Consider the following 62,178-nt stretch of genomic DNA (forward strand, 5'->3'; position numbering starts at 1 on the left):
AGGGTCCTCTGTTTCTGGACTGTAAGATTAACTGCTCCCCCATTTTTGTAATAAAACGCCAACCTTTACAGTTGTATGCCACCATTCTTGTTCTCTGTACCCATACTACTTTCCCACCATTCAGTTAGACTGTGTCCCTTAAACTTTGTCTTCTGTGTTTTTGAGTTTCTGTTGTCAGGATCTCATGGAAGTCATTCTTTTGAAGAGCAAACTGCTCACAGCGAACCTGTCTACTAGCTGAGCAGAACTGATATTTCATTTACAGATAACGTGTGGCATCATTTTGGTTCAGGGCTTAAAGAGTTTCCAGACAGTAGAATCAGGTTCCTAAAATAAAAGAGTCACAATCTGTTTTCTGAGAGAATTTTGAAATTGTGTTCCACACTTTCCCTCTGTTTGATCAGGATCCATGTATTGGTAGTCACTTCTTGATCTTTTTCCAGGGTGGGGCAGGCGAGAAGGTCACAGATGGACTTGATGAGGCTCACACGGCTCTTCTCTGGCCCCTGTCCTGGGGGACTGTCCATCCTCCAGCATCTCAGTGCCCATGGAGTCAGATGGACTAGGGGCAGAGAGGGACCTTCATGGTTGCGGGCCTTGGGGCTGACTGGGCAGGCACCAGCGGCCTTCAGCAGCTTCCCCTGTGAACTGCCCCCTAGCCAGAGAAACCAGAAGGACATGGGTGCCTTCAGCTCTGACCTGAGCCAGCCTGGCCCCACAGCTGCAGTGGATAAAGAGGAGGAAGAGGAGGAGCGCTTTGGGACTCTCTCCAACAAATATTCCTCCCGGAGAATGTTCCGCAAGTCAACAGCTCAGTTGTACAACCTACAGCTCAAGGAACAAAGTATGGAGGATGACAAGGAAAAGGGGCTGGAGCCAAAGCCGTGGCGGGGCCCCCAAAACACCCCCCACTGGTACTTCTTTCAGTGCAAACGACTGATTAAAGAGGGGAAGGTGAGGAACCTGTGGATCTTGCCCCGGATGCTCAGTGTTTTGGGAGTGGGCTGGAGGCCAAGCCTGGCTGCAGGTTCAGAGGGGTTGTTGAGGCAGCCTGTACCCCCAGTGCTGCTCTCCCGCCCCCCTGGGGGAAGGGCTGTTCAGGGCCCTGTGACTGTGAACGACCCATGGGCACCGTAGCGGTGAACACACCCAGCAAGCTGAACAGAACCTGGCTTCCCAAGCAGCCAGAACTCGGGGATTGCCACAAAGTCGGGGCTCTCCAAGGGTGAACAGGAAGCCCAGGATGCAGGGGCAGGGTAGTGCCAGGTTCCCCAGGGTCACGTTTTCTGAGGACTGAGTGCTTGCCCTTGGCTCCCACTCTGGGGACACAGATGGAAGAGGCCTGGTACCTGCCTGGGGAAGGCTCCCCATCTCACTGGAGGATAATAGGGTATAGTCCCGGCTGAGAGGTAGGGGAGCTTGGGAGGGAAAAAGCTCCTGTGCTGGGGAGCCGGAGTGGGTGTCTGGCCCCGGGGCAAGGCAGGTCCCTCCAGGCCTGTCCTGAGTCCCTCCCTGTGTCCCTCCCCAGCTGGCCGAGGCCCTGGACCTGTTTGAGCGGCAGATGCTCCAGGAAGAACGGCTGCAGCCCCTGGAGTGCAACTACACGGTGCTGATCGGAGGCTGTGGGCGGGTGGGCTACCTGAAGAAGGCCTTCCGGCTCTACAATGACGTGAGTCAGGGGCGTGGGTGCGGGGATCGGGCTCCAGGTTCACAACCATGTGTCCCCATTGGCACACCCAGGACATGTGCTTGCAGTTCCCCCCCACCCCACCGACTTCAGTGTCACCACCCTCTATAAAATGGAGGAGACATGGGCAGCCAGGCAATATCTGCTATCTTCCTGTTCCGTTGCCACCACCAGCTAATGCTAGGGGCTCTTCTTGCCCTCCCTCCATGTGCCCAAATCTGCGTCTTTCAAAGGGTCCTTGCATTCCTTTGAGGAAGTTGTTGCCTTTAAAGGCCTTGGGTGTGTTTGTTTCCCAAGGTGAGATCTGGGGTTTGATGCCCCCCACCTTCCTTCTTCAGACCGGTCCCCTCAGAGCTGGGTTTCGGAGTCCCGCCTCACTCTAGAGCGTTCAGATGTGTTGTTGGAGGTGACTGTTAGGGCCTGAAGTGAAGTCCATTTTGGGAGTCCCTGTGGTCGATGTGGGTTTGGACAGCCAGGCTCTGTCATACCTCTCTCCTGCTGGCTTCTGGAACTGCCTCTGATCTTCACCTACCCCACCAGATGAAGAAGCGGAACCTGGAGCCCTCTGATTCCACATACACAGCCCTGTTCAACGTCTGCTCTGAGTCGCCCTGGAAGGAGTCTGCTCTGCAGAGCGCCCTGAAGCTCCGCCAGCAGCTCCGGGCCCGAAACATCCCGCTCAGCTTGAAGACATACCATGCCCTGCTGAAGATGGCCGCCATGTGTTCAGACCTCAGGATGTGCCTCGATGTCCTTAAGGTGGGCATCCTTTCTGCCTCCAGTGCCTGTGAGAACACAGGAATGTTCCGGCCAGTGGAGTCCTTTCCTCGGAGGCCTGCTGACAGGGAGTTTGACCCCTGACCAGTGAGGACAGCACGTTATATGGGCTGTCCAACTGGGGTCTCCATTGGGAAAGAGGGGAGGCGCGAGACCCTGGTGTTCAGGGGACTGCGGGGTCCAGGCTGCTTGTGTTGGGCCCGAGAGAAATGGATATGTGAAGATGGGGAGTACCAGGCAAGGACCAGTCCAGAAGTTTCCAGGTACGAGGCTGCATCAGGGTGCTGGTCTGAATCTTCTGCTATGCCCCTGACCACACTGGGAGATGGATTTTTAGGCTCAGCTCTTGAGCAGGAAGGGGCACAACAAAGTGGTAAATGGAAGTTTTGGCAAAGAAGTGAGGAAGGTGCTCAGACCCCACTTCAGGAACTTGAGGTCAGAGCAATGTGGGCCCAGTGTGCCCTTAGCAGCCTGGGTGTTGGCATTTCTCCTCAGGCAGCTCCCCTGTCGTTGGCTAGTCCCCACGTTGGCTGCCCTCTGCGAGTCAGCTCAGAAAGGTGTTGAGGCCAAGGCAGGCGCCAGAAACTTCCAGAAGAGGCCACTGTCCAAAGGTGTCAGCGTGGTATTTTAGGCAGGCCTCTGACAGGTGTATGAGAGCAACCATTAGAGACAGCTTTGGTGCCCAAGAAGAGCTAAGTCGGTGACAGATGGGGTCCAGGGCAAGGGCTAGCACCCATGCTGATGAGAATAGGAAGAGGGTCTTGAGGAGAACCTGAGGTGCCTGAGAAGTGGATGGAGAGGTGGGAGAACGTGAAACAGGAGGAACATCTCAAAGCAGCGGCCAACCCAGATTCCGTGAGAGAAGCCATTGGTCACTCTCCCCATGAGCACTGGCTGTGTGCATGCCCCATGGTGATCCCCTAAGCAAGTCCTAACTGTGACCCCACTTCCCAGATGGGACTAGGCCTGTGGTAGGGTGGGGACAGGAGCAGTCCTGGCCCCTCAAGGACGGGCTGAGAGTAGCTGCCGAGGGGGCTTTGGGGCAGAGTGAGGTGAGAGACCTGTGATGCTGGAGCCAGGACGAGGCTGAGGAGAAGGGGCTCTGGAGGAGAGACGGGCACAAGTTGGGCCTCTCTGTTCAGGAGTTGGCTCCCAGCCATCCTGGCACCAGAATTGGTGTGGTTTCTTCCTGGAACCTGTGCCCAGCTCACCCTGCATTCTGCTTCCACTCTGCCCCCCAGGAAATCATCCACAAAGGTCATGTGGTCACAGAGGAGACCTTCAACTTGCTGCTCATGGGTTGCATCCAGGACAAGAAGACGGGCTTCCGCTACGCCCTGCAGGTCAGTCCCTCCAGACTTGGTCCCCACCTCCCATGTCTCCCTGTCCATGGGGCGCTCTGTTGAGCCCCCCATGCTGGCTGCGGCCCGTTGCTACCTGTGCAGGTGCTGTGCTCCCTGTTGCCCTTGGGCCTTTCCATCCGCCCCTTGCAGAATGTGATCCCCTATGGCAAGTCCTAACTGGGAGCCTGCTCTGTGTTCCCCACTCTCTGCTGCCTCTGCCTCTAACTCAGACCCCCCCAACCTACCGCCCCAGACGCCTGGTGTCGTTCATCCTACCCACCCTGAGTCCCCCAGTGTTTCCTGGAGGTGATCCCACCCTGGGCCCCAGAGATGAGCCCCTTCATTGGGTGGGAGTTAGTATCTGTGTTGGTACCACAGCAGTGGTCATTCTGTCTCTTGATGGGGGCACTCCCAGGAGATAACCTTGCACCTTCCAGCATGCAGTGGGGCCTCCAGTATCCGCTGTCTAGGAGCTTGTGGAAACAGGGTCTTGGCCCCATCCAGGTCTCCTGTGTCTGCATTTTAGAAGATCCAAGTGGTTTCTCTTCACAGAGTTGATCCAGATGGCTTCTCTGCACAGAGTTGAACCCAGTCATCTGGGACAACCCTGGACTAGGGCCACTGTCCACCTCCCGTGTCCTAGGCAGCAACACTCTATTAGACAGTGGCCTCCTCCCAGCCGAGATTGTTGTCCTTCTGGCCTTTGACCTAGATCTGTCCCCTTGTTGTTGGGTGTCCAACTCATATCAACCCCATGTGGCAGAGTAGAACTGCCCCATAGAGTCTTCTTGGCTGCCATCTTTATGGGATGGTCTTTCTCCCTCAAGCCACTGGGTGGGTTTGAACTCCAGCCAGTCAGTTGGCAGCCAAGTACTTAATTGTTGCACCACCAGGCCTCCTTAGGATCTACCCTACTCAGGAAGAATGTGTAAGGACAGTGCCAACCAGTTTGTATTGAGCTGGCCACCACACTCTCCATTTTATAGGCAGGGCAGCTGCAGCCCACAGAGTAAAATAACTTACTTAACGGTCCCACAGTCAGTGAGTGTCAGAGCTGGGATATGAACTGAGAGGTTTGTCTGAGGTTCACACTGGAATTCCTCCTGCCCATGGAGCATTTGTGTACCTGCCAAACCTCAGCTGTTAGCTGGTCCCTGTGGGATGTGGCAGCCAAGACCCTTATTGAAACCCCTGCTCTGGCTGGCAGTGTTCCTGCTGTTCCAGCAAGAAGTCAAGGGCACAGCGTAGGTCATGTGGCAGAGCGGCCTCTCTGGAACGTGTGGCCAGGAGGACTGCCCAGGCTGTGAGCCCTGTTGCTGACCGTAGCGTCCTGGTGGCCCGAGTGTGGCACTGAGTACTCAGCGGCTCCTGGTCCCAGGACCAGCGAGAGGTGATGCTCACACTGTGTTGTTCTCTGTCCAGTAACTACCCTCCTGAGAGGCAGGCCTGGGCAGGGCACTGGGAATGCAGCCTGGTCCTTTTGGCCCTCCTGCCCACACACTGAGGGCAGATGGATGAGAGTGTGAGAGGACAGTTTGGGGGCAATCGGGGAAGGAGAGGAGGGACGCCTGCCCTTGTGATGTCTCCCAGACAGTTTTCAAAGTTCTAAGAGTTTTAGCTGCTCCGAAGTCTGGAGCCACGTTAGCCACTTTGCAGATTCTCTCTGCGCCCTTTCCACTTGCTCTCCCAATGGCTGTCTTCCAGAGCCATCTGTGCTGGGGGCTCTACAAAGCAGGGGGTCTTTGCGCTGAGCCTCCTCTCTCTCCGAGCAGGTGTGGCGGCAGATGCTGAGTCTGGGGCTCCAGCCCAGCCTGCATGGCTACAACCTGCTGCTGGGGGCTGCACGGGACTGTGGCCTGGGGGACTCAGCGGTGGCCACGGAGCTGCTTTTCAGGCCCCTGGGGGAGGCAGTCCTGCTCCAGCCCCCAGGGGCTCGGTGGCGGCGGGCCAGGAGGACTGCCCAGGCTGTGGTAGGTGGCATTGTGTCTGCCAGGCTGCATGTGGAGGCCCTGGAGAGGCAATTGTTTTTGGAACCTTCTCTGGGGCTAAAGGGGTCTCCAGAATCCAGGGAGACTAGAGCCCAGTGTGAAGTGGACACTGTGGAAGAGCCAGACCATACAGTGGCCCTTACCCCTGTGACCCAGCAGTCCCCTCCCTCAGGCCTGGAGGTCAACCTCCTGGCCCTTGGGGCAGTGCCTCCAGCTGTGGTCTCACTGGGAACAGTGGCCACCCCAGCAGATAGGCTGGCCCTGATGGGGGGCATAGACGGCTTCCTTGGCAACATGTTGGAGCACGGGCTGCAGCCCAGCATCAAGACCCTCACCCTGCTTGCTGAGGTGGTGGCGCCTGGCAGCCCCTCAGAGTCCTCACTGCTGGCCACCCTGGACAAGAACCACATAGAGGCAGACGTGACGTTCTTCAACACGCTGATAAGGAAGAAGAGCAGGCTGGGCGACCTGGAGGGGGCAAAGGTGAGGCTCGGGGGGCGCACACACTGACCCTGCCAGGTGGCCCTGGGCACACCTCAGCAGACAGATATGAGCTCCTGCGAATTGCCAGGACCCTTTAATGAGCCAGCTGCCACACCTTTGCAGGTGGTAATGGTGGTCAGATGGGTGAATGCCCTGGGGACGTGTGGGAGTATTCTGAGAAGGACTCTTCGAGGTAGCCCATGACATCTGGTGATTCGAGTGCTGCCCTGTGACAGTGTCTCCTGCGGTCAAACCCTCCCTTTTACTGCCCTGACAGCTAAACACTGCCCTGTGTTCGTCACACCTTGGTGTCTACTGGTCCCACTGGGGGTCCTGCTGGGGTGGCTTTCTCTTCTTCATAGGAGGGGCCAGTCACATCCACACTCACACACTGATGAGGTTGGGGGGGGCAGTGCATGAACTCTGGCATCGCTGCTGTCTCTGCTCCTATCCACCAGGACGTGGAGCCTGGTTGGCACGCTGCCCTTTGGCTGTGAAGCCACAGTCTCCTATAGTTGAGCCTGTGACTCAGTTCTCCTCATTTGCTGAGATGGCAGTGGCGTGACCCAGGACTGGGCACCAGGATGAGGTCTGAGTGTCGCCTTTCTTGTCAGAAGCCCTGGTTGGATACTTGGAGGCCCGGCCTGTGAGCCCCTGGGCAGAGCTCACTGACCTCCATGAGCTTTGTTCCAGGGACCCCTCACCTCAGGCCGGGCTCCCTTGGCTGGCACTACCCACACACCTGGCCTTACCACTGGGTGCTCAATGAGTATTGGAGGACTGGTTCTGGGGTGGCCTGCAGAGGGGTATGGGGAGAGGATGAACTGTGAAGGGCCAGGGGGTACCTGTGGAGGGGGCGCCATGGTGGGGCTGGGCAGGCCGGAAGTAGGTCCCACACCGAGCAGCATGACTTGAGAAGACGGCTGTGAGTGTTGAGCTGAAACCTGGGTGGTGCTCATTCAGCTTCTAGTCCAGCGCCTCACCCCAGAAGGTTCTGTGACAGTAACAAACACATCTGTCCCCACAGGCGCTGATACCAGTTCTGGCAAAGAGGGGCCTCATCCCCAACCTGCAGACATTCTGCAACTTGGCCATTGGGTGCCGCAGGCCAGAAGACGGCCTGCAGCTCCTGGCTGACATGCAGGTGAGCAGCCCTATAAGTCCCTGGGCCCTGCCACCTTCTGGTGACTGCATTGTCACCTACAGCAAACCCACAGCCAAGAGCTGAGGAGACGGTGTCTCTGTTGGACCGGGAAGAGCAGCCTTGTCTTCCTTTGAGGTGCTGCAGGCTCCAAGACTCCGGCTGGGCTGGGCCCACACCGTGGGACCAAGGCTGTCCTTGGGGAGGTGGGAGCACCGCCCATGGTGGGGTGTCTGCTGGCTGTGCCTCTGTGGTCCGCTTGGTCCCAGCCCCCACAGCATCTCAGTGATTTTTGGTGCCCATGACGTTTCAGAAATCCCAGATGACTCCCAACACCCATGTCTACAGCGCCCTCATCAATGCCGCTGTCAAGAGGCTGGACTATGCCTACCTCATCGACATCCTGAAGGACATGCGCCAAAACAATGTCCCTGTGAACGAGGTGGTCATCCGCCAGCTCGAGTTTGCAGCCCAGTATCCCCCAACTTTTGACCGGGTATGTGCACCCAGTGGGGAAGTGCTTTCGCCTCCCTGACCGCTGTCCTACCTCAGGCTGGCTCTGCAGGTTTCCCTGTGAAGCGTAGGAGAGGCCAGGCTGCTTTCCGGGTTCAGTGTCAGCCACTCTGGCCTCTGTCACCATTTGGCCCCCCACCAGGTGCCTACCGGTTGGTGCCTTTTGTAGCCCCTTGGCCTTCCATTAGAACCTTGGTGGTGCTGTGGGTTAGGTGTTGGGCTGCTAACCGCATGGTCTGTAGTTCAAACCCACTACCTATTCCTCGGGGGAAAGATGAGGCTCTCTGCTCCCGTAAAGCTCTAGTCTTAGAACTCTTATACAGGGTCACTGTGTCACTATGGGGTCCCATTGTGGCACTGTGGGTTAATGCACTGGACTGCAAAGTTGGTTTGAACCGCAAGCTCACCAGACACTCCTAGGAAACCCTATACAGGGTCTCTATGGGTTGGAACCGACTCAACTGCACTCAACGACAGCATGAGTAAGAAGTGACTTGATGGCAGTGGGCTTGGGGATTTTTTGTGGGGGGAGTGGGATCTTTGATAGAAGATTTTTTGTGGGTGCAGTGGTAAAGTGCTCAGCTGTTAACCAAGAAGTCTGGTTCAAACCTACCAGCTGCACTGGGGGAGACAGAGGAAGCAGTCTGCTTCTATAAAGTGATAGTCTCAGAAATCCTGTGGGGCAGTTCCATCCTGTCTTACAGGTACTTGACTCAACAATGGAGTGTTTGGGGTTTTCCTCAGAGACACCCTCTCACATGCCCCTTCCCCCCATTACCTACAGCAGTTTCCTAGACACTGTGTCTCACAGCCAAGCTGTGTGTCCAATGAACCACAAGCCTCACTGTCCTACCTGCAGCAGGAGAGTGGCAGAGTGTCTTAGTGGTCCTCTTTAACTCTAAGGGGGTTCCTCAGGGTGATTGATTTTGGGGTTGAGTGAGTCTGGCCCAATCAGAGCATCTGGAGCCACTGTATCCTGGAGGACTGCAACACAGGGAGGGAGGGGACCCTCAGGACCGTGTGGCGCGGGCCAGGATGACCGTGTAGTAAGGCACGTGAGCGCCACCCTGAGGACACAGTGGAATGAGTGAGGCAAGGCAGCATGGGTCTTTCCGTACTGGTTTCTCAGTTCCTTACCTGTTCCCAACACTAGTGTTCTGTTGGTTATGGGCTGCAGGGCCCACGAGGGGCCTCTCTGGTCCAGCGCAGAGAGGCTACCTCATGAACAAACAAGGGTAGGACAATAATCAACTCATCCTCCTGCGTCTACAACCTTCTCTCATTACCGTGGGCAGTCTCTGGGATATGTTTTGGTCTGGAGTTTACTTTTTTTGGTACATTCCTCTTTTTCCTTGCCCCCTTTTCTGTGGTGATGGCTGCATCTGTGCCGACAGAAGGGGTCAGAGGGGAGGTGGTGGGTGACATCCATGGGTACAGGAGCACAGCAGAGCACGCTCAGTAAGAGGAGGAATGTTGCTGGGCTCTGGGCCTACCTGGTGGCACACCACACTTGCCTAGGACTCATTCCTCTCCCGTCAAGTGTGTCCATGCTGAGTGTTAACCACTTTCCTACCCTCTTGCTGTCATCTACCGGCAGCAGAACCAGCAGGGCCCAGGTTGTGAGGCCCAAGCCAGCTGTGTGACTGGATTAGCTGAGGGCTCACACAGTGATTCTAACTGTGGCTTTCCCCTTCACAGTACAAAGGGAAAAACACCTACTTGGAGAAGATCGATGGCTTCCGAGCTTACTACAAGCAGTGGCTCCAAGTGATGCCAGCTGAGGAGATGCCCCACCCCTGGGAGAAATTCAGGACCAAACCCAAGGGGGACTGAGGCCCTGAGACAGAGGCCTTGGGGTCAGGTGACACTGCTGTAAAAGAATGAATATAAGCCTGAGAGACTGTGAAGTTTTATTTTTACAAATCATAACTGATGAATATTGAAGCCTGCCCGAGGAACCCATAGTCAGTTGTCATGCTGGGCAGAGAAGAGTGGTAGGTGGCATGAAGACAGAGCCGGCAAAGTCCAGGGTGCACAGGGGTCAGCCTGAAGGGCCTCAACCGGAGCAGCCCCGGCAGCCGCAGTGCGTGCACTCAATGATACGACCCTGCAACAGAGACGAGGCTGCTGAGAGCTACAACCACCTGAGGGTCAGAGAGACATGCACAGCCCCTTTCCTGCTGAGGACTGGACCTCTGCTAGTTCTGGAGAGGGAACACCCAGGTCTCTCATGAAGACGGAAATAACTACTGTGTTCCAACTAGTTACGTTGCCAAAGGAAAACAAGTATGGAAGTAACTCTCCTCATTACTGCTGCTCAGGGACCTGGGGCCTGCAGTTTGTGGTTCCGTTTACACCTCTGTTAGAGATGCTACACTCTGAGTCAACAAGATCTACAACGAGAAATCCAACTAGGTCGGACTGCTCCAGTTGCAGGGCTGGGGTAGCACACCCCAACCAAGACATCACCACCTACCTACACCCAGAGCTTCCATCTGGGATGCAGCCCACCCTTATTCTCTCCTATTTGCTTGTGTGCCACTGCTGAGCACAAAGACCCCAAAACTTCCGGCATCACTATGGGGAAGAAGGCCTGGAAACCAGGGGCTGAGATGGATGGGACTAGAGGAAGGGATGGATCCGCCCTCTGATTTAAGCCCCCTGGCCACCTGTTTATAGGTAATAAAACAGGTTGCAAAGGAATTCAGTAATGTGCCCTCCGTGAAGTGCAGCTTAGTCCCCAAAAAGAACCCCTCAGTGATTCACTCCCTACAAGGGTGGCCATTAGGACATCCAGCAACAAAGTCCCACACCATCACAGCAAAGTAACATCTGATTCTGCCGGGTTTCTCAGGCTAGAAGTGAGCCCTGCTCACTGCGGAAGGCCTTACCACTTCCAGCTTGCTCTTGGGAACTCGGCAGATGCAGTTGGTGCCGAAGTTGGTGTCCCGGGTCTGGATGCAGCGTAGGCAGCACAGGTTCTCGTAGCCCTGCTTCTTCCACTTTGCGATCAGGTTTTTGTCAGCATAGCCTTCTCTGATACAGTACTCATACAATTCTGCCAAGAACACAGGGAACAGGGCTCAGGTGTCCCCTCACCCTGCAGGGAAAAGTCCTCTCCAACCTCGGACCCACCCCTCCCTTTTCTTAATGCTAAGACAAAATCACAATGCTGCTGGGCTTGCAAGAATAGAGATCACTACTTAAATAACAGAAAGGCCATGAGAATTTATGACAATTACCTCTGCTTATGGCTTTCCGTTTGTAAAAGAGGTCAAAGATGTAGCGGGTCTTCTGGTGGTGGATCCTGAAGATGGGCCACAGAGACTCCACTTTCCTCTTCCCCTCGTGAGGCTCCGTTTCCGCTGGGGAGAGAAAACTAGGCAGGTCGGTCTGGGCAATGTAGTCACTCGGATGCCTATGATCGAAACGATCACCAACAAGTGTTGGTGAAGATGAGACTGGAACCCCCATACACTGCTAGTGGGAGTGGAAGACGGTGCAGCTGCTTTGGAAAAGAGCCTGGCAGCTCCTCAAAAGATTAAACCGTCTGGCCCAGCATTTTCACTCCTGACCGACTCATGTACTGATGTGCAAAGTGGCACTGTTCACAATAGCCATCAACTGATGGGCAACAAGTCATGTTGTTGTTGTGAAGTGCTGTCGAGTCAATTCTAACCCATGGCAACTCTGTATAGGGTTTCTGAGGAGCAGCTGGTGAGCCTGAACACCGACCTTGCTGTTCGGACTGTTTTGCAGTCTGGTGTGTTAACCCACAGTGCCACGCCAGGACAAAGGACAAAACATGGCAATAAAAAACAATGAACAAACCTTGGAAATACTGTGCTAAGTGACAGAAGCCAGTTCCAAAAGACCATCGACTGCATATTCTATGTGTAATGTCTGGAATAGGCTAATCCACAGAGACAGAGGGGTCAGCAGTTGCCCCTTGGGAAAGCTGGAATGGAGAGTGACTGCTAGTGGGCCCTGAGTGACTTTTGGGGGCTGATTGTGGTTATGGTTGCAAAATGAATGTACTTGAGGTTGACTCAACGAGGCACATTTGAAAGAAGAATCTTACAGTATGTGTTTTTTATCTCAATAAAACCATTATTTTAAAAAGAAGGCATATAATTTGAGTATCATTGTTTTAAATTGAAAATGCCTTTGAAATGAGATAAACAAGGAGACAAAGATCAGAATCCTGCCAAGACACTTCGATGACCACTCTGGTCTCTGCACGCCCACCCCATAGCAGCACGTTCTCTACAAGATAGCAATCATCTTTACAGTCATCTCTAATTCCATTTCCCAACCAGCCAAAAAGTCCTCCAGGAAAGGAAATAAAGGAAAAAGTCTAATGGTTCTTTACGTAGGGGTCTGCACGAGAGGACGGAGGACCAGACAGCAGTGCACACCTGCCTCCACACAACGCTCTACTTTGAGCAGTTGTGGTGAGCTAGGGAATACTGGAAGGTTCCTTACTCTTCCCCCCCCACGCCAAATTTTATTTATAGCAATCTTCCCAGTTCACCCTGAATAAAGGGTGTGGCGCTAAACGATAATCATTAAACTACTAACTGCAAGGGTGGCGGTTCAAACCCACTAGCCGCTCCTCGGAAACACAATACAGGGTTGCTAGGGGTCAAAGCCAACCAGATGGCACAACAGTCCAAGATAAGATCGATTACTCCTAAGTTTTGGGTATCTAGAGGTTTCCTAACCAAACCAGTTTTGAAAAAAAGGAGGCAAAGTAACACTGCTGGAGTTGTAGCCTTGTAATTACAAGTTGTTGTTCAGTGCCGTCGAGTCAGTACCAATTCATAGTGACCCTTTATAGGGTTTCTGAGGAGCAGCTGGTGCGCTTGAACTGCCGACCTAGCAGTTCAAAGCCACCTTGCAGTCTAGCTCATTAACCCATAGTGCCACACCAGGATTCCTGTGATTATAAGAGTTACCCACAAACATTGAAAAGATGGAAAAAGTAATTCAGCAAGTTAGTCATGCTGTGGATACATGGATGCACGTGGCTTTGGATAATTTCCAAAGGCAGCTGATGACAAGAACTCAGCAGGCAGGACTACCACAGGGAAGTGAGAGGCTGGTACACTTAAGTGATTGGAAAAAGTGTCAAAGGCCCACAAAAAGAATTTGAGTAAAAATGTGAATGAGAGCAGTAATTCCAAGTAAATCTACTTCATATAATTTTAATTATATGTATCTACAAAACAGCAGTAATTAGAGGTAGACTGCCAATTGGATCTACATTCCCTAAACCTATATGCAAATTGACTAAATAAATGAATGCATTTCTAAAAACCGTATCATCCCTGCTCTTTTGGGTTCAGGTGTCTACAGTAATCCTAGAGAACCTTGGTGCGGTGCTTCAAATCCATCAGCCGCTCTCAGAAGCCTTATACAGGGTTGCTATGAGTCAGAACCGACTCAATAGCACTTAACAACCACGTAGTGAATAGAAGTTCCTGGGCGGCACAAAAAGTTTGCACTTGACTACTAACCTACAGATTGGCGGTTCGAACACACCCAGCGGTGCTGCAGAAGGGCTGGTGATCTGCTTCCATAAAGATTACGTCGAGGAAAACCCTATGGAGCAGTTCTACTCTGTAACACATGGTGTCGCCACGAGTCAGAACCAACCTGACAACAATGAGGTGGACTTTTCAGTTAATAAGCAAACTGTGTAGGTCAGGAGCCACAGAGGGGCCACCACTTCCGAATTCTGCTCAGCCCCTGACCCCTGGACCCAGACAGGAAGGCATATACTCACCTTCTCGCATTTTTTGATCCAACTCATCCAGTGTTGGTTCAATCAATTCCCAGCCATCTGGGGGAGCTTTCCGACTTCTTTTGACTTTAGGCATATTTATTCACAAAATATTTTGCAAAGACCTAGATTTAGGATAAAAAAAAGAACTGAATTGGTTTATGAACCTCAGATGCCCCACTGTGGCCCTTCTAGTTCTTGGGAGCAAGGCAATGGCTACTGGAAAGCGTCTAGCATGCAGACTGTCTGGGTTCAAATCCTGCCCCTGTTACATCACCATTGTAACCTTAGAAAGCTCCTTAAGATATCTACATCCATCTCCTCATCTGTAATATGAGGACAAGAGCTCTTATAAAAATCACTGTGAAGACTTCATCAGGATCTTACACCAAGTTCTGGTATATAGTGTATACTTAGTAGACGTCTGGAGTCCTGGTGTGGCAGAACTGCTAACCACAAGGTTAGCAGTTCAAACCCACCAGCTGTTCTCCTTGGAAAACCATGTTTTGCTATGAGTCAAGACTGACTCAATGGCACACAACTACAGTAGATGTCTGCTCTTCTCATTAACATCAACTACATGATTGGCCCTGTACTAGAAGACTAAAATAAGACACAGCCTCTATTCCTAAGAAAATGGCATTTCAGCAGGGGACACGGAAGAGGAGGCAATTACAATGAAAGCAGTGTGTCAACTGGTGGTGGTGGGGCTCCTGGTGTGGCGCTGTACGATAAGCACTAGACTGTTAACCCACACGGTCAGCGGTTCAAACCCACCAGATGTTCCTTGGAAACCCTATATAGGATTGCTATGAATCAGAACCAACTCAACAACACTTAACAAGAGGGCTGAGGGAGCTGGGAAGATGAACATTTAAAAGGAAAAAAGACAGTTGTAAAGCAAAGCACCTTAAGATCTGCTTTCCAAGGGTGTAGTGGGCAGACTTCTAGATCATGCACTACAGGCTTGGGTTCTTGTTCAGCACTACCATTTACTTGCTCTGTGACTTTGAGGAGGTTACTTTTCTTCTCTGCTCCTCAGTCCTCATCTAAAAAATGAAGGCACAGAATGAACTAATTGCTGTGGTCCCTTTTAGGCCTAACAAACACTTTATCCAACAAGTCAGTCAGCCCACACCCAAATCAAACCACAAGGCATCTCGTTGGCAAACAGAAGGTAGGCCAACTATAGTCTTTTTTTCCTTTTTATTGTTAATTGAATGGTTTACAGAATAGATCAGTCCCACATTCAACAAATCATACACTTCGTGTCATTACAATGATTGAAATCCTTTCCGTGTACCATCAGTAAATAGTATGTACCTCTATTCACTCTTGCTCTCTTCCCTCCCTCTCCTGCTCTTTCATCTTTCCTCTGCCAACCTCCATCTAGTATATTGCCTTCCCCATCATACAAGTTAGCATGTTCAACTATCATCTTTAAGCAGAACAAATCTCTCCCAAAGTCATCTGAAAAGTGACTGAGCTCAACCTTTTTAGTCTCAGACTCAAAGGAAAGCCCAGAGTTGAGTAGCGGAAAACTGGCAGGTTCAGTTGGTGAAGCTACAGAGGGTGGTCGGGAGGGCAGGCACAGACAGTGACAGGAAAAAGGTCACTTTACGGTTACCCAGGGAAATTCCAGAGTCCTAGCTCAACCTGGGAGTCAGGGGAAGCCTCCGAGACGTGCTTAGATGCACGAGGTAACCTGGTCAAAAAGAACGTGGCGGGCAGCGTAAGAAACATTATATAACCCTTAAGAACACTCGAGAGAGAACAAAGCTGAAGAACGATCAGAAGATAGCACAATAGGGACTCTACGAAAGATTCAAGAAAAAGACTGCGTGGAGAACGACCTTTAACAAGTAGAAATGTAGGCAAAACAAGTCCCTGGCAGAAAAAACGGCGTGAAAAGAACGAGAAAAAACCCTAATCAGCCATCCACTCAAGAAAATAAACAATGGCACCGTCTTCTTCCGGAAGCTCACTTCGGCGTTTAGCTCCAGCGATGCGACTCCGTCCCAGTCCAGTCGCTAGATCGCGCCCAGTGCAAGTGCAGACCTCCAACTTCTGGCCCAAACCGTTAATACCAAGGCAACCAAACAGGTACCTACCTAAAGCTCCGTCTCCCTCAGCCGCCACAGCTCTACTGACGACTTCCGCTTCTCACGTGATCTCTACAGGATAAGGTCCTCGCAGAACCCCGCCCCTTACGAGCGAAGAATGCGTCGATTTAGGTGTCCACAGAATTGCCTGTAGAGAATTCCACAGCTATTACCCTGCGCCCTAACTTTATGTAAAGGTGGCCAGCAAGAACACGTGTTTCTACCTGGCTGCAGCGCGCGGGCAAGCCTGACTGAGTTCAGGCGGCGCGCGGGACAGTCTCCTTTGCTTGGGGCCTCTCTCATGTCCTCAGTCGTCGCGGCGGCGGCGGCGGCAGCAGCGGCGCGCGGCGAGCTCTAGGCCGGGCGGAAAGAGTCGTGCCCGAGGAATTTCCGGTTCCGGTGTCAGTTCGAGGCGCCGCCGCAGCAGCCGCCGCAACCGCGATGCCTAAAGGAGGTGAGGGACGGGCGCGCGTGGCTTGAGGGCCTCGAGGGGCGGCCCTAGCCCCACTCCGAGACCCTCAGTCCGCGGTGGCCTCAGGGAGCGGCGCTGAGGGCGGGTCTCCGCGTCTTCTGAGGGCCGGGAGTGGGCCTCGATGCTTGATTGTCCCGATAGGGAAACTGAGGACTCTAATGGTCTAGAGCCACTCGCTCGGACGTCTGAATGGACCCAGAGGGCCTGGTCTCCCGGGTGTCGGAGGCTGTATTCGGGGGGGTCTGAAGTTTTCTCCACCTTCGAGGTGGCCCGGGGACTGAGTCACCGCGTCCCGCGCCTTGGCTGGGCCCGCCTGCCTCGCGTGTGAAAACATGGGGCCAGGCCACAACCAAACAAGCCTGTAGCGTGATGCTCGTGGGCCGGGCAGACCCCAGGTCGCCAAACTTCTCGGGTTCTCAGGTGCCGCACTGGCCGTAGGATGCGAGGCTTCATGTAGCTATTCGAAGCCTGGACGTGGCTGAGGGCCCGCAAGTGCTCCCTATTGTTCGTCGTAAAGGGTGCGTGGCTGTGCTTCAGTCTGTTTGCTTTCTCTCCCCTGAGAATCTGTCGTCTCCAGTTCGAATCCCAGCGGGGCCACTGTCCCATTTGTGGCCTCGAACCTAGCCTGTTTTCCTCATAGGAAACCATGAGGCAATGAGCGGTTGCTCTTTGGGATCGGGAGACGGGGGTTGGGGGGGGGGTGTCGCTGGCGGGTTAGCCCCTGACGGGGACCAGATGTTGGGTTAGGAGAGGCAGCTCGACTGGAAGACGCCGAGTGCTCACCCAGATGGCTTCCTGAGACTGGGTCTCCAGGGGTGGAGGGTCGCGGGGAGCAGGGGTATTGCCAGGCTGATCGGTGTCATCATCTGTAAAGGCGCCGGAGCCCTGGTTAAGGGTGCAAGTTTGTTGTTATGTGCCGTGGAGTCGGTTCCGGCTCATAGCGACCCTGTACAGGGTTTCTCCCGTGAAACAGCTGGTAGTTTCGAACTGCTGACCTTAATGTTTACAGCCCGATTCGTAACTACTAAGCTACCAGAGGTTCTTAAGCTGCAAGTTGTTGTTGCTATGTTCCGTGGAGTCGGTTCAGACTCATAGCGACCCTGTACAGGGATTCCAAGGCTATAAATCTTGACGGGAGCAGAAAGCCACATCTTTCTCCCGCGGAACATCTGGTAGTTTCGAACTGCCAACCTTGAGGTTAGCAGCCCGATTCATAACCACAACCCTGTAAGTTACTATTACCAAATTTGCCTGATAGATCCATCACAAAATGCCCTGGACCTTTGACGTGGGAAAAGCCTTTTGGTGGTTGGGTCTTGTCAGGTTGATTATCGGTTCACAGAGACCCACCCCACTTTAAAGTACCTGGGCCAACTCGCTGCCTCACGCTAACTGGGCGGAAGGTTTAAGGGCTGGAAGGAGAGCCTCCCACTGGACAGCAAGCAGTGGGGTGCAGAGAGAGACAGAGCCTGTGGGGACCCGTTTTGAGGTGTTACTGTTGCCTGGACTGTTAGAGGTTGTTGGTGCTTCCACAGGGGGACTTTCTAGAATGTAACCAGACGCCCCTGGGAGGCCAGGTAATCATTAAACGGGTGGGGTGGCTGCAGCAGCCCAATTACAGGCTCAGCAGCTGCTGTCTAGGAAATCGGGGGAGGCTGGAGTCTCTGCTGTCCCTGGAGGTGGTATCTGCTTGGGCTGAGTACAGACTTTTTACTCCAGGAGAGGAACTCACTGGAAATCAGGTATGCCTCAGTTTCCAGAAGAGCTCCTGTGGTGGGGAATGAGGCCACAGCTCCCCCAGCATCCTCTGGGTCCAGCGTAGAACGTACCTCCCTCCTTGAAGATTGGTGGAGGGCTATAGCAGAGAACAGTCTTAAGATTGTTATTCACACAGTTAACGTTCAGACTGTGGGTTTTAGCTGACTGGGTGACTCCATGCACAGCAGACCACAGTGCTTCCTAGGCCTGTGCCAATTCTGGGATGGGTTGTGGATCAGACATTGGCCAAGTGCCAGGACTTTCTAGTCTGTCTTAGTCTGAAAGCTCCACTGAAAACCTGTTCAGCATCATACTATCATCGATGGGTGTGGTGGCTGCATATAAGGTTCATTGTCCAGGATTTCAGCCTACCTCAGATTTCAATTTTAACTTGGCTGTTTTTTTCCAAGCATAAGAAAATGTTCGCTTGGAGGTTTTTCCCTTCTACCATATGTGTTGTAAGATGAACATAAAGTGTCTTACCTTCCTTCACAACTCCAGCACATTGGTTACATGGTCAGTGTTTTTCACCACCAAATAACGTATTAGATGAAAACTAATCATAGCAAGTGCTTTCATGGTGCTTACCCAGTGCCAGACACTATAGTATTAACGAATCTCTTGTTGTAACAGCCCTGCCCTGTGAGGGAGGGACCCAGATGGGGAAACTGAGAGCCTGAAAAGTTAAAATATCTCTCTGAGATTACAAAGCTAGTGAATGGCAGAGCTGAGATTTGAATGCATGGTTCAGACTCCAAAATCCTTGCTCATACCCCTCTGCTTTGATCTTAAGCCTCTTGGTCTATGAAACCACAGAACCAGCAGTTACTGTGCTTTACGGTTTATAATAGAATATGCAAGTAAAAAGCACTGGAGGGTGTAAATGGTACCTGGTCTTGTGATTGCCTCCCAGCCCCCTGTGGAGATTTAGCTGGGTGCTATGGCTGTACCACTCCCCCGTACTTTTACCCTGGGGCCTTATTTGTGGGGACTTGCATCCTTACCCACACACATGAGGGAGGTGAAGATGTCGGTTGATACATGGTGAGGGGCAGATGAAGAGAGCAGCCCCACAGTACTTTGCCCTCTGGGGGCCAGGTCATCACAGGGAGCTGACTCCCCCACCTCCTAAAACACTGATCCTCTTGCAGGGAGAAAGGGCGGCCACAAAGGCCGTGCAAGGCAGTACACAAGTCCCGAGGAGATTGATGCCCAGCTCCAGGCTGAGAAGCAGAAGGCCACGGTGAGTACATGTCTGTCTGGGCACCCAGTGGTCGGGGGTGGCCCTACCTCCGGTTTCCAGAAAGGCCAGGGCAGCAGGCAGCAGAACAGCCAGGTTCAGGTTGTGCGCTATCCTCTGATTGAGTTGATTACCAAGAACTTGGTTCACTTGGCAGAAAACCTTAGCAGGTCAGTTCTGGTCCTGTGATCTGGTTGGGAACTCAGAGAAAAGAGCACAGTCCCTGCCTCCTGGGGTCTCCGTCTCCCCCAGCCACTCGAGCTTCAGGCACCAGGAATGTCTGCTCCAGCCATGCAGAGCTGCCTGTCTGCCCACACCCCCAACAGGCTGAGAGCAGTTTATTCCTGAGTATCTGATAAGGAGTTCTGGTAGCATAGTGGTTTTGAGTCGGGCTGCAAACCGCAAGGTTAACAGTTTGAAACTACCAGCTGCTCTGTAGGAGGAAGATGAGGCTTTCTAGCTCTTGTAAAGATTTAAAGCCTCAGAAACCCTGTTCTGGATCGCTATGGGTCGACAGCACTTAGCAGTAACATCTGGTAGCATAGTGGCTATGAATCAGACTGTGAACCGCCTGCACCGTCTGCAGTTTGAAACTACCAGCAGGAGAAAGATGAGGCTTTCTGCTCCCGTAAAGATTTACAGCCTCGGAAACCCTGTACAGGGTCGCTATGAGTCGAACCGACTCCTGGGTACTTAACAACAACATCTCCTGCTGGAGGGCTCAACTCTTGCTCTGTGGATTGGTAAACCCAGCTCTGTAAACAAGTGCCTGAGGCACACTATTTCACCAGTAACTTTTCTGCCCCAGAGCCTCACCTGACTGTAAGGGGCTCAGCTTTTTTCCTCTTTGGGTTGTCTCCTGCCAGTCTCCTGGTTCTGCTAGCATTGTTCTCTGCTAGTGCTTCTTGCCGTCTGTCTCCTGGGTCTAGGAACTTCCCAGCACAGCGACCCCAGCACCAAAGGACACAAGCTCTGCTCCCATCGATTCTTGCTTGTGGCCAGGTCCCCTCTGTCTGCCTCTGGGATGGCTCGTTTTTTAGCTTAGCAAGATGGCAAGACTGACCAAGCCCTTCATTATGTTGGGGTCTGTGTGCTTATATATGGCTGTCATGCACCTTATTTGCATTATTAACAAGCTGTCCAATTCCCTTCATGGACCACAAGGCCTTCATTTGCATATCCCCACCCAAGACAGTAGAGTCTTGGTGTGGTGACTAGATCTATTTGAATCATGAGGTCAGTGGTTCAGCAACCCTATACAGGGTTGCTATGAATCGGAACTGACTCATTACCACTCAATAACAATAGCAACCCAAGACTATGATGAAAGTGCTCTGTCACCACGTGATGTTCCCATTAGTGTTGGTGTTCATGGCCCATACCACCCATCCATACCTGGATAAGGGCACAAGAGGGACCCCCATCTGGCTGGGTCTTTGGGAGGGCCTTGCCGGCAAGCGCTGAGACAACAGTAACAGGAAGGAGGGACAGGTGATTAGAGGCAACAAAGATCAGGGAAGGATGTAAGGTTTTTGAAAGAGACTGTCTGTTGTGTCACTGGCCATGCAAGTGCAAAGGAGGAGAGGGCTTGCCCAGGAGAGTTGGACGATTTTCTGCCTGCACACAAAGTTTGGGAGTGGGCAGGGGCAGGGGGAGAGCTGAGCAGCACTGTGAGTTCCCACGTGTTTGCTCGGCTGAGCCTGCTTTCCTGGGGAGGACTTTGTCACCCAGGCTGCACAGGGCCCATTCCTGGCTACGTGAGGGTCTTGTTGGACTGGAAGCAAGTGGATCGGCCTTCTCTGGCCCATATCCACCCCATCTCGCCCTCCCCGGGACAGGTCACAGAGCAGGACCTTTGTCAGATGTGCTTGCAGCCTTCCAGAGACTCAGTTTTTCCAGGTCCACAGTTAAGGGTGGTAGTGGGGGGGTTCAGTCTTGGGAGTTTGTTTCACATGTCTGATTCTGCCAGTTGTCCATTTTTGAAACAGGAAGAAGAGGAACAAGAAGAGGGTGGAGATGGGGCTTCTGGTGACCCCAAGAAGGAGAAGAAATCTCTAGACTCCGATGAGAGTGAGGATGATGATGATGACTATCAGGTAATGAGTCCAATGGGAATGAGGATGGGACATCTTTTGAATACTTGGTTGAGACAATGTCTTTGGTCTTAAGGGTTTATACACCAATGAGGGCATAGACAATAAGTCAGCAAGCAGTAAATTTCACATAGTGGTAAATATTACAAGTAAAATGGATATATAGAGAGGGTACTTGGAGAAGTGTCAAGAGGAGGTGACATATAAGCTGAGATCTTAAAAGGAAGGCGCCAACCCCATGAAAGGAGGCTTGTAGAGCAGTTGAACTACAAGGTGCAAAGGCCCTGGGGTGAGGACAAGCTCAGCCTGCTGAAGGAACAGTGGGTAAGTGTGATACAGATGAAGTGGTTGGCAGGGGCAGCTCCTGTAGGGTCATGGAAGGGGTTTGGGTTTTAGTGTAGTGGGCAGCTGGTGATTTTAAGTGTTTGTTTATTTAATAAAACTGTATTGTTTGTTGTTTGTTTACTTAATAGAACTGTGTTGTTAGTTTCTGGCAAAGGTTTACACAGCCTGTTAGATTCCTATTCAACAATATCCATCCTCATTGTTCAGTGACTTGTGGGTTACCTTATTTTTCTGCAAATAATGCACACATGTATATAATGTGCACAACATGCATGGGAGGTGAATGTACCTGGGGGTTGCTTCATTTGGGGATGCCTTTGTATTTGTGTCAGAATTCTCAGGGTTTCTGTTTTGTTGGTTCTATTTCCATTAGTTTCGTTTCCCTGCTTCTCCCTTGTATTCTCAGATTTGTTTTAAAGTCACTGCTGATTGGTGATCTGTTTTTAAAGATTCTTTTGGGTTCCTTGTGGGACTAGTGGTAGTGTGTTGAGGGCAGGAGCAGGGAGATGGCAGCAGCCATCCAGACCAGGACCTGATGGCTCCTTCTGGGGTAATGGCAGTAGAGATGAGTGGACAGGGTCAAGCCATATTTTATAGGTAGACTGGGGCTGCTGGGAATAGAGGAATTGGATGGGGAAAGCAGGCACGGTATTCCATGGAAAATACTCTTGGAAGCCAGGTGGGAAGTAGGGAACTGCTCTCTGGGCTGAGAGCCTATGAGCCTTTGTCTCTGAAGCTGGGGTCCTAACCCCTACTGCTGGGCTGGGCACAGACTGGCTGAGTGCATGCATGCACGCATGCACACACACTACCAACCCCAATCATGGTCCTTGGAGCTCCTGAGCGCTGTTTCCTCTGTGAGACCCTGGCCCAGCATCCTGTTGGGTAGGGCGGGAGCCAAAGTGTTTCCATCTAGGTGGGATGGTGGGGGGTTTGGGAAATGCCCCGGGGCTGTGCAAGACCTAAGCTTCTCTAATGGCCAGCCTCTTGCCTAATCCTAGCAAAAGCGCAAAGGTGTGGAAGGGCTCATCGATATCGAGAACCCCAACCGGGTGGCACAGACAACCAAAAAGGTCACACAACTGGATCTGGACGGGCCAAAGGAGCTTTCCAGGAGAGAACGGTAACGTCTGCTGCAGGACCTTGTGGCCAGAGGCAGGTTGGGGAGGGCTTGCTTCATCTCATTCCCCAAAGGTAGTGTCCTTCCCTTCTTCCCACTGAAAAAATCACCAACATAAATGTGACATTAGGCACACTAGAAGATGGAGACCTGAGCATTGCACTTTGAGTAGCTGATCCAGGGACATGGCAGGTTAGTCTTAGGTCCCTTCCCTGAGAGCGGGCTTCTCCAGCCTGGGCTGATCTGCATCCAGAAGGCAGACTTGGTGCTCTGTCCCACAGGTAGTGTGAGGATGAGGCTGCTAACTGAAGGGCCTGAAGGCGCTTCTGAGCGGACTCTAGGATTTAAATGCATATCTCCTAGCTGCTGCCCAGTGGCAGGGACAGACAGACTGCTGAGACTCCCTCTACCCCTTTGGTAGTTTCATTCTTGGGGTTGAAACCCAAGGAACCCTGCACTGGTGCTGGCCTTCCCCAAGCAGCCACTGCCATGGGCAAGTCAACTGCCTCTGCTGCCTCCGTGTGTCTCCACCGGTAGCAAGGACTGCTATTTGATGCCCCTAGAAGTTGCCAAGACATTGACTGTCATGCCTAGCGCTGTGCCTGGCACTCACTTGGGGGTAAGGGCTGCAGAGCCTTTGGGTGTCGCCCATTGTTGCTACAGCCTTGGTCATGGTTCCAGACGCTTCCAGGATCTCCCGGATTGGGTCTGGAGCTCTGAGGGTCCATCTCCTTTGGGCCTCCCTGTGCGGAGGATCCACTGGGCCAAGGGGACTTATCGCCACTTCTCATCTCGAGTCTCCTAGGCCAAATATGCTCTTCCCATGCCCTGTGGCTGTGGTCTCTCCTTTGCCAGGCTCATGCACCTTGTTTCTTGTTCCACCCCTGCCCTGAGTCTTGTGGAGGCCTCTGGGTAGCCTGGTTTTCCCTAGAACTCCTCTCCAGTACTTGGCCTGCCCACCTCAAACCCTACAGGGTTTACATAGGAACCCCCTCGTTCCTTTGTGCTTAGATCACTTCTGGCTGAGCAGGCTTTTGTTCCCACCACCCCACTGATCCTGTTGGGCCTCAGCACATCTGCACTGCTCTGGTGGAGAATAGGCACATGGGTCAATACGAGCTTTGAACCCATTGCCATCCAGTTGATTCTGACTCACAGACCCCAGAAGACAGTAAGATGGCTCCTAGGGTTTCCCAGACTGTCAGTCTTTACTTATGGGTTCAAACTGCAACCCTTTCAGTTAGCCTCCCAACTGAATCCACTCCTGTGCCACCAGGGCCGTTGGATCTGTGATGGGGTGTTTCTGTTTTCCCTGTGTGGTCCTTATCCCTGGCCTGGGGCCGTCTCTGATCTCTTTCTGTGATGTGTGGTTTCCAGGGCCTTTGTTCTCCTGGCTGTTTCGCCAGATACACAGCTCACATGTCTCAGTCCCCTTTCTTGTGGATCCCTGACCCTAGTCAGGAAGCCCCTGTATGGTGTCGCCCCAGGCTGACCTGGTCCTGTCCCAGGTTGAGGTTCTGAAGGCTACTGATGTCACAATGCCAAGCTCCCCTTCTGCCTGGGGACACCACTGGCAGTCCTGAGCCCTTCCCCTCAGGCAGGTCTGTGCCCAGGCGGAGTTCTTTACTGCTTGTGGGGTGGCCATGGAGCGGTGGACCCTTCCTCCTCTCCTCTCTGCCTTGGCCTCAGCCTATATCCTGGCTGTCATGTCCAGCTCCACGACATAGCTAGGAGCAGTTCCCTTCACATCCTTTTTTCTACAGGGAAGAAATTGAGAAACAGAAAGCGAAAGAGCGGTATATGAAAATGCATTTAGCTGGGAAGACAGAGCAGGCCAAGGCTGACCTGGCCCGGCTAGCAATCATCCGGAAGCAGCGGGAGGAGGCCGCCAGGAAGAAGGAAGAGGAGAGGAAAGGTAGGTCTGGGCTCAGGTGGCGTTCGCTGAAAGCTGAATGCGGTTCCCAACAAGCCCCGAAACCCAGCATCAAAGTGTTGATTTTATTTAGACAGCAGAGCTCAGTGGGATTCTGTCTGGGAAGTGGATCCCAAAGGTGGAGTGTGGGCAGGTCTCACACAGACACATTAGGGGAGGTCAAGACACCTGTGTCTGGTGGGAGCCTTGTCCTCATCTGCCTGCTGATCCACCACATGGGCTGTTTCCAGAGGCCTTGCAGACTAAAGGAGTCTGGGCCACAGTGGTCAGAGCACTCAGCTGCAAACCAGCTAATCCCTTGGGAGAAAGATGAGGCAGACTTTCTCGGAAAGCTGTTCTAGTCTGTTCTGTTGAGGTACCTGAGCTGGTCTGGAGCATGTGGTGGATAGGGGTTTGCATACTCAGGCACGTGTATGGGGTAGTTTTAATTCCTTCCCTTTCCCCTCCCACAGCAAAAGATGATGCGACTTTGTCAGGAAAACGAATGCAGTCGCTGTCCCTGAACAAGTAAAGATGGCTGCAAGGAGAGGAGATCCCGGGGACTGAGCCCGCTACCAGGACCTCCATGTGCGGCCCGCTCTGTACCCTGGCGCCGCTGTAGCAGCCCCTCATGGCTAGGAGCCTTCCCATCCCCCGTGGCTGGGGGCTTCCTCTTCATCTTGGCACAGAAATGGTTTGGGGGGATGGTTGGGGGGAGGCTGGGGGGAGGGAGCAGCCGCTGTCTTTGAGACAGAAAGATTCGGGCAAAACGTTTCTCGTGTAGCCATTTGAATGTTTTTCTGTTTGTGGAGTTGGGAACCCTTTGGGGGGTACTGGGAGGTGGGGTAAGAAGAGCTTTTCTTCTTCTGGTAGTAGTTAGGATTGTGCCCGGGGCAGCTGCTAACAGCTAGTGATACCCAGCCCCGGTGTGCGTTGCCTGGGTAAAGGCTCACGAGAGGGGCTGTCCTCTGGGAGCCGGTGCTCTGGGTCCCTGGCCAGTCCCTTGACTGAGGCCTCCCTTCCCTCCTGCCTTGCCCCCTTCCCACTCACCTGGCCAGGGCCCATCTAAACCGAACCCTCAATCATTTCAAGAAACCTGTTTACGGCACCCAGGCTAAACATGCTCCACAACTTCAACTTGTAGATCTGGCAGATTAAACTTGACATTATCATAACCCAGCCTCATGCTCATGTCTGTGTCCTCTGTGCTGGGGCAGCTGGCACCCAGTGGGGAGGGCATGGCGTCACTCAGGCAGGCCCACCTGGACAGGGTCCTGGGTGCATCCCTGATTCAGGGGTCCAGGAATGCTGGGAGAGACCTCAGGGTACCAGAGCCAACCCTTCCAGGCTTTTACCAGAAACCTGGGGCCAGAAGGGCCAAGGATCTGTGTACCTCCAAAGCAGGCCTCCCTCGGGTGCTGTCTTCCCACCCCACTATGGTCACCAGGGAAGGTAAACGTCAGCCTTGCAGCCAAAGCAAACTAAGGCACTGGTGTCCATGGAAATGGCAGGTCTGCAAACACCTTTTTATTATTCCTGTTCTAAAGCCATTCATGACCAGCATAGGGCTCGGGGATTTTTTTTTTTTTACAAATGAAAGCATTTAAGAAAAACGCATGTTTGTTTCTTCAATAGGTAAAAGAAGATGTTCTCTCTCTCTCCCCCCCTCCCCCCCCACAGCGCAGGCAGGGGACTGGCATCCTAGGAACATTTAGCAAAGTGACCCTTAGCCTCAGGGCCAATCCCCCAGCAAGTAATCCTCACAGGTCATTTGATCTTGAGGTCCTTCAAGGCTGACTCCAGGCTCTGGAAGGAAACAGGCAGCACACACCGGCTTTCAGCACATTTCCCAACCCTAGGAACCAGGCCCATACCCAGCCAAGACCAGCCCCCAAGGAATCAAGGATTTGAACCACGTTCCCTATGGGGCCTCACCTTCACATCCCAGATGCCCATGCCACCATCCAGACCCGTGGTACAGAACTGTGTGCATTTGGCCTTCCCACCGTTGAGCACCGAGATCTGGCTGCAAAGAGGACGGAGGCCAAGACCTCAGGACAGTTAGGGGGTGATGAGGGATGTGCAAAGCACTCTGGGAAATCCCAGGCCCACAGGAGTGACAAGGACTACAGTGACCTCACAGCAGCAGTGGGGGTGGGGCCTTAACTCCAGCCTGGTCTGAAGGCAGCACTGGGCCCCACTACAACTCAGGTCCTGCCCTAGTTGCTACAGCCCCCCAGGGCAGTCTCTAACTTCACCCCCTACTATCTCTGTGCAGCCTGGTGGCCGGTCTGTCCTGTGCTCACCTGACGCTGTTCTTGTGCAGGGAGTCGACCCCTGCACCCGAGGCTGTGTCACCCTCAGAACTGGCCTTCTTGTCCAGGTTCTGGAAGCGCTCGCGGGCTGTCAGACCACGCTGCGAGCTCTGCTTGGGCACATCCAGCCGTCCACCGAAGCTCAGTGTCCCCGCGGTGCCATCGTAGGTGAACAGCACTGGGAAGCAGTCGTGGCCCTGTGGTGGAGGGTTGTGCCATTGGAATGCAGGCACAGCTCCCTGACTTGATGCAAGTGGGGGGTGAGCCCAGGAGAAAGATGTGGGACTGTGGTAGGGATTGCAGAGGGCTGCCCCAGGTGTATGTGGCACCAGGTCTTGGGGGTAGATAACCAAGGGTTGCCCCCTACCTCAACAGGGCCAGCATGTGGTTGAGGAAGGGGGAATGTTTGTCTGGTATTCCCCTGGGGCCCAGGTGCCCACCAAGCTTCCCATTTTAGGTAGGCAAAAAGTGACACCCCCATTGTGTTTACTGACAGGTGAAAACACACCTAGTCCACTGTATAGGCAGGAGGGAGGGAGAGCAGTCCTTGATACGGCTCACCCAGAATTTTTAGATCTACTTTCTGGTCACAGAGAACTGCACCTTTCCCCAAACCCCCAGTTCAGCCTGGCCACACTGTCTGCATTGGCCAATGGAGTGTAAGGCCTATCAGGGCAGCTGGGAAGCATGTTGGAGACAAAGCTGTCAGATGTGCTCCCAATATCCCCACTGGACATTAGGGATGGGGGGTGTTTATTATTATAGGAAACCTGACTAGATTCATACAGATAGAGACTGGAGAAGGGTGGTGGATGAGAGAGTAGATGGGTGGGTGTGGGGATGGATGAATGAGTGGATGGATTGATGGACAGGTAGATAGATGTGAGTGGGCCGACGGATGCATAGTAGACAGGTAGGTGTGGGTGGATGGATGGGTGTGTGAATGAGTAGATGAATGGATAGATGGATGTGTGGGTGAGTAGATGGCTATGTGTAGGTGATTGGGTGGATGGATGACTGGGAGGAATGGAAAAAGAGAGGTGCAGGTGGAGAACTGCATGAGTATCTGCTCTCTTGGCCCCTGCTTGTTCCCTCCCCTGTATCCTTACCGCAGCCACCAGACTGTTTTCTGTGATGAAGGTGACAGCCAGCAGGGGCAGCGTTTCAGAGGCCAGAGTTGCGACTCTGATTGGGAAAGAGATGTCAGCCACAGCCTTCCACTCTGCCTTAGTACCTGACCCCATGCCCCTGCCAACCTGGATGGCCTCTACTCACGCCATCTTCTTGTCAGCGTTGGCCAGGCACACAGTGCTGTCATGGCTGACCCAGGCCACACGGCTTCCGCTGGCTGAGAAGCACACACCATGTACCCAGCCACAGCTACTGCTAGACTCAAACATCAGTTCCCCAAAGGGCATCTTGGAGCCCCATGGTGTGGGTGCTGGCCGCTCCTCCACCTCCTTGATGTAGGCAGAGAAGATTCTGAGGCAGAAGAGGGGTGACTGAGTCTCAGTGGGGACCCTGAGGAGGCAGCTCAGAGTCCTGAGGGCTAACCACTGACAACTGGCATGAGCCCCGGAGGTGCCAGGTCCTCATGCTGGCCACTGCCCTCCATGGGGGTGCCTCTTGTATGCCCCTTCTGCATCATAAACAACTCGCTCTGGCATACACTCTCCTCCACACCCCCAGCCAGCTCAGCGTTAGGCTCCAGCAGACCAGCACATTATCTGTGTGCCCAGGGCTTCTGAGGGCTACAGCCCCATTTCCTAGGTGATCCAACACCGTGGGTGCCCAGGTGAGTAACACTTAAATTGAAGCTGGAGACTATGGTCCAGTGAGTTGTCATTTGCACTTTAGTATAAAACAGCAAACCCATGCCTTTCCCTTCAGACAGGAAGGTGAAGGGATGAGGATTCTAACAAGGCAGGAGAGGAGGGCTGGGGAAGGAAAGTGACATTAAGATGTGACAGAAGCACAACAGGAGGATAGCCCCTCCCCCAGAAGATGCTCACCAGATGTAGGGCTGAGACCAACCTGTCTGGAAGGCAGGACTTGGGGCTCCAGGACAAGGCTCTCCCCCCACCACCCTCCAATCCCCACCCTACCCTGCCTGGTGGCTGCCCAATCTCACCGGCACTTAAAGTCACAGGAGCCAGCAGCCAGGAGCACATTGTTGGGGTGCCAGTCCAGGCTGAGGATGGTGGAGCGGATAGGCTTCTTGATGTGCTTGCACACCCACCTGGACAGGGCAGAAGGGGAGACACAGGTGGGATTCAGCACCCCAGGGACCTATAGACTACCCATACTCCTTGTGGGAGGGGGCCTGGCACTCTTAGCCCTGGTCCCAGGCAGGGTGCAAATGCTTACACTTGGCTGCTAACTGAAAGGTTATAAGTGCCTTAGAAGAAAGGCCTGGCAATCTACTTCTGACAGATCAGCCACTGAGAACTCAAGGGGAGCAGTTCTCTTGACACACGTCAGCCCCACGGTAACTAAAGTTCACGGCGACTATTGACTAGGCCACACTGGCCATGATGGATTTGAATGCAGGTCTCTCAGACTGAAGGTGGTGACCTCTGCCCTCAGGGACATAGGGGAGAAAACTTTGAGCAGTGGGACTCTTATGAGTGGGACTGGGACTCAAGTCAGGCTGGCACCATGGACAGTGATTGCCTCAGCCTTAGTTTACTCATCTAGAAAGTGGGCGCAAAGATGCTCTGGTCCACAGGGTAGTAGGGTCCGTGTATTCAGGGCTTGGCAGATAGATGCCCTGCTGTGGGGCCCCCCAGGGACTGTAGAGCCCCTCAGCTCACCTACACAGCCCAGAGAAGACGAATCTCCCCAGGGGCATATGAGCTTCCAGAGGCTGCTGTAGCACCACCTCTCTTCGTCTGCAGCCAGGGTCTTTCCTGGTCCAGACTGACCCTGCCCGGCCACTCACCAGTCATTCTCCTGCTCGAAGTAACAGATGGAGATGACTCGGGAGCCACTGCCCACAGCAAACTTATTCTCTTGGGGTGCCCAGCGCACACAGCGGGCAGCCCGATTGATCCTCAGGATGACAAGCGTGGGCTTCCACACGTGGCCCTTCAACGTCCACACGTAGGCGTTGCGGTCTGTGCCACAGGTCACGATACGGTTACTCTCAGGGGCCCAGTCGATGCCTGCAGCAGGAAGGAGGGGGACACCAGCCTGAAGCCACCCAGGTAGTAGGCACCAGAGAGGCCCCGATCTGCACAACAAGCATTTAAAACTTTGAGCCAGTGTTTACTGGGGTGACTTAACAGATGCTAAAATCAAAACGATTCTGACTCAGGGATCCCATCAGACACAGGAAAACTGCCCCAGAGTTTCTGAGGCTGTCGGTACTGGATCAGACAGGATCATCTTTCTCCATGGAGTAGCTGATGGACTCAAACAGTCCACCTTTCAGTTAGTAGCCTGATGCTTAACCTAAGCCCTCCCAAGCCATCGCCATACACGATGGAGGGCAAAGCCAAGAGGCAGAAAAGAATGGGTCCTCAGTAATGCTGAGCTGCTGGATCAAGCCCCCCATGAAGTCCATACATCTCTGAGATTTTCAGTCACCTCAACCAACAAATTCCCTCTGAAGTCAGTTTGAATTCGGGGTGTCCTACTCAAAACCTGAAACATTATATCTACTACAGTGAGTGGGGAGATGGCCAGGCTGGCCCTGCCCTCGTCCCTGTCCCTTTCTGGGAGGGTAATGCCAGTCTTCCAGACCCACCTGTCACCTGTCCATTGTGTTCTTTGAGCTCATGCACCTTGACCCATTTGGCCCCACTCTTCTCGTAGATGTGCACCTCATGGTTGTTGGGGCAGATGGCGATCTCTGCAGGGGAAAGGGGCTCAGGATGTAGGCCCAGGACCCTCCAACACCAACCACCAGGAATGCATGCCTCCCCCTCCAACCAGGGCTGACCAGAGCATCTTCTCTTCCGTCACCACCTCTGCCTCGTAAGCCTCCTCTTAGGCCTTGTTGGTCCTGACCTCTGGGACCACTCCTTGTCCCTGAATCAAGCCGGAAGGGGGGCATCCCCTGGATATCTCTCCCTGACACCCTCTCCGTATTCCATTCCCATCTACTCTTCTGGACCCCCAATTCTAGTCACTCTCCTGCTGCTGCCACTGCCCCTGCTTGGCTCCCTCCCCACCTCCTGTCTTTGCAAATGTCACTTCCTCCAAAAGACTGCCTGGGTATCTCCTATGACTGCCTGGATCCCCATTGTCCCCCACCCCGTGCAGGTGTGGCGTGAACTCACATTGCAGTGCTCACAGCCTCACACTATACGTCACCTCTGTGTTTAGGCCTACACACACACACTACACACGGCTACCTGCAGTGCCTGCTCACACCTCTGCTACACACCTGCACCCGCTGCTCCTTCCACTGGCCACGCCCCCCGATGGCCCTGCTTGGCCCTAGAGTGTCCATTCACGCCCTCGGTAAATGCTCAGGGCACATACTCCTAGGTTGGATCAGAGTGTGGGACAAGGATAGCGGGTCCTCAGAGTCCGATGGCCAGGATGCCCTACTGACCCCACACATCCAGAGGCTGTTCCCCACATGCAGTGTCCCCAGGGGTTGTCGGCATGTTCCAGGGATCCAAGTGCCCCCTCCCTGGCCTGTGGCCCTACAGACACTCACGGGAGCGATCCTTGTTCCAGGCGTGGCAGCTGATGGGCTCCACTAGGAAGCTGTGGTAAGCCATGGCGCTCCTCCTGTGCCAGAGAGAGGGGGAGTCAGTGGGCCTCAGCTCTGACCCAAGGCGCCTGGACTCTGGCCACGCATATTGCTAGGCTCCTGAGGCCTTGGTTTCCCTACCGAGAGACCACGAACAATGGAATGGGCTTTGGGGGGCGGGTGCTGCGGGTGAACACACCACCTAGAGTGAGCTGTAGCTGGGACCCTGCAACAGACATTCACATCACTCATCATCTGTGCCTCAGTTTCCTCAGAAAAAATTCTCTTCATAGGATGAGGTGAACCAATCTCCAAAATCTCCCTAGAGGGCTATCCAGCACACAGTGTCCCTTCAGGCCCAGAGCCCTGGTCTCCCCACCTGCTGAGATGGGGTGAAGTTGGTGGTTTGCATGAGGGAGGAGCCCTGGTGGGTACAGTTAAGCATTGGACTGTTAACCAAAAGGTCAGAGGTTCGAACCCACCAGTTGCTTCCTGGGAGAGCGATGAGGCAGTCTGCTTCCGTGAAGACTGACAGCAATGTAGTTCTACTGGGTTCTGTCAGGTCACTAGGAGTCCAAATTGACTGGCTGGATGTCAGTTTGTGGTTTTGTGTGTGGCAGACAAGTGGACATACATACTCACCTGATTCTCAGTCCTGGAAACCCACTTGCTACCCTTGGGGCCAAGATGCCAGGACTGCCTCCTGCCTAAGGATGGGGGGCTTCACAATGCCCCTAGGGTGGCTGAGTGGAGGTGTTCATGAAAGCACCACTCTTATTCCAGGCCACGATTAATGGTGAGAGGTCATTTCCCAGCCAGACACACACGTTCCTGCCTCAGGCCTTCGCAAAGGCTGTTCCTTCAGTGGCAATGCCCTTCCCATCGCTGCCATTATTATAATACCACCGTCTCACGGACGTCTTCCCTGATGGCCTGATTTGAAACTGCAGCTGCCGCTTACCCTGGGTCCCCCACAGATAATTATCAACTGGCATGTACAGTGAATCTGTGAGAGCTGGAAAGAGACAGGACTAACTTATTCTCTGGGTCTTGCTACTTTTCCACGTCTGACAAGGTGCAATCTTATCACTTTCCTATCATTTGTTTTCGTGGAAAAGTTTTATTTTCCTTTTCTGGCAAGTTTCTACCTTCAGCAGTTTCCAGTTTTTGCTGAGACCACAGGTTTGGCTCTAGACCACCACAATAAAGCGACTATCGTAATAAAGCGAGTCACATGAACGTTTTGGTGTTCTGGTGCATATAAAACTGAGATGGACATTAGCCTATAGTCTATGAAGTATTCAACAGCATGATGAAGACATCAGAAATACAACAAGAATGACCAAAATAATGACACAGAGTGAGCACACGCTGTTGGAACAATGGTGCCCACAGACTTGCTCGATGCTGGGCTGCCACAAACCTTCAACTGGTTAAAAACAAATAAAAAACGGAGCAAAGCAAAGCGCAACCAAATGAGATACAGCTATATTGCTATAGTGTCTTCTTTCACCTGCCCCTTCTTGCCCCCTGCTGGAGAAAGCTGGCATTTCCCATCTAACTCATTCATGTCCCTATCCCAGTGCCTCTTTGTGCAACACACAGTAGGTGCTCACTAAACAGCTGACAAGCAAATGTCTTTTCTTTTTTAAGGTCTTTATTGTGAATTAAGTGAAGGTTTACAGAGCAAGTCATCAACTTCATATTCAGCAAATCATATGGTCTGAATAAGATTTCTTTATTGCCATTGGCACTCCCCAGAGTAAATTGTGTTGTGGAAACATTTTAAAAAACACTAACTACCCAACATTTCTCTAACGTTCCTCACTGGCCAGACCCTGTCCTCAGCACCTTATGGGCTGAATTGTGCCCTGTGAAAAGGTATGCTGAAGTTTGGACCGCTGGTATCCGAAAACATGACCTTTTTGAAACTGGGTCTTAGAGGGAAGATGGCCAGGTGATGAGGAGGTACGGGGCCCCCTGAAGCTGGGAGAGATGAGGAAGGTGTTCCCATGGGGTTTGATCCTCCTGGCTCCTGGTGTCAGTCTCTCGTCTCTGGAACAGTTAGAGAATACCCTTCTGTTCTTAGAAGACCCTGCTTGGTAGCCCCCAAGGCCACTAGGTCGATACTCCCAGAGGACCTGCGTAGGGAGGCCACCTGCTCACACACACAGCCATCAGCTACAGGCTAACCAGGACCCAGAGTCCTGCACCCAAGAGGCTGATGGCTGCACTGTTATTGTCTAGCTTTGGCACACCATCGTCCCCTTGGCAGAGGTGCCTGTTCAGATTGATCTCACCCACAAGGCTAGCCTGGAGGTCCAGTGACCGCTGGGCAGATGTCACAACACAAACCCCATGCTCAGGAGCTGCTGCTCACCCCAGATTTAAATCATTTCCTGCAGGAAGTCCTGAAAGGGCCACCCACCCCAGCCCTGGCACGTGTATAAAGGGACGGGGCCACACCTGCTCCCCCAGTGCCTAGAACTGGGCGCCCAGTCTACTACATTTGCAGAAAAAGAAAAAGAGAAATTGTACATATCCCCACACGGCCCACACCCAGGCCACGGGCAGCTTTGCATACACACAAACGCACTGCTCACACACACGTGGACTCACCTTGCATACACACACAAGCACACATACATGATACTTGGCCCTGTATGTATGTATGTGTACACACACACACACACACACACACACCCCTCCCACTTCCGCTTCCTCCCTGAACCTCTTACTCCTTAAAAGGCCTTTCTGTATAAGACAAAGGCCCCAGAAGTGCTGCCTCGCCTGGAACCCAATCAGGGGCTTGCTGGGGGTTTTCCTGAGCACTTCCGGTTCACCCAGGCTGTACCAGGGATGACCCCACTTAACCTGGTCAGGGGTCATCACTATAGGAGTGGGGCAACTTCACTGCGTATGTTCATCTGTCCTGCCTCAATCTCCCAAGGTCACCAGCGGGGCCCTGGAGGGGCTGAGACAGAAGACCATTTCTAAGTCTCAGCCCGAGTACTGGTTGGCATGGCCCAGAGGGAAGAAACTCTGTGATGAAGTCAGTGGTTCCCCAGAGCCAGAACTCTAGGTCTTGGACTGGCAGGCAGAACCTGACTCCCCAGCACCCACTGTCAGACATGCTGTGTGTCCCTGGGCATGCCTCGGTTCCTTGTAGGGTCTTGGTAAGAGTAGTCAACCATGGAGGACATACAAGCTTATCTTAAGATGCTCTGAATTTCTGGAGTATTTACACAGAGAGGCTGGGTCCCTATGTGAGCCACTAGGTATTGGCAGCTCAGGAACTTGGGGAGCTCTGGCTAACAGCTCCCCAGACCAAAGGAGCTCTAGTAGTCTAGTGGTTACGAGTTGGGCTCAAGATCAACAGTTTTGAAACTACCAGCTTTTCCACAGGAGAAAGGCTTTCTGCTCCTGTAAAGATTTACAGCCTTGGAAACCCTATACAGGGTCACTATGAATCGGAACCAACTCCAAGGCACATAACCACCACCACCACCAAAGGTTCTCAGGTGGGGGAGGGGGGACTGGTGAAGATGGCTGCAGGCACAGTGTGACAAGCAGGAAAGGGACGTTCAGACTCACACATATCAACCAATCACACTTTAGCATGAATTCAGACAGAAATACTTCCTTGTCCACTATAACAACTCCTTAAAAGGGGCAGGTGAAAGGGGTAGAGGGGTGGGGCAGGGAGAGAGGAAGACTCATTTCCCCCTTTTTTGAAGAGCTGCAAAGCAACTGAAACTAGGAGGCCTCAGTGATGATTCTCCCAACCCCTGTATCTTATGAATGAGGAAGTGGACTGACAAAGGGCGGTAGAGCTGGGAGCTTCTTCCTGCTACCCTGGGCTTTGACCTGGGGAGGCAGCCTTTTTGTGACCATCATCCCAGAGAAGTCCTGGTGGTGCAGTGGATTAAGCACTGGGGTGCAAACAGCAAGGTTAACTGTTCAAACCCACCAGGTGCTTGGCTGGAGAAAGATGTGGCACTCTAGTCACTGTAGGATAAGCACTGGACTGCTAACTGTAAAGTCTGCAGTTCTAATCTACCAGCTGCTCCTCAAAAATCCCATACTCGATATTAACAACTCCCGTAAAGGAGTCAGCATTAGACATCCTGTGGATTAGCCCTTCTCTGTTGGACAGAGTCTCTGTGACCTGCAGTCAACTTGACGGCAATGAGTTTTGTTTTTTCGGGGGGCAGGGGGAGGAATTTAATATACTTCTGAGTTTAGCTCAGTACAAACGGACCAGACAGCACCCAGGGCTGGGGTGGGGAGGATGCCCAAGGAGGCTGTACCCCGTAGTCAGTGACCATCAGCACTCTTGACAGGGGACTGAAAGGGGTTCTGGTTTTCTAGATCTCAGGGGTGTTGGTCTCTATGCAGGGGTGCCCAAGATGGGTGTGGAAACAATTTTTAAAGTATTTTTTTCCTTTGTACACACTTGCTCCCAGAGGACACAGGAATTTGTTTTGCTCACTAATGTAGCCCAGTGCCAATAAGAATGCCAGGCATATAATTTGGGGTGGGGGTGGGGGGGCTCTCTGGTCTTTCTTGTAAATGTTAATTGAATGTACACATCCTTTTCTTCATGTCTATCTTGGTGAAATTCTATAAGGATGTTGTAAATATTTCTTGAGGGGCTTATGTTCAAAGTTTTTTATATCCAGATAAAAAACCTTGGAACTCTTCAGACCAGAGGGTGTCTGCCTTCAAGTAGACTTGGAAGAACTCAGCTCCCATCTAAAGGCGTGAACGACCAAGTCAGAGAGGACTGCTTTCCCTTCCTTACAATGTTGGGTTCAAATCCTGGAGATTCCCATGTGGGTTGGGTACACCCATACCTAATGCTTCCCCACATCTTTCTCCAGGAAAAGGCTGGCCTGGCCAAGGCACAGGCTCTGTCTGAATCTTTGGCTTTGTCAGAGCTCTCTGAACCCAGAGGTTTGGCTGTACTAGAAGGCAAACCAAGCAGGAGCTAGCTGTCCAGGCGCTGGGCAAGTCCCGCCTAACTTAGAATTGGCAAGGAGCTGCCAGCAAACCATTTTTTGTGTGAGTGCTAAGCTGTTAGTCAACTTCCTGTTGTGTGTGGGAGTGGGGTGTGGAACACCCTTGCCACACCACAGACCAGCCAATTCCTCCTCCCCCAACTCTACACTGTAAGTCCTCCGAGCCAGGCCAAATTGTGAATAACCAAATGAAAACGTTCATAAGGCACCGGAAAGCCCCCGTTACAGCAATCCAAATGAAACAAAAATCAAAAACACATAAAAACTCAATGCTGGCAGGGTGGTGGGGAAATTCTCACTTCAGTCTTTTCTGAAGAGCAGTGTTTGATGATTCTCAATTCAAAAACTGGGGAATTACAAACAGGGCAGAATAGCAATGGACCGAGACATAAAAACGTAACACTCTTTGGTCTCATAAATCCACTTTGGTGCTTTAAAAAAGAAGCTACTAGAATTCTTTGCTTTTTAAAGCAAATATGTTCATAATATTCTTTATAAAGATGACTGGATGGAAAAATCCAGACAACAACCACGGAAAGAGTGAACTGTGATATTAATAAGTTGAGATGCTATTTAGCTTTCAGAAAAGACCTAGCTGTGAATGACATACAAAGTCAAATGTAATAACGTGACCTTATTGCCACTTGTCAGGGTTTACCCTGGACTTTATATCTGTTCCCTTTGTTGCTGTTTTAAAGTGCCATGAAGTCAGTTCTGATTCATAGTGACCCTGTATAGGGTTTCCAAGGAGCAGCTGGTGGGTTTGAACCTCCAGTTTTGCGCTTAGCAATCCAGTGCTTAATCTACAGTGTCACACTGGTGGTGGTGGTGGTAAGCTGTGGAGTCAGTTCTGACTCATAGCAGCCCTGCACAGGATTTCTGAGTCTGTAAGTCTTTACGGGAGCAGAAAACCTCATGTATCTCCAGTTACAAAAAACAACTATTAAAAAAAACAACTGTTCATTTTGTACAAAAGGAAACTTAGACTCAAACAAAGCAATGGTTTGTTCATGTTCACATTGCTGGAACTCGCACCCCAATCCGGGAGGTCAGATTCACAAGTGCAGGCCTTACCAAGGCAACTACAGCAATAATAGCACACATCCAAACTCTGTGTCTGGCTCAGTCTTTTACACACATTGTTGCACTGAAGCCTCACAACTTGATTGAATAAGTCCATTTTCCAGATAAGGAAAACTGAGGCTCAGGGAAGTGGTTTCTTGCCAAGGTTATCTTCCAGCTAAGGGAGGAGCTGGAAGTCTCACAAAATCCCCAGAGGCCTTCAATAACCCCTGGGCCGCCCTGCCTGCGGGGGCAGGCGGAGCCTGGGGCCAGCCTGGTGACTGGCCCTGGGCTACTTCTCCTGTTTTGTTGCTACAATTACTGTCGCCTTTCCCCACCCGGCCTCGTCCTACCCCAACTGCTCCATTTCTTCCAAAGGGCCAGTCCGGGGACCCCTTGGGGGCGTAGGCGGCTGGGGGCTGCGGGTGGGGCGGGGCGCCAGCTCATTTCCCGGCTGAGGACCCGGAAGGCTCAGGATGGAGGGGAAGTGGCTGGGCGTGGGCCCACAGGGCCTCAAGTAACGGGGACCCTTGGGTCCCCATGCAGCCTCACCCGGCCCCACGCCCTTCCGCTCCGGGAGCCCCTCTGCACCGTCACCTCTACTCCCTGGAGCCCCGAGCCCCCTCACCTCCAGGCGGTGCCCCACACTGTGCACTCGCCTCCTGGGGGCTCCTTGTTCTCTCCCCTTCAGGTGACCCCTTATTCTTCGGGGGTCCCCGCGACCCTTCCCTCCGGGAACCCCTCACCCCCATCACTTCCAGGCACTCCCCGGAGTCCCCTTGCTGGATCTGGAGCCCCCGTCTCCCGCAGGCGGTGCCGCCGCACCCCTTTCCTCCAGGAGCCCCTCCGTCCCGTCACTTATGGGAACTCCCCGGAGCCCTTCTCCCGGGACCAACGCCCCTTCATTTCCAGACGACACCCCCGCGCCCCTCGATTCCTAGGCTCCTCACCCCGGCCCCTTCCCTCCGTTCCGACGATACCCCCTCTCCCTCCCTCGGGGTCTTGCGCCCTCACCTGCAGGAGCTCCGGCCACGGACTCTGGGCAGTCGACGCGCCGAGCCGGTCTGGGCCCCCGCTCACCGCTGCGGCCACTTCCTCGTGGGCGGGGGCGGGGCCATACTCCGGCCCCGCCCATCCTGGGCGCTGAGACAGTGGGGCGCGATTTGTCCTGGGGTGTCGGGGCCTGAGGTGCCCAGATCTTCGGCGATCGCCCCTCCCTGCTACAGGTGGGGAAACTGAGGCGGGGAATGAGGGTGGCAACCTGAATAGCAGCAGGAGGGGAACCGCGGACTCTGAGCGCCCTAGCTCGTGACTGAGCAAGTTGGAGACGTGTGCATGCCTTGGCGCCCAGCCTTGTGAGAGGACGTCCCTACTTCGCACTGATCCTACGACAGGCTGGCTCCATCCTTGGCCGGTGACTTCGACACAAAACAGGATGCTGATTTCAGTGCTAACTTCTTGTCCAGCAATGTACTCGGTGATACTTCACTCCTTCACGTTTGGGAGTAAAGGGATCAGGAACTTGAATCATGTGGTCCCTAGGAGCCTTCCCATCTGGACCCTCTGCCTCATCAGCGGTCATGTGGCTAGGAGGCTGGGCAGATGGAGACTTTGGCAAAATGAAACCCTATTCCATTGCTCTCCACAAGCCCGCTCTATAGGATTGATCCATCCCACCCCAGGCAGCAGCTGATAGGGTGCACTCATCTAGCAACCTCACTGTTAAGTCTCAGTAAACCTCAGCTAAAGTTGTTATGACTCTGAGCCCTCTGGTACCGAGATGCTGAGGGACTGCTACGCAGGGACCTTCATCTTGCAGCCTTGGTAGAGTTTCACATGGCCTGTATTGTCCCCCTCCCCTTAGGGACCAGTGACACTGTCTGCTTCCTTGGCTTCCTGGTTACTCTTTCCCAGGGAGTGAACCCAGGTGGGGCTGACCCTCATCTCTAGTGGTGACCTCTAGGTCTTGTGGTCCAAGATGACCCAATCAAGCCAAGCCCAGATGTTTGGAGGGATGGTGGATGCTGGAGGGTTGAGAGGCATGAATCTGAACTGCACTGTGGAACAATCACTAGGAAGCTGGCCTCAGAGTAGAGAGAATGCCCGAGAAATGACCAAAACCCTGGACAGCCTGCAACTATCCAGAGTCAAGTCTAACCTACCAGTCAAGCAAGGTCTCTGATGTGTGAATTATACTTGTATTTTATTTTTAACCTGACTAGTTTTTCTGTTACCCATCACCAAAAGCATCCTAGAAATTACACACCTCTTGAGGATTCTTCTGTTGACTGAGCCTGATTTGATTGATGAAGGTTTGTAAACTCCATGTTGTAGTTGTTATGTGACGTGGAGTGGGTTCCGACTCATAGCGACCCTGTACAGGGTTTCCAAGGCTGTAAATCTTTACGAGAGCAGAAAGCCTCATCTTTCTCCAGTGGTACAGCTGGTAGTTTCGAACTGCTGACTCTGAGGTTAGCAGCCCAATTCGTAGCCACTATGCTACCAGAGCTCTTTTGTAAACTCCACAGGAGTGGAAAATATGTCTGTCTAGTCCGTATCGGCTCTCCTGCCACCTAATACAGAGCCTGGCATGTAGGAGTCACTCAGAAACATGCCTGTTGAGTGGTGAATGGACAATGACGTCAGAAATCAGATTCTAATCCCTGTTCTGCCACTTAACCCGCAGTGTGGCCTCAGCCAAGTTGCCTCAGTTTCCCTGGTTGTACAGTGAGGCTGCTCCTAACAAACATAGCCTGTCCCTCCCAGGCAGTCTTGGTGGGAAGCGCTGTGGAGAGTTAAGCCAGCCTGAGGTTGGGAAGAGATAGATGGAGGCATTACTTGAAATGGTTCTCCCAGGGGCCAAGTCTTACAGCCCTTAAGTGGAGCCGCTCCCTCAGTGAGGGGGGCTTGGACAAGCAGGCATGCCATTTAAGTTCTGAAAACAACTTGGAGCTTCCTGCTTCTTCCTGGAAGCCAGGTCACATGGCATCAGGGATGGTGATGCTATACTCCCCCAGCTTCTCCACTGTCTCCAGTTGCAAGCAGTTCTGTCCACACTGGGCCATGGCACCTCTCAGACTGGCAGACTCAGAGACCCTATGTTGTTAAGTGCTGTCGAGTCAGTTTTGACCCATAGTGGTTATGGTGGTTATGTGCCGTGGAGTTGGTTCCGACTCATAGCGTCCCTGTACAGGGTTTCTGAGGCTGTAAATCTTTATAGGAGCAAAAAGCCTCCTTTCTCCCACGGAACAGCTGGTAGATTAAAACTGCCGACCTTGTGGTTTGCAGCCTGATTTGTAACCACTGCGTTACCATAGCTCCTTAGCGACCCTATATAGGGTTTCTGAGGAGCAACTGGTGAGCTTGAACTGTTGACATTGCAGTTCAAACCAACTTTGCAGTCTAGCACATTAACCTACAGCACCGCACCAGACTCCCTGAGTTCCTATAGGACAGAGTAGAATGACCCCTTAGGGTGTCCAAGTAGGTGTCGTCTACTGTTCTATAAAGATGACAACCTTGGGGTTGCATTCAGCTGGAATTGACTCAGTGGCAATGAGTCACCTTTACAGATGCCGGTTGTCATGCTTTCCTCTCAAGGGCTGACTGGTGGATTGGAACAACCCACATTACGGTGAATGGCCACTGATCTACCTCAAAACTAAAACCCACTGCTGTTCAGCTGATTCTGACTCATAACGACCTTATGTTGTTGTTGTTAGGTGCCATCGAGTCAGTACCAACTCAGAGCGACCCTAGGCACAGCAGAACGAAACACTGTCCGATCCTGGGCCAACCTCACTACTGTTACCACGCTTGAGCCCATTGATGCTGCCACTTTGCCAATCCATCTTGCTGGGAGTCTTCCTCTTTTTCTCTGACCCTCCACCTCACCAAACATGGTATCCTTCTCCAGTGACTGGTCCCTCCTGACAATATGTCCGAAGTATGAGATGCAGTTTGGCCATCCTATAGGACAGAGTAAAATTGTTCCATAGGGCTTCAGAGGCTGTAAAACTTTATGCAAACAGACCACCTCATCTTTCTCTGGGACGTCTGCAGGGAGATTTGAACCACCTGCTTTTTGGTTGGCAGCTGAGTGTCTTTCTGCTCTATCCTCACTGCACTGGCATCATTGCCTCTTGGTTACAAAATGGCAGCCAAGTTCCATCGTTACCTCAATTGTAAAGAAGCAAGCGGTGAGCTAGCCCAGGGGGCTCCAACATGCACCCCTTTATCTCATTGGTCAGAACGGGTCATGTGCCTATGCCAGAACAGGGACCATGGGTCTCTTACCAGAGATCTGCCAGCAGGTGGAAAGAGGGGAACCCTGCTACCCTCTCAAGGCCACAAGCGCATACTTCCCTCCCAAGCCATGTGGCTGACTCTCCATGTCACTTCAGCTGAGGAACTCAGGTGCACAATGGCCCTCACCCGGTGTTGGTCACCTCCCAGCAGTTCAATGACATCCCACTGCACTGGAGACTGGACCCCTTCTCCTTAAAATACCTAACAGGGCTCTGGTGAAACTGCCATGGCCCCATTATCAGTGAATTTGAGAGCCCAGTCAGACTCAACGTGACCCTGTATTTACTATTTACTATTACATGTGAGGAGCTCTGGTAGTATAGTGGTTACGAACTGGGCAGCGAACCACAAGGTCAGCATTTCTTATCTACCAGCGGTTCTGTGGGAGAAAGATGAGGCGTTCTGTTCCCGTAAAGATTTACAGCCTCGGATACCCTGTGCAGGGTCACTATGAGTCGGAACCGACTCCACGGTACTTAACAACAACAATTACATGTGTACACCTCGAGTTGCCACCTTGCAATGGCAAGGTTCATATCTAATTATGATGAAAATAAACGACACCCTGATTATTTCAACCTTGTCCCTTCCCGCTGGCTGCATGTTTATGGTGGTAGATGTGGTGACTCCTCCAGCTGGGGGCACAGCGCACAGGCCTGTTGGGACATGACTGTATCCTGGCAGTGGGATGAAGGGGCTGCTGTCTCAGGTGCAAACTAGGAAATGCTCCCCTACTTTGCAGAAGTATTATTCTACTGACAGACTGCATTCACTAAAGGGGCCTTCTGGTTCTTCAATAAGTCGTTCTCTTGGTTAAAGACGGTATAAAGTTGCCACTGAGTTGATTTCAACTTACTGGGACCCCATGCTCCATAGTGTTTTCAGTGGCTGAGAGTCTGGTCTTTCTCCCAATGTTCCTCTGGGTGGACTTGAACCTCCAGCCTTTTAGTTAACAGCTGAGTGCTTAGCTGTTTGTACCAGCCAGGGTCTGCAAAGGTTGTACAGGATGGTGTGAGTTCAGAAACTAAGAATATGAGCATTCTGTTGTCTCTGAAGAAAATAATACATAGTCTGCCCCCTCCCCCCCACTGGAATTTAACTTTATAACCATTTGCCCCTGTATTTCTATTAAAAATGGACACAATCTGAGGAAACAAAACCAAAGCCACATTCAGTATATTTATTGAACTGTCTAGTAGCAGACAATGTACACACCTTCCTCCCCTGCTTTAAGTCAGTGTGACGATTTTCCAATATAAATGACAATTTTCCAACATAAACGACTTAAAGAGAAGTCTGGTTAGGGATGGAATGGAACAGCCAAAAAAAAAAAAAAAAAAATTTATCACTGATGCCTTTTTAAAAAAAAACCAACATTTTCACCAATTATTTTCAAACAAAACCACACACATATACACACACACACACACGGTATTTGCACGCTATGTATTTTCAGTGTTTCTGGTGGAAAGGAGGCAGGCAGTTGCAAGGGTCACGCCAAATCAATCCAGGAGGTTTGCTCAGCTTCACATTATCCGAAGGCCCTGGATGGAAGATTCTAGGGTCTTGAAGAAAGCAGAAAGACATGTTACTGAGGACTGTCTGTTGGAGTATTCCCATAGCACTGCTTTCCATCCCTGTTTGTTGAGGTGCACCCTCAGCCCATGTGACCCTGCCCCACCTGTGACAGGCTCTCCCCAGACTTGGCCCCCTCCTAGCCCCCCGGCTCCCCCCAGCATGTGTGCTCCCTGTCCATGGCTCCTGGTCTGTGCTGTTTGTGCCAATGCTATTACGCATGTGCCCCCTCCTCATTGCACCCTGGACACACTCCACGGAGCAGGCGCTAGAGATGCAGACACATGGGGGGCGGGGCTGGTGTCTCAGCACCAGAGCAGGAGGGGCTTGGCCTAAGGAATCACAGAAATACAGGGCAGATCTGTGAAAACACACAGCAATGCCTGCACAGGTGGTGGGTGACTATCACGCAGGACGTAAAAGCCAGTGAAAGGGGTTGGGGAGAAGCCTGTTTCTCCGGAGAACCTTCTGGAAGGTCCTGTACTATGTATGTGACTCCAGGTGGGGGAAAAGCCAGGCACCACAGAAATGCACAAGCAGTGACTAAGTGTGTAGCCATCTACTGTTGGAATTAACCAGGAGGAATGAAGTCAGAGCCACACACGGCACATCTTCTCTGACCTGTTCCTCCTCCCAGCTCCCTATCTGCCCCACCCCCAAGCTAGGACATAAAGTCTTTATGGATTTTTCCCTCATGGTCACTACACCTTTGAGTCCCTGGATGGTGCAAATGGTTAACAAAAGGATATGAGCTCTATTATCCCCTCTGTACACAGGGTAGACAGGGACGGGCAACTTACACATTGGCTACCTAAAATGAGGGGGCAATAAGGCACAAAGTGACTGGCTTACAAGTGTTCAAGAGGGACTTTAGTTTAAGAGTGTGTGTGGGAAGATAGAGTCTCCACTGAATATTTTTCATCTTGTCTTGATGGGTCTGGTGAAAAGAAATGGGAATAAGATTCTTATGATTCAATAATGAGTACTTGTTATCATGACTAACTGCGACAGTCACAATTGTAAAGATAGAAGCTTTGTAACAAAAATGGGGGAGTAGTTAATCAAAGGACCCTAGGATATCAAGGGAGAGGAGCACAAGCGGAATGCGGGACCGTATCCAGAGAAGCAGCCACACCAGAGATGGAGGCAGAGATGAGGACACAGAGAGAGGGAGCAGCTGAGGACTCTGGACTCATAGAAAGTAAGGGACTGAGTGCTGGTGGCCAGGAGGCAGCCTTGCAGAATGTGCCCTTTGGTTATTTAAATTATTTTGTATTTCTGAGTGGTTTTGTGTACAACCCTCCCCTCGCCACACCCCCCAAAAATCAGAGGGAATGGAAGTAAATACTGTTGAATGACAATGCACAGAGGAGATTGTAATCATTGCAATGAAAACGATGTTGTAAAGCTGATATTCTCCCATGTAAACATCACTTGGTTCACATACAAAAAAGTTGAATTGTCAAATGCTGTCTTAGCTATATTTTAACAATAATAAAAAAAGCTGATTTAAAACCAGAAATAAAACTGTATTAAAAAACTAGTGTTGAATGATGAAGCACGTAGATTATAATCATTATATTAAAACGATGAGTATAAACTCTATGTTCTCCCATGTAAACTATCACTCAAATCACAATAAAAACTTTAAAAAAGATACGGGTTCTAGCCTACCCAGAGGAGCCTCAGCAGAAAAGGTCTGACCATCTACTTCTGAAACCTCAGCCACTGGACACCCTATGGAACACAGTTCTACTCGGTCACTCACAGGGTCACAAGGAGTCAGAACAGACTGACTGGAAGGCAGCTGGTTTGGCTGGTCACTTGATCACATCCTAAATGAGCCTCCCACTTGGAGGTCCTGGCCATGCGCTTTGCCACTCTCCACCACTGTTCACTGGCCTGCCTGCTGCCTCTCTGTGCATGTCCAGAAGTTCTGGGACAGGCCCTTGACGCCTGCCACCAAGGCCAACCCTTTTCCCTTGGCCATTCCCATGGTTCTTTTGATAATTCCATCCCGCTTTGGTGGGTCCATGCCACTAGCTACCAGTGCAGAGCAGGCCTGTGAATGCCATACTCTCTCTTTACTCCTCTGGGGCTCCACCTAGCCTCCCAATGAGTACCAGCGACCAAGGCCTCCCTACTACCAGACATGGCCCTCCAGGGCAAGGACTTGGTCTCTGTCACCTCAGTACTCTGGTGCTACTGCCATGTCTGGCACATAGTAGGTGCTTGGTGGTGGTGGTGGTTATGTGCTGTGGAGTTGTACAGGGTTTCCAAGGCTGTAAATCTTTATGGGAGCAGAAAGCCTCATCTTTCTCCTGTGACACAACTGGTAGTTTCAAACTGCTAACCTTGCGGTTCACAGCCCGATTCATAACCACTACGCTACCAGAGCTCGACTGTTAATTAATGGAAACCATAAAACTGTCTCTATAGTTCAACTCAGGATGGCGCACACCATATGGCCTGCTACCCCAAAGCACCATTTTGATCATTGAAGTGGACTTGTAGAAGTTCCATCTCCCAGAGAAAACATGCTTTCCTCTGCTACTTGTTTCCAGATTTAAAGGGAACCAGAGTCTTACATCCTTTATTTCTAATGTCTCAAGAAACGAGAAACATTTTTTCATAGGAAGAGTCTTCACACAAACAGGATTTGTTCAGAGAGGGAGAAAATACCTTGAAATCCCAAATTGTCATGGCGCCATCGATGCCAGTAGTGCAGAATTTACGGCAATCTTGCTTGTCCACCTCATAGATAGACACTTGACTGGAAAAAGCAGAACCAAGAAAGGTCATGAGGTACGGTGTTCCCTCAACAGAAGCAACAGCAAAGAGTCCAATGCACTTTATTCCTGGCCTTCCAAAAAAGGAACGACTGGGGTGGGGGGATTAAGACGCTGCGTTAATTAAGGACACCTGGAGTAGTGTAAGCAGTCGGGGTGGTACAGTGGGCTAGTCAATGGGGTACTAGCCACAAGGTCAGCGGTGGTTCAAACCCATCAGGCAACTGCATGGGCAAAAGATGAGGGTGTCTGCTCCCGCAGAGGTTTCCAGTCTCAGAAACCCAAAGGAGCAGTCTACTCGGTCCTACAGGGTCGCTGTGAGTTAGAACTAATCTGACTGCGGTTTCTGTGTTTTATTTTGGAGAAGCCGGACAGTTCAGACCACACAGTGTGCCAGCAGCCAGGGCGCCAGAGAAGGATAGGACACTAGTGACTGGAATGGAAACAATTTTCTTAACTAGAGGCTTGAGGAAGCATGTCTGAACTCCTCCTGGCTCCCAACGACAGCTCCTAAATCACCCCGGGGACAGTCAGGACACGTAGGATAGAGCCCTCCTTGCGCCTGAAGCTCATTAGTTATGAATGTTAGCCAGAGTCACACACACCTGCCACAGGATTCTAACCAACTCAAGAGGAACGAAACAGCTTGTCCTAGCCAGATTATCTGAAGCACTTGTTCCATAAAATCCATTCCTGAGGGCAACAGTAGTCTTCTCCCTTCTTATATGTGCCTTTTAAAATATAATAATTTTCTTTATTTTGTTACTGTTGAGAATGGTGGTGGTGTGCCATGGAGTCGCTGCCGACTCACAGTGACCCTGTACAGGGTTTCCGAGGCTGTAAATCTTTATAGGAGCAGAAAGCCTCATCTTTCTCCCATGGAATGGCTGATAGTTTTGAACCCCTAACCTTGAAGTTAGCAGCCCAGCGCATAACCACTACGCTACCAGAGCTCCTTCTGTTGAGAACATACACAAAACACACTCCAATTCAACCATTCCACCAAGTAAAATTCTGTGATGATTCCATTCTTCAAGTTGTGCAACCATCCTCACCCTCCTTAGCTGCGTGCCTCCTCTCCACTCACTATCCCCTATGGCTCTGATCTATGGGGTTGCTCTTGTCACTTTGATCTCTTACAGGTGAGAGAGCACAATACTCAAGGCAGACATTCTTTACTACACCTAACCTACTGTTTGGTTTTAAGATGACTTCAGGGGACATTTTAGTTTATAGATTATCTCAGGGCAACAGTTTCAGGGATTCATCCAACCTTCAGGGATCCAGAAATCTGGATTCCATGAGAATTTGAAATTCTTTTCTGCATATCCCCACTTTGGACCAGAATTCTCCTAGGGAATCTTTGATCAGAATGTTCAGTAATGGGAGTCAGGCACCAGCCAGTTCTTCTGGTCTCATGACAAAGGAGGCAATTAGTCACACATTCCATCTCCTCCTAGTCCTGACTCTCCTTCTTCCTTGATCCAGGTGAGCAGAAACCAATTTATGTCTTGGATGGCTGCTTGCAATCTTTCAAGACTCCAGGCTACACAAGGAACTAGGAGGTTGAACAGAAGTACTAAATACATTATGAGGCCAGTTAACTGGGACATCCCATGAAACCACGGTCTTAAAGCTCCAACCTAAGAAACCACACCCATGAGGTTTTCAGGCGCCCTTGGTCATTGTTGTAAATATATCTTATCACACAACGTTTCACAGGTGTGGTGCTATAGGATAAGGACTAGATTACCAACCACAAGGTTGGTGACTCCAAGCCTCCAGTAGTAGCTTGGAAACCTTATACAGGGGGTCACTATGAATCAGAATCAATCAGATGGCACGTAACACAATAAATCTAATTTATAGCAGTTACAATAACTGGCTGTGTAATCCTACCCTGCATTAATGGGGTAGTTCCATTACTGGTAACCTTCCCTTCCTCTCCCTTCTGCCTTTAAAACACAAAAAACCAAACCTACTACTATTAAGTCAGTTCTGGCTCATTGTGACCCTGTATAGGGTTTCTGCAGGATAATGCACTAGACTGCAAGGTCGGCTTGAACAACAAGGTGGGTGGTTCAAACCCACCAGCCGCTCCTCGGAAACCTTACACAGGGTCACCATGAGTCGGAAACAACTCGATGGCACTTAACAACATAGGGTTTCTGAGGCTGCAAATCTTTATGGCAGCTAAAAGCTTCGTCTTTCCTATACAGAGCGGCTGGTGAAATTTAAGCAGTGGAATAGCTGGGTCAGAGAAGGTCTTAAGTTCTTACTTTTAGTTTTTTGAGTAAGTGCCACACTATTTCCCACAACGGCTGTACCATTTTACATTCCTACCAGCAATGGGGAAGGGTTCCAATGAACCCCACATCCTTGCCAACCTTTTTTTTTTAAATCTTAGCCATTCCAGTGAGAGTGCAATGGTAGCTCCTTGTGGTTTTGATGTGCTTCTCTCTGACGGCTGACTATGAGGAGCATCTTCTCATGAGTCTGGTGAAAAGTCTATTTGAGTCCTTTGTCCATTTTATGATATATAGTTTGTCTATGGTGGTTTTCGGGCTACCACAGAGGCTGCGTGGCCATCCACAGCCTAGAACGTGCACTATCTGGTCCCATACAGAGAAAGTTGTTGACCCTTGCAAACTGGAATGTCTACCTTTATTTGTAGAAATGAAGTCTTCTTTGCCTATCTCTATTTTTGCCTTTTTCTTTTTAACCTAGAAGTCTCAGAGAGTTGATGAGTGTTGTTCCCTACCTGACAGGCCGTCTGCAGAGATGTACACAAGAAAATCTCAAGAAATAACTTTGAAAGTTCTTCAAAATGGAGAAACTTGAAGAGTATGAGGAAAAGGTACGTTGGTTACACCTCCATGCTCCTACCTCCATGCTGTCTTTTCCACTGAACCAGCCACTCCTCAGAACGCTATAGTGGGTCACTATGAGTTGGAACTGACTCGACAGCACTTCACCACCACCACCACCAAAATGGAGTAATGGTGTAGCTCTCTAGAATAAGCACTGGACTGTTAGCCACAAGGTCAGTGGTTCAAAACCACCAGCCACAACTCAGAAACCCTCTACAGGGTCACTAGGAGTTGGAACCAACTAAAAGGCACTTAATACCACCACCATAATAAAACTCTTAACACAAAAGATCTCGTCTCATTGAGAAAGTCCTATGGTAGCTAACTCTGAGCCCAACAATTTAAAATATCAAAAATGAATTGCATTTTCCCTTTAAATTAAAAAAAGAAAAAACAACTGTTTGTGTACGACCCAATTCTACAATCTCATATAATCACATGGCGTCCTGGTATAGTGCTGTAGGGTAAGCAATGGACTGCTAATTGCAAGTTCAAATCCACCAGGTGCTCCTTGGAAACCCTATGAGTTGCTCTGAGTAGGGACTGACTTGGGGGCACTTATCAACAACAATACAATCACATCAGCCTTGTGAAATATCAGGAGATGCTGCGTCTTGCCATAACGATGCTAAGTAAAGTTTCTTTCATTAAATGGTCTTTTTACTGCTCTCGGTTACCTGCAATCCATGGCAGAAACGACAGCGAGAACTAGCACTCCAGCAAGAGAGAACCATACTTCCTGTCACGTGTTTACCACAGGGCACCCAGTAACGTTTCTGAGAAAGGGAACGTCACTCACCACACCCCCTCACAGTCCGCAGGGGGTGTGCATGCTTCATTTAGGAGGCACTGTGCCACCACACCACCACCCCGTGAGGACAAGCACCACCATCTGATGATGGATACTCCTGGGTGTTGTTTCCTGGAGGGAATGGGCCAGGCAGGGGACAGAGAAGGGAAGCAGGGTGTCTTGTTCACTTGACCACTCTCCAGGTGGTGAGTGGCCCCGGGGCCTGCGACACCTACGTGATGCTGTTCTGGTGCAGTGTCTCCAAGGCTGTGTTGCGGTCCTCAGTGGTGGCCCGCTTGTCCATGTTACGGAAGCGCTCCATGGCCGACATGTTGCGCTGGATGCTCTGTTTGGGAATGTCGAGTTTGGAGATGAAGGTCAAGCAGCCACGGTCGTCGTAGTTAAAGAGCACGGGGCAGCAGTCATGACCCTGAAACAAGAGCCCAGTCAGCCCTCCAACCTCCACAGAGCTCCCCTGCAGGCATCTCCTAGGCTTCTCAAGAGATTATTCTGTTTCTCCTAAAAGGCTGTTTCCACAGGGCACATGCTGTTCCTGTTCTGGAGAGTTCTATACAGACTTGAAATGAAGGAGGGAGATACTCACAGCAGCCACGACGCTGTTCTCTGAGACAAACGATACACTCAGGAGCGGCAGGAACTCGGTCTTCAGAGTTGAAACCCTGAACACAAGAACACTTGTTGGACCAGAGTTGGAACAGACCACACGGCTTCTTTACAGACACAGATGACAAAGGCCCCCTTCTTACAGGGGCTTGTGTGACACAAATGAATACTTATGTTCAAAGGACACCCCGTGAACTGTACTTTCAGAGAGAACGTCAGAAACGGAGGCCTGCAGTGCTCTCTCCAGTCCCTGCTCCCCTCTCCAGAGCACCTGCTCACTCATAGCAGAGAGCCCTTCCTCTGCTTTTGCTCTCACGCCCCTCCACCCACAGTGTGCCTCTGCTCCCCTTGCGTATTCAAGGTTGACCCCAGTCTCTGGAGCTCAGCTGACCTGAACTACTTCAGCTTCCAGAAGCTTCTCTGTTCTGTTCCCTCCTAGATTTCTCATTGTTGTGACCACAGCAGACCTTTTTCTCTCCTCTCCTCCCCTGTGCTCAGCCTGAGCTCCTAGCCCCACAAACATTCACAGAGAGTCTAGTCTCTGCTTTCTGCCAGGAGCTAGGTTAGGGTTGGGCCTACTGAGATGAATAAGACACAGGCCAAGTCAGCTGGGAGTTCACACTCAAATGGGATGCACATACAATATACAGACACTCGTACACAGACACGTATGTAGACAGGGAGTCCTCAACTGACAACAGGGTTCTCTTCCGACAACTCTGTTGTAATTCAGTCCTGATGCAAACTGAATACCTGATTTTTTAAAAAAAGAGTTTACATTATTATTGTCTTTTACTAGCAATATCCTTGTAAATCTGATCTTTGTTTTGGGGGCTTGGAGACATTACACATTAACTTGCAAATATGATGACATCAGCAAAGTACATATTATATCACTTAAGTGGTACATATATCATTAACAGTAAGATGCAATGGGAAAAAACAAAACAAAAAATGAATGGTCTTTAAGTGTAATTTATCATGACTCAAATATATCATGTACGGTGGTCTAGTTGTTTGATAATTATACAATTGGTGCTGTCTCATAGAAACCTGTACAGGGTTTTTACAGGAGCAGAAAGCCTCATCTTTCTCCTGCAGAGTGGCTGCTAGATTCCATCAGTTGACCTTGAGGTTAGCAGCCCAACTCTTAATTCACTACACTACCAGGACTCCCTATCTCAGGAAACCCCCTAAATAAAGTCTGCATCAGATTAAAGAAAGGGTTAGCACCCCATTATAAAGCCTGCCAGTGGTATAACTAGTCATCATACAAGAATCTGTATGTTTGAGAAGTGAAGGGGTGGAGGATGTAACCTCGCTGGGAGACCTGGAAAAGCTAACTAATCAATAGGAGGGTAGACCTGGTCTCGTAGTAAGCATATTTTAAGGGCTTACTATGCATCACAATGGGGAGTTCAGGGACTCTGTAGGATAACCACCGGACTGCAAACCACAAGGTTGGCTATTTGAACCTACCGGCCACTCCATAGGAAAAAGATGAGGCTTTCTATTGCTGCAAAGATTTTATACAGGGTCACTATGAGTCAGAACCAACTCAGTGGCACTCAACAACATGCATTACAATAAACTGTATAATTATCAAACAACTAGACATTAAAATATCATTTAAAACATGACTAAATGGCCAAGAGGCAAAGGACTGCTCAAACGGTACAGAATAACCCCATTTGTGTTAAACATGAAAATATATACAAATACCTATAGGCATAGAGAAGCGCTGGTGGCATAGTGGCTTTCGAGCTGAGCTGCTAGCCTCAAGGCTAGCAGTTCAAATTCACCAGCTGCTCTGTGGGAGACAGCTGAGGCTTTCTGTTCAAACTCACTAGCCGCTCCTTGGAAGCCTCAGACAGGGTCCTATGAGTTGGAACTGTCTTAACAATAACAAACAAGCACACTCTAATCAGAGAGGAAAACCCATCTCTGGAACTTCCTGTTCCGCTGGCTTTATGCAGCAGAGGGGGCTGGGGTCACTGCATGACCAACTCTTGCCACACAGGCCAAGGCTGCCAAGCCGTGAGGTGGGTCACCTCCTGCTGTCCCCAGGAAAGAACACAGATTCTTAAGGGGAATCTTTTCCAGCACAGAAATGAGCCCGAGTGGACGCTGCAGCTGACCAGAGCCTGAATGCTCTTCCCTCAAGGCTGGGCAGCACCCAGTCACCCACGAGCTGCGGAAATTCAGGGTGCTCCAGCGCTCGTCAGAGGACCAGCACTGCGGCTCAGTGGCCTCATCAGGAGCCTGTGGAGTCACTGCTCAGGGACTAACCTGCCAGAAAGCCCCAGGGACTGACATTTAATGAGGAGTGCCCTCAAACAGTACACCAACGTGCTCTCAAAGGGCTCACGGTCAGTGCTCCTGGCAGGAAGAGCTAATGCTTTAAAACCCCCAAACAGACACTTAATGCATTGCTGCCACCTCAGAGGTGGCCTCTGCAGGTCTGGTTTAAGGCATTTTGCTTGCATCCGACATTCCTCCCCAGGCAAGGCTGGCAGTCCCCTCCACCCAGCTGCTGAGAGATCTTTTGTCCCCAAGCAAAAAGGAATACTCACTGCACACTCTTTGAGGCATCAGCAACGGACACGGTGCTGTCGTGGCTGACCCAGGCCAGGCGACTCCCACTGGCGGAGAAGCTGACCCCGTGCACCCAGCCACCACTGCCGCTGCCACCAAACTCTGACATCAGCTGACCAAAAGGCATCTTGCTGCCCCATGGTGTACTGGCTGGCTTCTCATCCACTTCTTTAATGTAGGCAGAAAACACCCTACAGTTTAGAAGGCAGGCAGAAAGGGAAAAATGCATGAGGATATATGTATACAACGAAAAACTTCAGGCAGTCACAGTAAAGTACCCCACTGCAAGGACTCGTAAAAACAGCGTGATGGATGAGCTCAGATACCCATGCCTCTAAAGACACAGAATGGCTGTGTCTTTGAAGGGCTGCCTACTGGCCAATCCAAATTCAGTCAATCCATACTCAACACCAGGTCTTCATAAAGCTCCTACCAGACACCAGGTACTTCTTTAGGTGTGGAGCTCTGGAGGTGGTCCAAAAGCCATCCAAAGCCCTTCCCTCATAGACTGCTCAAACTGTTCCCTTGCCCAACTCACACATGATAAACGTCATAGCATTCTTTGCTGTCTACCCCACCATAACTCTCCACGCAATGCTCCAAGAAGCCAACACAATCAAGTGGAACGAGGGAGGAGACTAAGTGGGCCTGTATTAACCCTCCAAGAAAGAGATGACCAAATTGAGAGCCATGGAAGGCACCAATGAGAAAGAGTGAGGTCAGCAGGTAGGGTCACTGTTTAGCCTGGGTGGCAGGTTCCATGGAGATGAAGATGGGCCTGGCCAGCCTGGTGCTGTGAGTCTATCTCACACTCTAATTCCATGGCGCTGTGTGCCTGAATGTTCTGACCCTAGGTGGGAAGGAGAACAGTTGGGGGTCTGTCCTGTTAGTGTCTTCTGCCCTCCCAAGTGAGTTCTACTTTGTCCAGTTTCTTCTCTTCCGATTCTGAAGTAAGGGCACCTCCTAAAAGACTGAGAGATATCTGCCCCCAAATAGCAGCGGGGGCACTGGAAGAGGCCAGGCACAAGAGAGGCCAAGGCCATGGCGAGTTTGTCTGTACACTGGGTGGCGTGAAGCTGGCGCCTCAGTACTGTAAGTCACATTCAGTGGCTGTTTCTTTAGCCACAAGGAGCCAACAGCCCTGGGGGTTCTCAACTGTGAACTCGAGAGCTGGCAGAAGCCACACTCACGGGCTAAGAGGCAGAGAAAAATTTATGTATTGAAGTTAATCTTAGACAAAAAGAACAGTAAACTGTTTTCAGATGTGTCAGGAGATCTCAGGTGAGGACCTGGAATGTTGGAGCAGCACATACATACAGCCCAGCTCCTTGTGACCGACTCCAGAGAATGGCTATGTCTTCACGCCTACAACACTCTAACCTAATTAAGTTTAGATTTCTGTAACTGTTACAGGAATCTAACCTAATTACCTCTACCTCCTAGTGTTGACTCTCGCTTTAAGGGAAAATACTGTTTCCCACTAAACGAATGGATTCTACCACACTCCCATCCCTGCAGCCACATTCTCACTTTTTTTTTTTTTTAAACTTCAGGGTATTCCTAGAAATTTTCCATATAAGCCTATTGAAGAGAGATGCATGCCAAGTCCCAACCCACCGCGGAGTCATGTGAGATGGTAGGTACCTGTCTTTCTTTGGGCAGAGGGAACTAAAGCCTCATCAGGGTAAAGAGCAGCTTTCTAAAGCAATCACAAGCTCCAGGCAGAGGGGCTGCGTGCCTTCCGGCCGTTCGCTCCTTAACCCCACACCACAAGCTTTCAGAGCCAAGGAGCAGCTGTGCATGGTGCAGCTGTGTTTTGCTGATCTTCACTCCGCTCTAGGATTTGTGGGGTCTGCTGCCTGGGTCATCAAATGACAAATAATACAGTCGTCGAGAGAGAGGGAAGGAGAGACCGCACACATGCACTGACCCTCACTCGAAATATCATTATGCCATCTAAGGAACACCTTCCTGATGTCACATTAAGTGAAATCCCTCCTGTATGTTCAAGGCCACTTCTGTCCACATTAGTGACTTAAATACCGCCTGGCTAGCGGCTCTCACAGTACCGAGAGTCCAGTACTTTGCAAAGAAAAGTAACCTTACATACATATGTGAGGGGACTTCAAAAAGTTGGTGGAAAAATGGAATGAAAAAATAATGGAATTTTCCCACCAACTTTTTGATGCCCCCTTGTCTGTGTTGGAAAATGGACTATGAGCAGCTCAAGTCTGCCTACCAATCCCCCAGCTCCCACCTGCATTTGAAGTCACATGAGCCTGCTGCCAGCAAAACGTTGTTGGGATGCCAGTCCAAGCTGAGGACCGTGGAGCGGATCGGCTTCTTAATGTGCTTGCTTACCCACCTATGAGACGAGAAAACTCATCTTAATATATCTACACATCAAGCGACAGTTCCCGAGCAATCTATAAAAGTGTTGGTGAAAACCCCCAGCCTGGTTTGCTCACACTGCACTTCTCACAGACAGAACAGCAGCCAAACCGTAAAAAGTTCCTCTTTTCCAACGTCTTTTAGGCCTTGACCTTCTCCTCTGATGAGTGGGTTCTGAACTTTCCCAGCCACCAATGCCTCCTCATTCATAAATAAACTTACAGACGAACACTGGTACTGCCCTACGGAGTTTCAGGCAATTTTAGCTTTTGAGATGAGAACTGAGGTTTGAAGTGATCTGCGTTTTTATTATAAGCATCCATCTGTGAGCGCATGTTGGGTTCACTTTGGTTTCTGAGATAGTTTAGCTTCTATTACACGTTTCTAAGATGCTAAAAACTTGTTTGTTTTCCTAGAGAAATGACATCTAAGAAATTAGCTGAAGCTCTTGCTGGGAATTAGTCTCGAGTTAATTCTCTAACTTCATTTAAAAAAAAAAAAAAAAAAAAGGTTTATTGATCTCAAAACAGTCAATATTTTGCCCTAACGGATTCAATTTCTATCCCCAAACTATTGTTTTAAAAATCAGTCAAGTCCAGAGAAGATCTCAAGCATTCAGAGACCTAATACTGGGCTAGATGCCCTTTTTTGAAGGGAAATTTTTATTTATTTATTTATTTTAAATCAAGTCTTGTCTTAGGAACCTTCATGATAGGTTAATTCTGAAACAAAAACAAGATTCAGAACTATTCTATAATGCAGTGACTTAAATAAAAAGTATGGCAACCCAAATAATTAACAGCTGATATGACTGGAGCACCGGTGTCTGTAAAAGTCCGAGCAGTTTTCAACTTACAATGGGGCTCCATGCCAAGAAGTCCGTCTTAAGTTGGTTCTGACGTAAGTGGAGTATCTCACTGCCCACCCTCTCCCTCTCCAATGCTTTCATTGTTACTGGTTTTTATAATCAGTATCTAAGTCCAATCTTTATTAATTATCAATTGGGGGTTGGCATGAGAAGGATAACATCAGCAAACTATGTTGTGGAACACTGTAGGTAGTACATAATTATGAACAATAAGTATAAAAATAAAATACAACAACCCTCGAATGATTGTAAATGCAATCTGCTGAAACTCTAATATGTCATATACTGGTAATGACCTGTACGTGCATCATGTGGTGGTGGTGGTGTGACTCCGAGTCAGTTCTAACTCACAGCAACCCTGCAAAAGGTTTCTGAGACCGTTAATCTTTACGGGAGCAGAAAGCCTCGTCTTTCTCCTGTGGAACAGCTGGTAGTTTTGAACTGCTGACCTGGAGGTTAGCAGCCAGACTCGTAACCACTATGCCATAGGAGTGAACTATTGTTTATAGCTGTTACAATTTCTTGAGCAGACAGCATGACTAAATAACAATCCCTTGTACCACAGTAAAACCCAATTTACTTCTCTTTTCAGCTATTACTTGATGACTAAAAATGTAAATCATCCACTGAGGTTGAAGTTTATCCAGGAAGACAATGTCCCACATAACTGAGAAGGACTGTAGGGATCCGGAGCCCACAGGAAACGTGGCCCTGAAGGAATGTCTTCCATAGGAGGCCTCCCAGTGATCTTTAATTTCTAGCAGGCAGCATGGGGCAGGCTTCTGCACAGGCCGAAAGAATGCATGTCGTGAAGTCACAGTCCAACCTTGCTGTCAATTCTTACTGTTCAAAGATCCAAAATATCTGAGGTTTTATAAATCCCCTCCTTTCGCTGTTTTGGCAGAAACGGTAAGACAGATGCAAAGAATGAAGTGTACTCTGCTATTTTTAGTGGTAACAGAAACACTGCCTGTACTGTACTCCCTGACAGCTCCATGGGGAAAGGGATTCACCGAGCTTGCTGAATGTGAGCCGAGCAGAACAAGGAATACTTAAAATAAGTTATTCAGACATAAAAATAAACCTCAGAAGTTCAACTGGTTCAGCCACAAGTGATTTATAGAAAAATACAACAGCCTGATTATACTGTCAAGAGTCTGGTGTATTTTGACTCCAGTGGTCTGTTGTTAGAAGCCATTGACTCTATACACGACAGAACCAAACACTGCCTGGTCCTGCACCTCACAACTGTTGCTATTTTTGAGCTCATTATTGCAACCTGGGTCAATTCATCCTTGAGGGATCTTCTTCTTTTCCAACGACCGTCTATTTTATCAAGCATGAGGTCCTTCTCCAGGGACTGGCCCCTCCTGATACCATGCCAAAAGGATGTCTGAGGAGCATCCTGGCTTTATTCCTTCCTAGACAAACTTGTTTGTTCTTCAGTAGTCTGTTACATACATTCGATATTCTTCATGGAGACCACAATTCTAAGACATCAAGTCTTCTTCAGTCTTCCTATTCACTATCTAGCTTTCATACGCAGATGAGGTGACTGAAAGCAAGGGGTCAGTTGTACCTTAATGGTTTAGACAGTAAAGTATTACATGAAAACAAAGACTTGATTAGCAAATAAACTTTATAGAAAGGACAGTGTTGTTATTTTTAAGAATCCCAGATAGTTTATAGAGAGCTAGATGGAGTGAGACAAAATGATTTCTCAGTCTGAGTAAGACAACAGCAATTGGAGCAGTCTAGAGTGAGAACAGTCATGTCATCTTATGGAACAAACAAGTTATGAGACCTAAGCATGGAAACATAATAGAGATGCTCACATCTCAGTATGCACATGAGAAGACAAGATGCTCAGTGAGCGAGAATGGAGAATTTAAAGGAAAACGAGTGTCATTACAGTTAAGCCTCAGGAAGTCTCACCCTAGGCCTAAGCCTAGAACACAGCAGTCCAAACATATAACTTTATAGAAGAAGAGACAGAAAGAAAAAAGGTGTAATGCTGCTCACCAGTCATTTTCAGACTCGAAGTAACAGACAGAGATGAGCCGGGCTCCACTTCCCACGGCAAATTTGTTCTCCAGTGGAGACCACTTCACAAAAGTGGCCGCTCGGTTAATTCTCAGGATCACCAGGGTGGGCTTCCACACACCATCTTTTTGACTCCAGACATACGCGTTGCGGTCTGCCCCACAAGTGACGATGCGGTCGCTCTTGGGGGCCCAGTCTATACCTGCATGGAAGTCATCGTGTCAGCAGCGTCTTTGTCCAGTCAATGAGACTGTCTGTGCAACAAGCAGGTGGGCACTGGTGGGGAGGAACCACTGAGCTTGGCACCTTCCTTGCAGTCCCATCCCTTCTCTACCTATGGTCCACACACACAGACAGCTATGGCTGCCCTGGGACTCAGGGTCCTCTGTGGGCAGGTGGACAGAGCTGTTTTATTATACAGTTTTATAATTTTGGAGGTTACAGAACTCATCAGGGACATTCTTTCAACCCACATACAAATTTCTAAAAATATCAGGCATGAAGATCCCTTACCTTTTCCTGTCCTTTTGATTAGATTTTAGTTTTAACCATGAAAACAATGGAGTGCTGGTGTGGCACTGTAGGATAAGCAGTGAGCTGCTAACCACAGGGCTGGTAATTCAAACCCACCAGCCACTCCCTGCAACCGAATGGATGGCACTTACCAACAACATGAAAGCAATATTCCCACAATGTTAAGAGACAAACATCTTAAAGGGACATGGAGAAAAGTTAATAAAGCTCTGCGCATTCTCTACGTCCTCACCCTCCTCCTGCCAACACCCACCATGGCAAAACATTTCCCTCTGCTTTTGATCAGTGGTGGTCATCCATGATCTCCAAACACTAATCTTTTTATAATTTCCTAAATCATCCTTCTCTTGTTGAATGTTTTGTTATCATTCGTTAGTTTCCAATTATAACAGATAAAACTGCAATGAATACTCAGGTTCAGGACATTTTGCTCTAGCGACAATGATTTCCCTGTGGGATCAATTCTCAGAGGTGGGAGGCAAAATGGTGGCATTTTTATGAATGTTCTGTTTTCCTAACTTGATGGCAAGCCTTTTGACCATAGGAGGCATGTCTTTGAAATCGTGGTGGTTTTTTAGAATACACATTGACATAGGAAATGCTACGTCCGGGGTATACCTCAAAAGAGCAGAGGAAGGCGGAAGCGAGTTGAGAACAATGGGGCTGGCTGTGAGAGTTGAAAATGTTGTGGAATCCAGGCAATGGGAATATGTTGCTGTTGTTGTGTGCCGTCAAGTTGGTTCTGACCCACAGAACCTGTATAGTGTTTCCAAGAGCGGATTGAACTGTAGAACTTGCAGTTACCAGTCCAGTGCTTATCCCACAGCGCCACACCAGGGTTTAAGTGGAAATATAGGGGTGGCCATCACACTGTTCTGTTTATTGTGGATCTGTTCAAAATGTTCCATAATGAAATTTTTTTTTCAAGAGGAGGACGCAACCAAATGTTTATAAACTGGCAGAAAACACCCCCCACTTCTCCCGCCCCCAGAACACTGGCATCATTTTCATGTCTACCATACTCTTTTTGTCTTTAGTAATGACTAGGGCTTTCTTCTGGAAAGCTTTGCAAGATCATTGTTTTCCTGTAGTCACTAATCTTTCTGAAGGAAGTCTTACCCTTGGTCTCCTGCCATAGCTATATTTAGATACTTTCAAGAACAACTTTTTCATATGTTAAAAAAAAAAAGTTTTGAGCATTCAGACTGAAAACAGGCCCAAGATCAAAGGACTTTAAAAGAGAATGTAAGTAGGGGAGAAAAAAGATCTAAGTATTTCACTTTTGGCGGGCTGTTTCTTTAATTATTCATCTTGGTTTTTCCTCATTTAGAAATATTTCCTAACATTAAATTCCAATTTAACAAAGGTGTGACTGTATTCTTAGGCCTTACGGCACACTGGCAAAGGTTCTTAAGGAAAACGGGTGCAACCTAATGGAAATGAGCTTGTAGCAACAGGATAGAAATTGTGCCCCTGGTTCATAATGTGCTTGCTCCGTGCTCACTCACACTGCTGGTAAGACAAGGGCTACTGATGACATTTTGCTGAAGACAGTCAGGACAGGAGGCCAAAGAACGTCAAGTTATTCTTGGGTTTGGGGAAAGACATCTTTTATATTAATAAGTATTTTAAGTGATACGAGGTAAATAAACATTAGTAGCTCTAAGTTACTCTTTCTCCTTTTCTGTATTTTGAAATGTCTCCCTCCCCTTAAAACCAGCACAAAGGAAAGTTCTGGAAGATGCTGTGTTCCCTCAGCATTTGTGAAAAGTATGGCTTAGCCTTTTACCCAGCTGTCATCTTTTCTAATTTTCTTTTTCACGTCGTATCTCCTAATCTAAGCTCTTCAGTCCTCGAGGGTAGGAACCGTGCCCCCATGATACTGGTAGAGTCCCATGGACCAGCGTGAAAAACTGATCATGAGAACGATGTGGCTGCTAGGCTCCATCGAGTCACTTCCTACTCACAGCAAATCCACATACAATAGAACGGAACACTGCACGGTCCTGAGCCAGCCTCTAACATTTGAGCCCCCTCTCACAGTCATTGTGTCAATCCAGATCATGGGGGTCTTTCTCTTTTTCTGTTAGTCCTCTACTTTTCCAAACACAATGTCCTGTCACGATGATGATATGACTGTGATTGTTAAGAGCCGTCAAGTCAGTGTTGACTCACAGTGACCCTGTATAGGGTTTCTGAGCAGTGGATGGTGGGTTTTAATTGACCTTGCATTTAGAATTCAGTGTTTACCTTACAGCGCCACACAAATACTCTATGAAAATGATAGCCTCAACTTTTCTACAGAAAACTCAGGCAGTGCTGGAAAGCTTTAGATACTGTGACGTACTTTGAAACAAAAGAGTGCTCAGTCTGGAAAGATCATATGGTGTTCAAGGCCATCCTCCTTTACCTGTGATATGTCCGTTGTGTTCCTTGAGTTCATGAGCTTTCACCCACTGGCTCCCATTCTTCTTATAGATGTGGACTTCATGATTATTGGGGCTAAGGGCGATCTCTGGAAGAAGAAATCAATGTTAACAATTAACACTCTGACTTGAAACTGTCCCCCCAAAGGAGGTATCTGACAGTTGGTGTTTAAAAAACAAAGAGAGGAAAAAGGAGGCTTTGACACAATAGCTCTCAATATTTACCTCTGAAGAATTCCTTTGATTATTTTTACCTCTTCTGAACCTCAGATTAAAACATGCCTACCAGGCAAACTAAAATTTAAAATTCATTTTTCTGTAGACACATACAACTGTTGATTAAAGAATCTTTCTAGTAAGAAATAATTAATGTCACTATGCTTAGCCAATTTAACGAGTGTATCAAGAAAGAACTAGTGTCACTACTGCTTAGCCAGAGTAAAGATTTATGGGAATCCAAGAGTGGTGCATGTGAAAGCTGGACAGTGAATAAGGAAGATCAT

The 62,178-nt window shown here is 50.4% G+C and overlaps 5 protein-coding genes across 5 annotated transcripts in view; 2 read left to right on the plus strand and 3 right to left on the minus strand.

The window, feature by feature from the left end:
• The first annotated feature begins 468 nt into the window (after window positions 1–468).
• On the plus strand, window positions 469–9,765 carry PTCD1 (pentatricopeptide repeat domain 1). Its single transcript, XM_006859734.1, has 9 exons — window positions 469–611; window positions 660–954; window positions 1,529–1,669; window positions 2,228–2,446; window positions 3,706–3,807; window positions 5,580–6,278; window positions 7,306–7,422; window positions 7,733–7,915; window positions 9,631–9,765. Exons 1-9 carry the CDS (start codon window positions 469–471, stop codon window positions 9,763–9,765), a joined length of 2,034 nt encoding a protein of 677 aa, XP_006859796.1.
• A 223-nt stretch (window positions 9,766–9,988) lies between these two features.
• Window positions 9,989–13,841, minus strand: BUD31 (BUD31 homolog (S. cerevisiae)). Its single transcript, XM_006859741.1, has 4 exons — window positions 13,721–13,841; window positions 11,175–11,297; window positions 10,824–10,990; window positions 9,989–10,039 (listed from the first exon to the last, which is right to left on the minus strand). The coding sequence occupies exons 1-4, from the start codon at window positions 13,812–13,814 to the stop codon at window positions 9,989–9,991; spliced, it is 435 nt and encodes a 144-aa protein (XP_006859803.1). The 5' UTR covers window positions 13,815–13,841.
• A 2,385-nt stretch (window positions 13,842–16,226) lies between these two features.
• PDAP1 (PDGFA associated protein 1) lies at window positions 16,227–25,565 on the plus strand. Its single transcript, XM_006859742.1, has 6 exons — window positions 16,227–16,273; window positions 19,201–19,292; window positions 21,278–21,385; window positions 22,729–22,850; window positions 24,611–24,762; window positions 25,233–25,565. The coding sequence occupies exons 1-6, from the start codon at window positions 16,261–16,263 to the stop codon at window positions 25,289–25,291; spliced, it is 546 nt and encodes a 181-aa protein (XP_006859804.1). The 5' UTR covers window positions 16,227–16,260; the 3' UTR covers window positions 25,292–25,565.
• Window positions 25,566–26,526: 961 nt separating this feature from the next.
• ARPC1B (actin related protein 2/3 complex, subunit 1B, 41kDa) lies at window positions 26,527–31,807 on the minus strand. The gene is made up of 9 exons (XM_006859744.1): window positions 31,744–31,807; window positions 30,823–30,927; window positions 30,016–30,238; window positions 29,206–29,313; window positions 28,350–28,556; window positions 28,184–28,259; window positions 27,066–27,271; window positions 26,695–26,785; window positions 26,527–26,565 (listed from the first exon to the last, which is right to left on the minus strand). Exons 1-9 carry the CDS (start codon window positions 31,805–31,807, stop codon window positions 26,527–26,529), a joined length of 1,119 nt encoding a protein of 372 aa, XP_006859806.1.
• An 11,882-nt stretch (window positions 31,808–43,689) lies between these two features.
• The window catches only part of ARPC1A (actin related protein 2/3 complex, subunit 1A, 41kDa), a 29,238-nt gene continuing 10,749 nt past the window's right edge, over window positions 43,690–62,178 (minus strand). The window contains exons 3-10 of the mRNA XM_006859743.1: window positions 61,660–61,764; window positions 58,695–58,917; window positions 55,671–55,778; window positions 53,392–53,604; window positions 50,799–50,874; window positions 50,431–50,624; window positions 46,428–46,518; window positions 43,690–43,735 (exon numbers count right to left, since the gene is read on the minus strand). Coding sequence (XP_006859805.1) covers window positions 43,697–43,735; window positions 46,428–46,518; window positions 50,431–50,624; window positions 50,799–50,874; window positions 53,392–53,604; window positions 55,671–55,778; window positions 58,695–58,917; window positions 61,660–61,764 — 1,049 coding nt within the window. The 3' untranslated portion in view covers window positions 43,690–43,696. The remainder of the gene's footprint in view (window positions 43,736–46,427; window positions 46,519–50,430; window positions 50,625–50,798; window positions 50,875–53,391; window positions 53,605–55,670; window positions 55,779–58,694; window positions 58,918–61,659; window positions 61,765–62,178) is intronic.

Source organism: Chrysochloris asiatica, unplaced genomic scaffold (assembly GCF_000296735.1).
Source record: "Chrysochloris asiatica unplaced genomic scaffold, ChrAsi1.0 scaffold00034, whole genome shotgun sequence".
NCBI classification, from domain to species: Eukaryota; Metazoa; Chordata; class Mammalia; order Afrosoricida; family Chrysochloridae; genus Chrysochloris; species Chrysochloris asiatica.

Excerpts from the sequence above, each read along its gene's own strand:
- PTCD1 (XM_006859734.1), top strand. The coding sequence starts at position 469 with ATGGACTTGATGAGGCTCACACGGCTCTTCTCTGGCCCCTGTCCTGGG. Across the intron at positions 955-1,528 it reads GACTGATTAAAGAGGGGAAG|CTGGCCGAGGCCCTGGACCT; the intron begins GTGAGGAACCTG and ends GTCCCTCCCCAG. Across the intron at positions 3,808-5,579 it reads GCTTCCGCTACGCCCTGCAG|GTGTGGCGGCAGATGCTGAG; the intron begins GTCAGTCCCTCC and ends CTCTCCGAGCAG.
- BUD31 (XM_006859741.1), bottom strand. The coding sequence starts at position 13,814 with ATGCCTAAAGTCAAAAGAAGTCGGAAAGCTCCCCCAGATGGCTGGGAA. Across the intron at positions 11,298-13,720 it reads GGATCAAAAAATGCGAGAAG|CGGAAACGGAGCCTCACGAG; the intron begins GTGAGTATATGC and ends TTCTCTCCCCAG. Across the intron at positions 10,991-11,174 it reads ACGGAAAGCCATAAGCAGAG|AATTGTATGAGTACTGTATC; the intron begins GTAATTGTCATA and ends TGTTCTTGGCAG.
- PDAP1 (XM_006859742.1), top strand. Across the intron at positions 19,293-21,277 it reads CTGAGAAGCAGAAGGCCACG|GAAGAAGAGGAACAAGAAGA; the intron begins GTGAGTACATGT and ends TTTTTGAAACAG. Across the intron at positions 22,851-24,610 it reads GAGCTTTCCAGGAGAGAACG|GGAAGAAATTGAGAAACAGA; the intron begins GTAACGTCTGCT and ends TTTTTTCTACAG.
- ARPC1B (XM_006859744.1), bottom strand. The coding sequence starts at position 31,807 with ATGGCTTACCACAGCTTCCTAGTGGAGCCCATCAGCTGCCACGCCTGG. Across the intron at positions 30,239-30,822 it reads ACACAATGGACAGGTGACAG|GCATCGACTGGGCCCCTGAG; the intron begins GTGGGTCTGGAA and ends TTCCTGCTGCAG. Across the intron at positions 29,314-30,015 it reads TTCGAGCAGGAGAATGACTG|GTGGGTGTGCAAGCACATCA; the intron begins GTGAGTGGCCGG and ends TGCCCTGTCCAG.